Genomic DNA, 68,392 nt, shown 5'->3' on the forward strand with positions numbered 1-68,392 from the left:
TGGGGAACTAAGATTCTGCAAGCTGTGCGGCGTGGCCAAAAAAAAAAAAAAGAAAAGGTGAGGGGATTCTGTGTGAGTAGAAATATATGTGTATTTATTATCGTGACTATATATTATATCATATATGTGGGTCTCCGACCCCAGCTCTTGGCGCAATGCACCTAAAGCCCTGGTAATTTCCTAAGTGCTAAGGGCACGCGGATTATCTTTCGTGCTAATATTTGGTCCTCGACCCCGGTTCCTGACGCAGAGCTCCTAAATCTCTTGGAATTTCCGGGGCGATAGTCACCCAGGCGACTCTGGGTGGGGACTGGTCACCAGAAAGACCAGGCCACGTTAGAAGCTGGGAACGTGCAGCCCATCCCCCATCCTCCTGGAAGGGAAGAGGGCCTGGGAATGGGGTTATTGATCCATCACGGCTTCGTGAGGAAGCCTCCAGAAAAAGCCCCAAAGGGCAGGGCTTGGGGAGCTTCTGGGTTGTGACCACCCCAATGGGGACGGAAGCGCCTGTGCTTGGGACCGTTGCAGACCTCACCCTGTGTATCTCTCTGTTGGCTGCTGATCTGTGTCCTTTCATGTTCTTTATTATATAATAGACTGGTAAGTGTTAGTGTTTCCCTGAGTTCTGTGAGCTGTTCTAATGAGTAATCGAGGAGGAGGTCGTGGGAAGTTACACAGAAGCTGTGGGTAACCCAGGGACCTACCACTTGTGATTGGTATCTGAAGTGGGGGGCAGTCTCGTGGGACTGAGCCCTCAACCTGTGGGATCTCCAGGTAAACAGTGTCAGAATTGAGTTAAATTCAGTAGGATGGCCAGCTGGTGTCACCGAGAATTGCTCGGCGCGGGAGGAAAAAACCCTGGGAGGGTGTGTGGGTCTGAGGGGAGGGTGGGACCAGCAGTGTCAGATGCTGCTGCAGACGCTAGGGGACCAGGATGGGGTGAGGGGTGGCTCTTTGGTGACCTTGACGAGTGCGGTGAGGACACAAGCAAGCCTGAGTGGGCTGAGGAGAGGCTGTGTGTGGATGGGGGAGGGACACAGATGCCAATTTCGGGGAGTTTCTCTGTCGAGGGGGTAGGGAGAAGAGCGCTGCGTGGGGTCCTGGGAGGGATTATGAGACGGGAGATGGCCCAGTATGTCTGGTCTGGGGTGGGCGGTGGGAGGTAGAGGGAAGACTGCTGGGGAGGTGACAGTGAGAGGGGAGGAGGGATGGTCCCCGGCAGGAGAGAGAGGACCTGCACTGGGGGGGGTCCTGCTCACGTGCAAGGTGGCCCAGCTGGCGAGGCTGGGTGGCCTGGGGATGGATGCAGTTACGTTCATCTGTGAACGAAGAGGGCAGGGAGGTGTAAGAAGATGGGACAGGTCCCTGCCGGTGTGAAATAGGAACTGCCTTGGGAAAGGGCATGGGATTCCTGGGGGTCTACAGCCCCCAGATCTCTGCCCATATATGTACAGAAAGCCCCACTCAGGTGCTTGCAGCGGAGGAACTGGGGACATGCTCGGGTCTAAGCCTGGACCCCTACCTCTTCTCCTGGATACAGTCCAGGTGGACACACGCTTGCTTAGCTATGGACGATGACGGTCCCTGAGTTTCTATGAAGATTCTACAAAGGGGGTTAGAGGACTGCCCTCCAGGGAGAGCTGGGGCTCGGGGACCTTGGACCTGCTTGTCTGGCAAATGCACTGTTCCACTCAGATGGAATATTCTTTGGGGAGGCCTGGTGGACATTTGGGAGAGGTGCTGAAGTTCCCTGAGCCATCCCTAGCCTCCGCCTGGCTAGTAAGAGAGCAAAAGACCAGTCGCAATTGGAAGGAGACCACCGCACTGCATACAGTTGTCAAAGGACCCAGATTATATATATAAAGAATATATAGGGGCTTCCCTGGTGGCGCAGTGGTTGAGAGTCCACCTGCCGATGTAGGGGACACGGGTTCGAGCCCCGGTCCAGAAAGATCCCACGTGCCGCAGAGCGGCTGGGCCCGTGAGCCATGGCTGCTGAGCCTGCGCGAGCAAAAAAAAAAAAAAAGAATATATAAAGCACATCGGTTAGACAGAGGGTACAAGGGTACAAAAGGAAAATGGGCAAAAGATTCGAAGAGGCACTTGGCAAAGAGGATGCCCACGTGGCAAATGGCTAGTAAACCAAAAGAAGTCTCACAAATTAAATCCACAGTGGACTACCATTGCCCACCCTGCAGAATGGCTACAGCGAAAAGGACAGGAGGCCCCTCGCACTGGTGAAGACCTAGAGCACATGGAACTCTCATTCTTTCTGATGGGAGCTACACTGACGTAACCACTTTGGAAACTGCTCCTAGAGCTGAACCTATTCATAGCCCATGACCCAGCGATTCCATTCCCAGGTGTGCGCTCAGATATGGACCAGAATGTTCATTGCGACACTACCTGTAATACCTCAAAGTGGAAATGACCCAAACGTCCACAGGAGAAGGATGGATAAATAAATGTTGACTCAGCCACCCAGCAATGGGAACAAACAAGGGCCTGCGTTATCAGCATGGGCGGATCTCTCCAACATGATGGTAGCGCAGGAAGCCAGGAAGAAAAGAGCTCACACTGTATGATTCCATCAACGTAAAAAGTCCAAAAAGAGGAGAAAAGGATGCAGCATTAGAAGTCCAGGGAGTGGTTGTGAATATCTTGGGAAGGTTACTAGGGGGCTTCTGGGGTGCTGGTGATACTCGGTTGACCCGGGTGCTGGTTATAGGCGTGTTAAGTTGAAAAACTGACCCACCTGCACCCTTGGGATTTCTGCATTTTCTGTATATATGTGGTATTTCAGTTAAAAAAAAAAAAAGATTAAAAACCAAAAAGCAGCCTGCTTCACTCTACTGGGTGTGGAGCTTGGGTTGCTGGTCCAGTGTTGACATAGAACTAGCCCAGCACAGTCCTGGCATCCGTCAGTATCCAGCCACTGGTGCCACTGCTCTAACCACATTCTCCTCGCCCCCGTCCCATAGTCTTCCAGGCAACTCCACGCTGCCAGTTATCCGGCCCCGACAGTGCCTTTGTCGCTGACCCCTGTCTTCCTCTTACATCCCACATTCAATCCAGGAGTGAGGCCAGCTCTGCCTTCAGGGTAGATCCGGAAGCCAGACCCTCCTCACGCTCTCTGGTCCTGGTCCCTCTGCTTCTCAGCTGCAGAGACACCTGGTCCTCCTTCCTCACTCCCCTTGGGGTTTCCTCCCGACAGCAGGAGAGGTGATCTTTCTAAAACACAAATCTGGACTTCCCTGGAGGTCCACTGCAGGGGGCGCCGGTTGGATCCCTGGTCGGGGAACTAAGATCCCGCATGCTGCACAGTGCGGCCAAAGAAAAATTTAAAACTAAACCACAAATCTGATCATACACTTGGTTCTTCTGTTATTTGTCTCCAAAGTTGGCAGGTTACATGGGGGAAATAACCCAAGCTCCTTCCCAGGGCTCCCCAGGCCCTGCGGGATTCAGCCTCTTCTCTCCCCTGCTTCCTTGGACTCCAGCCTCAAGAGTGCGTTCCCAGCTCAAGATGCTCCATTTCTTCTGCTTGCGCGCTCCTCTTCCAGACCCCGCAAGGCTCCACTCCACCATCCAGCCCCTCTGTGAGTGTAAGCCCCACTCTCTCAGCCCCAGTGAAACCCTGCACCTTCCCTTGCCGCTGCTTTGCCTGGGGTCCACCAGGGGCCCAGCCTGTGTCTCTCACACCCCCGCTACCTTGCCCCTCCTTTGGGCACTTCTTGAGTCCACGGTCGCCAGAGCACTCCAACTTCTCCCTCCTCCAGCTCAGCCCAAGAAGGTGAATCCCTGGCCCCCTGGTTGGCCAGGTTGGGGGCCTCCATCAGGACTGGGGTGAGGCACAAGTCACTTCTTTCCCCAAATGGGCCTGCGTTTAAAAATGATTTACTTTTTCCAAAAATAAAAAGTCAGGGACTTCCCTGGTGGCGCAGTGGTTAAGAATCTGCCTGCCAATGAAGGGGACACGGGTTTGATCCCTGGTCCAGGAAGATCCCATATGCCGTGGAGCAACTAAGCCCTTGAGCCATAACTACTGAGCCCGTGTGCCACAACAACTGAAGCCCACACGCCTAGAGCCCGTGCTCCACAGCAAGAGAAGCCACTGCAGTGAGAAGCCTGCCCACTGCAACGAAGAGTAGCCCCCGCTCGCCGCAACTAGAGAAAGCCTGTGTGCAGCGACGAAGACCCAACGCAGCCAAAATATAAATAAATTAATTTTTTAAAAAAGTCAACCAGGTGGTTTTATTTATTTATTTTATTTATTTATTTTTGTCTGGGTTGGGTCTTCATTGCTGCACACAGGCTTTCTCTAGCTGCGGCGAGCGGGGGGTTCTCTTCATTGTGGTGCACGGGCTTCTCATTGCGGTGGCTTCTCTTGCTGCAGAGCACGGGCTCTAGGCATGTGGGCTTCAGTAGTTGTGGCTCGCGGGCTCAGTAGTTGTGGCATGCAGGCTCTAGAGCACAGGCTCAGTAGTTGTGGTGCACGGGCTTAGTTGCTCTGCGGCATGTGGGATCTTCTCAGACCAGGGCTCGAACCTGTGTCCCCTGCATTGGCAGATGGATTCTGAACTACTGCACCACCAGGGAAGCCCAACCAGATGGTTTTAATATTAGTTTTTCTGCTTCTCTGTGTGTTCTAATTTTCTACAAGGATCATCAGTTACATACATAATTTAAAATAAAGCATCATTTCAAAGTCCATTCTCTTTGATTCAATATTTGCACTTCTGGGAAAACAGCTCAAAGAAATAATCGTACATAAACAAAAAGACTTGTACAGGAAGAACAAGATTCAGATTCAAGGCTCCCCTTGAAGACCCTTCCTCACCCACCCTCCCACACACCCTCCTCCAGAGGGGAGACTGAGGCCCCAGAGCAGGGGGTCTGCGCTGCAGCATCCGCCGTCGGGAACTGAACTGAAAGCGGTGGGCATGGCTGGTCTACACTGACACCAGCTGCCGTCCTTTTATGTGTTTGCCAGACACTGCGCTCAACGCCCTTCATGATTTAATGAGCGCTTCCCACGGTTCTGCAAGGACAGCCACTCTTAGTGTCCCCCTATTTCGGGTGAGGAGTGTGAAACGCAGCACGCACAGGTAACCTGCCGTGAAGGGCCGGAGCTGGCACTCGGAGCAGGCTGAGTCCCCCAGTGTGGCTTGTCCAACCAGTCCTCACGCCGCTGGGTACCACCAAGCAGCCCTACCCCCTTCCTCCGCATTAACAGAGTCCTGGCGCCAGGGATGAACAGTGATGGGGCCTAGCCAGTCATACCAGCCCCCTCTTCTTTTGCCAGTGATGGGTCCAGGGTGACCCTGAGACCCAGGCCTGCCGAAGAAATGTAAGGGGAGTGTCTCTGTAGGCTTCTGAGAAGTTCAAGGAGAAATACGTTTTGCTTGCACCACATTTCCTCTTACTCAGTGCACTGTCATTGCATGAGGGTGTGATGCTCGGAGCTGTGGCAACCATGTTGTGCCCCTGAGAAGCAGCATCTTCAGCACTAGAGTAACTAAAAGTCTGGATTTGATTTCTCAGGTTGCAAGACTTTCAGCACTAAAACTGGCAAAGTCTTAGGCAACAGGATGATTGGTCACCCTAAACTGGTGACATGGAAGGACAGAAAGAACTTGGGCCCTTACCAATACCCTTGAGCTGTTAACCAACCCTGGAACCTTAACCTCTGGATTTTCTTATTATATAAACAATGACTGTTGTAAAAGAGGCTACAAGGATGTATTGTATAACACGGGGAATATAGCCAATATTTTATAATAAATGTAAATGGAGTATAACCTTTAAAATTGTATTAAAAAAAGATAAAAATATTTTTAAAGAAAACAAACAAAACCCCCACAGTGATTGTCTTTATGACTTAAATCTGTTTTGTTACTTGTGGCTGAAATCACAGGCCTGAGCTTTGCACACCTTCCATCCTTTTATGCTGTCCCATGCACTGTGCCCCCTGACCCCATGTCTGCCATCCATCGCTCTGCATTCACCCTGTCAGGCCTCCTTCTAGTGCCACCTCCTTCCTGAAGGCTTCCTGAGCTTCTCCTCAACCAGCTGCAAACTCCCTCACCTTTGCTTGGAGGCATTTTGCTTTACTCCTTTTTTCTGACATTTCTTGCTCTCTGCCTGCATCGCAGCTAACTGGGCGCTCACTGTTTCTCTTTTTACTTTTGCTCCCTCTGCCTTCCCTTCCCACACAAACTACAAGCCCCTGGGAGAGGGACACAGACAGAATGACTTTCTCAATCTTCCCTCCACTGCAGTCTCAGCACACCACACGAGAGCGGACCAAACATGGTCTTGGTTTAACGATCCAGGGATCCAGGCTGGAGTGTCTTCTCTGGGCCTGCAAGTGAGGCCAGGCCTGACCTGCCTGGTTTTATTCCTGGGCCAGGGGGTCACTGCACCCTCAGCCCATTTCCAGGCCCCAGGGCCACCCTGCAGCTCGAGAATGGGCCAGTCCTCTCCGCCCTGTGGCTGACTCAGCTCCTTATCACCTGTCCAGCCCCAGGCCCTCTTCCTGCAGGGTACTGTTTCTTCCCTCTAGAGACTCCAGCGTTTCTCCTCTGGCTGCTCCCAGCAGCCCCGTGGCCCTGGCAAACGTGTCCCTCCCTGTCCTTTGTTTTCCAGACTCTGACTTTCTCAAAGCCGCACCCCGACTTTGCCCAGCCCTGCATCAGGAGGTGTGCAGGTAGGAGCCCCTCCCCAGGTCACTTCATGGACAGCTGTTCAGGTTGTGATTCAGACCCTGCTGCCAGGAAGACAGAGTGGCGCTGTTGGGAACAGCCCCGGGCCTTGTCCTGCCCGTTTGTAGTGACCGCAGGCCACTCCCATCCCCTCTCACCTGAATCCTATTTAAGGTCCTCTAATTAGATGGGGGTGGGGGTGCGTGTTTGGGCCAACGCCCCCCGTGCAGTGCAGCAGCTTCACGATGGGCCGAGAGAAGGACTGGGGTCAGCAGACTCACGTCAGGCTGGGCACGGGGTCCTGAGCCGGGTGGGGGATGAGACAGCCAAGCAGACCTTTCTGGGGTACTTGCTCCTCCTCTAGGGAATTGGTGCTGGAAGGGGAGGTGGCCTGGGCTTGGAGGCGATGCTGCTGGGCCATGGTGGGACGGGAGCCAGTGGGCTTCCAGGAAGGAAAGCTAAAGATACCCCCTTCCCGGCATGGCTGGAACGCTGAGAGGACAGGGATCCAGTTCCTGTCCTGTTGTCACTGGGGGACAGGGGGTGGTGACCAGGAGGGCGCTGCAGCAGCTGTGCTGGGCCGGGCGCAGCTGGGAGCTGGCGCCCAGGACCGGGCATCCATTGGCTGAGCCTCTGGGCTGGTGGGCGAGGTCAGGGCAGGGCCAGCGTGTTACTGGAAGCCCGGCAGCTCTGTCTGTCTTTCTGCCAAGCTGCCCACTGCATTCTTTGGCCTCCTGTTTCTAGGCGGTCTCTGTACAGGTCTTGGCCCTGGCCTGCCTTGAGCCTGGTACCATGGTGCCCATGTTTGGGGTCACTCGATCTCTTATTTGGGGCAGTAGTTGAGATGGGCAGGATGGTATGGGGGAAGCTGGGCTCCTGTGGGGCAAGGATCCCCTTTCCCCTGTGCTGTTCTGAAAGCTCAAGGGACCTGGGGGAGGGGACCTCTGTGTGTGCGCTGCATTGAAACCAGGGATCAGAGGCCTACGTCTGTCTGAGTATCCCAGGGTGTGTAGGTGAGTGTGAAGGGCGTGGGCGTGGCCTGTCTCCTCTGTGGGGATGCCCCGAGGGGTGCAATGTGCACCATCTTCCCAGAGGTCAGCCTTCGTATATTAGACTCAGGATCTGCGTCTGTCGAGGGGAGGGGCGGTTGACGTCTGGCTGCCTAGTCCGCTACCGGTCGGCCCCGAGGGACAGCTGCCCTCGGAGTTTGTTCCAGAACATCTTCAGGACTCCCGGATTGTGGGATCCTGTGTCCCAGGGTGTTGGCGTCCTCCTCCCGCTGCCCTGGGACCGTGAAGTCAGGGAGGAGCAAAGGTTTGGACGTGGCAGCCAGTTTCGTGCGGTCTGGTTGTTGCGGCATGGACACCGAGATCGATGCCTGGGGTTTTTTTGTTTTCGTTTAATATTTTTTATTGTGGTAAAATATACATAACGTAAGATTTGCCATTTTAACCACTTTTACGTGTCCAGGAGCATAAAGCACATTCATGTTGTTGTGCCGCCATCACCACCATCCATCTCCAGAGCCCTTTCTTCTTGCGCAGCTGAAACTCTACCCATCGACACTACGTCCCCGTCCTCCCTCCCCACGGGCCCCCGGCAACCTCCAGTCTACCTTCTGTCTCTGTGGAGTTGATTATTCTAAATACCCCATATTAAGTAGAATCCTACAGTAGTTGTCCTTTTGTTGGCTTACTTCACTGATCATAATGTCTTCAAGGTCATCCATGTCGTCGCATGAATCAGAATTTCCTTCCTCTTTTAAGATTCCACTGGACTAAGGGTGCCCCGTGTGGATGGGGTACGTTTTGTTTATCTATTCGTGCATCTGTGGGTGCTCGGGTTGCTCTCACCTTTTGGCTCCTGTGGGACGCCTGGATGTTAATCCTGGCACCAAGTGGCAGTGGGGACCTGGGCACATGACAGGACGCCTCTGGACGTTCCATCCATGACATGGGATCTGTACCAGTTCCAGCCTCTTAGTTCTCATGGTGGATGAGGTCATACACGGGAAGCAGTGAGCAAAGTCCTCCAGAGGTCAGCCTTCATACTAGATTCGGAACCTGCAACTCTGTGGGGAGGGAGTGAAGTGGCAACTTTACCTCTCACGGCCGGTCCACAGGGAGTGGGAATAACCCTGCCCATGGGGCTGTGGTGAGGATGCATGGGTGGCACTCGGTGGGGCTCGGTGGGACTCAGCCCGGGCAGTGAGCCCAGAGGGTGTGGCAGAAGTGGCCCTCCCGGGCTCTGTAGGGGACACCTCAGCTTTTCCTCACTTCTGCGCCCTCTCCTATATCATTCCTCAGGGCTCCCCAGCCAGCCTTCAGGAATCCTCTTGTGGGGCACCTTAGGTCTACCTGACCTACGTGACCAGGAGATTATCCTGTTCTCTGCCCTGGGATTCCAGGCCCACAAGCTTTCTTCCCTGCTCAAATCTGGCCTCAGTGCTCCTGCTGGGCCCTCTCCTTGAAGTAGGCAGATCTTTTCCAGGACCTTGAGCCCAGGGCCTTCTAGTGGGCAGAGGAGATCTGAACATCCAGCTGGCTGTAAGTGTGCTGGCCGCCCTCCTCCTTCCACCAGGGGCCTCCCTGCTGCAGCCAGGTTGGGCTGGCCCCAAAGAAGACAGCAGGATGGCTCCAGGAAGACTGTGCAGCCAGAGATGTGAGCCTGAACTCCCCGGATCAATGCGGGGAAGGCTGGCCAGCAGTGTCAGAGCCTGGGTCTCGGATTGCCTTGGGCAGGGCTTCCAACCCTCTCCCAGCCTCAGCCCCACACCCCCTTCCAGGCACTGACCTCCCCAGACCATTTCCTTCCCTCTTTCCTCCCTTGAGTCCCAGCTCCATCCAGGGAGGGGGCCCTGGGTGCAGGAGCCTTGATCCGACCACCTGAGGACATCAGGGTGGAGTCTTCCCCAGTCTCCACCCCACTCACCTAGGGACCTCTGAGCCTCAGTTTCCTCACTGGATCATGCGGCTGGAGGGCACCCAGCATGGGAGTCATTCAGGGTTAAATGGGAGAGCGCTGTAGAGGGCCACCCACGGCAGCACGCAATAGATGTTAACCCCCCTCTCCCCTCCCCAGTTCCCCTGTCTCTACACGGAGGGAGAGATAAGCTGACCTGCACGGAGAGTGGTGAGACAGAAGCTCAGAGAAGGGAGTTACCAGCCAGGACCACGCAGCAAAGAGGGGTGGCCCGGATGGGGTACCCGCCCCTTGCCCCTCCCCTGGCAGGGCTCCAGTTCCCTGGCGGGGACCACGTCCCTATTCGGCGAAGCAAGACTGGGAGCTGTGATTTTCTTCCCTGAATCAGCTCATTCCCTGAACTGCTTCAGGAAGGAGCCGGGGGTGGCCTCACACTTTAGGGCATTGGGATGTGCTCTAGCTTTTCAAGTGCCTGGGTCTTCCTCCCATAGCCCTCTCCAAGCCCCCACCAGCCCCTGTCCCTACTGCCATCCCTCGTATGGTGGCCAGTCTCCAAGATGGCCCCAGTGATACCGTTTCCTGGTATTCACACCCCCAGTAGCCACTCCCACACTGAGTCAGGCCAATCTATGTGACCGATAGAATACAACAAAGTGGAAGCGTGTGATTTCCAGAGCAAGGTTGTAAAGCGTAGCCTCTTCTTTTGGCTCACTTGCTCTTGGGGAAGCCAGTCACCATTCCATGAGGATGCTCAAACTACCCCATGGAGAAGCTCCCGGGAAGAAGAACTGAGGCTCTAGCTCCAGGCTGTAAGATGGTGTCTTAAATAATATACGGTAATCGCAGGAGCGAGATCCTATCCCCTTTACCGTATTCTGTTGGTGGGAAGCTAGTCCTGGGTTTTGCGCACACTCACAAAGAGGAGACTATACACAAATGTGATGCTCTGGGGTCACCTTAGCGTGTGTCCACAGATGCTGTTGGGGGTTTTCTCCTGCCAGAGTCTTGCTGGCTCTGGAGAGGGAGAGGGTGTCTGCCTCCCAACACAGGTGTTCTGATTTCAGGCCAGTATGGCTGGTTTCTCAATAATGAGGCTTTTCTCCCTGGTGAGATGGCACGGTCTCATTTGTGTCATGCTTATTCTTTTGATTAACGCAGCTCTAACCCAACTCCTACAAAGTAATAACTCTCGTATCATATAACAACCGAGCTTACTATGTGCCTAATTAGGTAACTTAATTCATTATCTTATATAAGTATCACAACAACCATACGAGCATGTATTATTTTGTCATTGACTGTATGTCCTGAGGCACAGAATATACGCGAAACGCCCAGGGTCATGTAACTAACAGCTATTAGGACTGTGTGAAGCCAACTTACACTGGCTTAAGCAGTTAGAAGAGGGTTGTGTTATTGGTTCCCACGAGAAACATGCACAGGATGAGAGCTGGGCTTCAGGCACCACTGGATCCAGATTCGCCAGTGGTGTCACCTAAACCCTGTCTCTCTCCATCTCTCCATTCTGCTGGCTTCACTCACGGGCAGGCTCTCACTAGCGGTGACAAAAATGGCTGCAGCAGCTCTGGGTAAAGTCCAGACTGGCCGTGGGGCTGCTTGGGTCTTGTCCCCATGCTGGGACCAGCAAGGGTGTGCATGTTCTGACGGGGCCATCCTGGGTCACTCCCCACTCCAGGGGATGGGGGAGGTCAGCCCCATCAATGAGCCGCAAAGACCAAGAATGGTGGAGAAATGCCTACTGGGGGCCTTTTACCGAAAGAAGGGGAAGGGGCGCTGGGCAGACAAAGGCAGTGGATGGCCAGTCTGGGGACAGAACTGGGTTCCAAGCCAGTTCCGCCTGACTCCAGGGTCATATGCTGTCAGTTCCTGAGCCTCCCATGCCACCTCCATGACTGGGAGTAGGGATGAGGTGCCAGGTGTGGCTGGGATGCTGCCCCAGGGAGCCGGGTCTCAGTAGGGGGAGGGGACTGCCAGGTGCCACAGGGGGAGGGGGCCATGAGGAGCCTTTGCAGAAGCGTGGGACATGGGCGGGGCACTGCTTTCTCTCTGCTGGGGGGAATACGGCAGGTCACTCCGAACACAAAGCCGGCAGGTGGCTGTTACTAGCTTTCCCATGACCACCGGTTACCATTTTGGGGTGCATTTGGGATGATTTGTACTCAGTGTTTTAATCCTCACAACAGCCCTAGGAGGAAAGGAAATGTCACCATCCCCACTGAACAGGAAGAAGGCTGAGGCTCTGGGAGGTGGAATCAGCCCCTCACGGTCCCACTGGTCCCAGATTCATGCTGCCTCATCCCCTCACTCAGAGGAGAGACCGAGGCCCAGGAAGGGGTCGATCGCAGAGCTTTCTCCCTGCGTCCTGGGCACCTCGCCTCACCTTGGGTCTCCTTTGTTTGTTTAGCTGACATTGTATTTTGAATAGGTCATCTATTCGTATGGTTCACAACTCGGATGTGAAAAGGGTTGGCTGAATAATGGCCACACCGAATCCCAGACACCTGTGACTATGTTACCTTAGTGAGCAAAAGGGACTTCGCAGGTGTGATTAAGTTTAAGGACCTTGGGGGCTTCCCTGGTGGCGCAGTGGTTAAGCATCCGCCTGCCAACGCAGGGGACACGGGTTCGAGCCCTGGGCTGGGAAGATCCCACATGCCGCAGAGCAACTAAGCCCGTGCCACAACTACTGAGCCTGTGGTCTAGAGCCCATGAGCCACAGCCACTGAAGCCCACGTGCCTACAGCCCGTGCTCCGCAACAAGAGAAGCCACCGCAATGAGAAGCCTGCGCACTGCAACAAAGAGTAGCCCCCGCTCACTGCAACTAGAGAAAGCCCGAGCGCAGCAACAAAGACCCAGCGCAGCCAAAAATAAATAAGTAGATTTTTTCTTTTTCTTTTTTTTTGCGGTACGCGGGCCTCTCACTGTTGCGGCCTCTCCCGTTGCGGAGCACAGGCTCTGGACGCGCAGGCTCAGCGGCCATGGCTCACGGGCCCAGACGCTCCGCGGCATGTGGGATCTTCCCGGACTGGGGCACGAACCCGTGTCCCCTGCATCGGCAGGCGGACTCTCAACCACTGTGCCACCAGGGAAGCCCAATAGATTTATTTTTTTAAAAAAAGTTTAAGGACCTTGGGATGGAAGGTGATCCTGGATCATCTGGGTGGATGTAAATGTAATCACAAGGGTCCTTATAAGTGGGAGGCACGAGGTCAGGGAGAGATGAGAAGACGCTGTCTAATGGCTTTGAAGATGGTGAAGGAGTGTCTTAGCTCGGGCTGCCATCATAAAGACTGCCCACCCTCATGACTTCATGTAACCCTGATCACTTCCCAAAGACCCCACCTCCAGATACCATCACATTGGAGGTTAGGGCTTCAACATATGAATTTTTGGGGGGACACAAACATTCAGTCTATAACAAAGGGGCCGTGAGCCAAGAAATATAGGCAGCCTCTAAAAGCCGGAAAATGCAAGGAAACAGGTTCTCCCCTAGGGCCTCTAGGAGGAGCACAGCCCTATGGACTCAGCTTAGACTTCTGGCCTCCAGAACTGTAAGATAATAAATTTATATTGTTTGAAGCCGCTAATTTGTTACAGCAGACAAAAGAAATGAATACATCCCCCCCCATTCCCCCGCCACCTACTGCCCCTCCCAGAAGCAAACAGTTGGTTTTGAATGTTTCATGCATATACAAACACACACACACACACACACACACACACACACACCACACACACACACACACACTTCCTTCCCCCACAAACCGTAGAATACTATACACCCTCCTCAGGGCAAGCCTGTCCTCCGGGTCACTGATTTGGATACAGCCCCCTCCTCCCACAAATACTTAGTGCAGGCCAGGTACTGTGCCAGGCCAGGGATGGGAGACACCCGACACACTGCCCTCGAGGGGAGGTTGAGGCACCAAACACAGCCGGCAAGGGCTGGGGGAGGGGAGGGTGAGAGTAACGCCTCCTACTTGCTGTTCAGAATCCACATCTGGCCAGGGACTTGGGGCTGGGGGATGCCGAGCCGTGCACAGGGTCATGCATGGGGTCCTTGCGGTGGTGACACGGTGGTGACACTACTCAGCATCTCGACTGGTGGCAGACACAGGTGATAGGATTATATCAACCAGACCCACACCCAAGGTGGACAAATTGCATGAAGGCCAGTGTGCTGGGTGTGATATTATACGGAGCTTTGAAAAGTGTTACCATTGGGGGAACTGAGCAAAGAGATCTTTCTGTTACTGCTTACAACTGCCTGTGAGTCTACATTGATCTCAATACAAATTTCCATTCAAAGAATTTATTTTTGGTGCCAAACTTGGGCTTAGGGGCTTCTCCCCTGTGCTCCTGGCCGCCCAGGCTCGAAAGGGGAGCTCCCCCCCCCAGTCGGAGCTCCTTCATGGAATCTCCAGGTTTAGCCTGTGTCTCACCCACCAGGGGCACTCAGCAAAGGTGGGGTGAGGGACTGAATGACTGCATGAATGGATGGGTGAATGAATGTGTGAAGTGAATCTGTGAATGAATGCATGCATGCAGGCATGAATGGATGAATGAATGAATGCATGCGTGAATCTGAATGAATGCATGAATGGATGCACTCCAGGCAGGATGAAGAAGACAGGAAGGCTTAGGGCAGGAGGGTAACCCTGCTTGGACCTTGGAGCAGGACAGCGCCTCGAAAAGCCTGCCCACATGCCTGGCCTGAGACCAGGGTCCCCTTCAAAGGAACCCTGCCTGCAACTAACATCAAGGGACTCAAGTCCTCAGTCTGCCACTTCCAGACACCCTGAGGTGAATTCACAGCAACACTTCTTACTATGCCATCGCAAACACCCCCAAACCTCCCCAGCCCCAGGCTCCTGATCCTGCTGAGGATACCGGGGGGTCTCCCCTCCACACTGCCATCCGTGTGAAGCAGGACCCTGAGCCTGGTGGGGGCTAAGGCGGTTGGGGGCTCAGATCCAGGTTTCCTCCCAGATCTAGGCCTCTTTCCCCATCCAGGTGAGCAGAGAGCCACCGGGGGCGGGGGGGGGGGGGGGGGGGGGGGGGGGGAGGGGCGATCCTGTGCAGGGCTGAGCAGCCTTAGGGATCTTACTCTGACTTTGCTGCCTGGCCCCATGAGAACCCCACTTTCTGTCTTGTGGGAAACCAGGGGCTGACACAGGTGGCCTGGTAAGAGCAGGAGCCCCGCCCCCTGCCCCTTGCTCCTTCGTGCTTGAAGTCCCAAAGTTAGCCCGGGGGGGGGGGGGGGGGGGGGGGGGAAAGGCCCTGCAGCCCCCTCCTCTGTTCCCCTGTCAGACCTCCCCAGCAGCGTGGGTGCCATCCCTGCGCCTTCCCAAAGGTCTTCCACCCCACCTTCCTCCTCTCCCTCCTTCTCTCCCGCTCCCCACCAGCCTCTCAAATCAGGAGTGGGGGCCGGTGAGCTGAGCTGAAGCCCGTCTCGGGCACTTCCCGCAGCCCGAGCTGAGCTGATCCGAGGGCACCTGGGCCTCCTTGCCCCGCACCCCGTCATTCCTAGCCTTCCAGAACCGCGAGCCTCTGCGTTAGGAAGGCAACTCGGAGGCCCCTAACCCTTGACTAGAGCAATCCCTGCTCGCCTTCTTTTAAGGAGTTTTTTTCCAAGGGAATAATTTGCTGATCACTCGAACCCCTTAAAAAAAGCGAGGGGGGGGGAGAGAATAGTTCTAGTGCAGGGGGAGGAGCCGGCTGGTTCAACTGCAGGTCAGCGGACCTGGCCCGCGAGGCCTGCGCTCGGATTTGTTCTGTAGCAATAAAAGCGGCGATTTCTGAGGGCTCGGCCGGCACGGTCCTGGGCCCTTGCACAGCTGATGCTCACACGGCTTTGGGGTGGGGCTGACTGACACTCTCATTTTAAAGACAGGCAAGGAGGCGAGAAGACCTGCCCACCAAGAAACGAGTATGGGAGGCACCCTTGCAGCTGCGCGCGGCGGGAGGCGAGCCGGGCGCGCATTGATCGCTGGTGTAGACGTAGGCTCTCTGCGCACCCGCGCCCGGCCGGCTGTCGGGAACTCGAGCCGGCTCCGCGCGTGCTTCCTGGAAACGTGCTCGCTGGCGAGGAGCTGCTCGGTGACTGCAGCCCTGGGCCGCCTCGCCCGAGGGCCGGGCTGGGCACCGCGGCGCCCGCGGGCTGCCGCCCCCGCAGGGCCGCCCGGGGCGTGGGTCAGCCCCGGTGGATCCGGCGCGCCGCCGGGCGGGCGGGAGGGAGGCGGAGGGGGACCCGCCGGGGAAGCCGTGGGGCGGTATCTCAGCTGCTGAGAGGCGAGCCCGCCTCCTTTCCGGGTAAACTTGCGGCCGCGCCGAGGGGGGTGGTGCCGCGCCGGCAGGGGGCGGGGCCGGCCGTAGCCGCGTCCCGCGATGTTGCAGGTGGGCCGGGGCCCCGTGATGGGCCGGCTGGGCCGGTCTCCCGACGCAGTAAGAACCCCCTACCCGCTGCCTCCCAACCAGAACCGCTTGGCACACCTTCAGGCACAGAATGTTTATTGGCCACCTACTATGCGTGAGTCCCCGGGTGCAGCCGACGGGGGTGGGGGGCTGTTTCTCCCCTTCAGGAAAATGTTCCAGTTTGTGGGTTTATCTGTAAAGCATAGGCACCCTATTACTGGGTTTATATATCATGTACCCACAAAAGTTGAACGTTTCAAAGGATGAGATAAAGAGTAGAAATAGAGAGGTTGTGTTTCTTTCCATATGCCAATGGCTTGTCTTGCACATGCCCCGCCTTCCGAGACCTGGGCTTATTCTAGTGGCTGCATCTGGGCTGGACCTGGAGTTGGAGAAAACACCCCCACTCTCACCCTGATCCTCCCATTGGGATCTATATCATCCTGCCCCACCAGGCCCAAGGCTGAGGTGTCTTTGGGGCTCTGGATCCCACTCAGTGGAGGGTAGCAGATGACAGGCTGGTATACTGGGAGGTGCTCTGAGGTCTGGGTTCAAATCTTGCATCTGCTGCTTCCTGGCTTAGTGACCTCGGGCCTCCCTAAGCCTCAGTGCCCTCTTCTGTAAACCTGAGGGGGCAGCATCTCCCCCCTGCCTAGCAGAATGCCTGGGTTGCAGGCTGCCCCCTGACTTAGCTCTGCTGCCAGATGGTCACCCCTGAGCCACCCTAAATGGCAAGGCAGCTAGAAGCACATCCCAAGGGGCCAGACAAGGATATGTAGATTCAGACTGAAGGAATTTATTGTGTGTCTAGCTTAGGGTATGGTTCTGGTAAAGGGTGACTCTTAGTAAAAACCTGTGTCACCAAACTGAAGGGCTTCAGGGGAGAGGAAGGGTTCAAGGAGGAGTTGATGAGAGAGAAGAACGAGGAACCAAAGAGTCAGTCAGTTAGTCAACAAACATGAACTGAGCGTCGGCTCTGTGCTGGGCACTGTTCTGGGCAGTGGACAGTCAGGGTGCTCACTCAGCAGCCTGGGATCCCTAGAAACTCAGGGTGTCCCCACCAGGGAGCATCGGAGCCACCTTCAGGCCAGGGCTGAGGGGCCCCCAGGAGCTGGGGGAAAGCCAGGCCCAGAGCTGAGGTGTGGTCCCCCTGGGCGGAGAGTGACTCAGGCCCCGCCCAGCCTCCCCACCTCCTGGGTTTGGTTTGTTTAAGAACAAATTAGTCACGGAGCAGGCAGCTTTCCCGAAAATAAAATGAGAATCCCCAGGAAACAGGGAAAATTGAAGGCAGGCGGGTGAGTCAGCACGTGCTGCCCCCAGGGCTCCACTTTCCAAAAGGCTGCGCCCTCTTCCTCTGCCCCCTCCGCCCCTCCCTGTCCCCCCTCCGGGGACACTGACTTTAACCTCCCGTCTCAGCACGTTCTCTGCCACCACGAGGCTCCCCCTTGTTTTTCTCCTTCTCCCTTACTTTCCTCTTGTCCTCTCCCGACTCTCCCCTCCTGTTCTGCTGCCTCGCCTCCCTCGCCGAGGCTGTGGCCCCACGCATGCGCACTCACGCATTGATCGCCTTCCATCCTTCGGCCCCCGTTTGCATCGTTCGTACGTTCATAAGTTCCATTCGTGTTTACAGAGCACCTGCCAGGTCCGGGTGTCGTGGGCGGGAGGGAAGACGAGCAGAGAAAGAGAGAAAGCCTCCCCCGCCCCCAAGCTTGTGGGGAAAGGAGACTCCTGCTCGCAGACCTGAGAAGATGTTACGGGACACTCCATCCTCCCCCCCCCCCCCACCCCCGCTCCTCCAGTCACTCCCTCCGCTGGGACTGACAGAGCTGGGCCCCCAACCAATTGCTTGAGGACTTCATTCCGAGCTCTCTGTCCCTGCCTCCCTCCCCATCAGAGTACAGGGCCACAGGCTGAGTGGGTGTCTGGGGAGGCCCAACCAAGCCGGGCAGGAGACCGTGGGGGGGGGGCTTTCTCGCCCACTCTTCCTCCTTGTGCCCAGAGCCCGGATGATGACGAGCTGGGCTGTGTTTTGAATCTGAGGGATGGAATCTCATGGCCACCTGTTCCCTGTCCCCCCATCCTGAGCCTCCTGTGGGAGGAGGAGGCCAGACCTCAGCTTTGGGCAGGACTCTGTGGCATGCCCCCTCCAACCCAAACCTCTGGGGGCAGCAGGGAAGGTTCCAGGCTGAGGAAGGGGATGGCATAGGGGAGCCAGGCCCCTGTGCACTTGGCCTCTCAGGACAGTGCCAGCCTGCTGTGGCCTGGGGTCCGTCTGGTCAGAGCAGGTGAGACCCCTCCGTTAAGACAAGTCCCTGAGGGGCCAGGGGCCCTGTGGCTCCCCACATGGCCAGGGCCCTTCGATTCAGTCTCCTCCCACCCCCCTCCCCACCTCCCAGATGGAATTGGTGCGGGACCCCTGGGGCCACCGTCTTCCCAGACCCCTCTCACTAGCCCCTCAGGAGCAGGGAGTCGGCCGGGCACGGGCTTGGGTCACGGGGGTCACGGGGCTGGGCCGGGGTCTCCTGGCTCTCTGGTCACTGTCCAATCTCTGTCAGCCGCTCTCGATGAATAATTTAGTTGTTCGAATTACAGTAAAGAGCTATTCAGCTTCCCTTCCCAAATCGTTAAGAGCTGATACAAGATGCCTCTGCTCCTTCTAAGGAAAGTCCCTTTGCCAGTGAAGCTGAGCCTTGTGGGCAGGGATCTCCCCCTCCCCCCAGTCATTCACCAGTATTGGACAGGGACAGGGGATTGGCTTTTGTTTTTTGTCATCTCAGCTGCAAAAAATGGATTGTAGCCTAAGATGCCAGTTCCTGGGAGCAGGAGAGTGCCACTGTCCTGAGGGGTGAGGCGGGTGCTGTTTTGGAAGGAGCCTTGGGGAGCTAACGTTGACCCCAAGTCACAAGTGCAGGCCCCTGGAGGGGATTCGAGATGCAAGGAGCATTGCAGGAGCCTGGGAGGAAGGAGCATGGGGCGTGAAACCAACTGGATGGTGCAAGAGTGTGTGTGTGTGTGCACGTGCGTGCGTGCATGTGCAGGCACACGTGAACGTGTGCACGTGTCTATGTGTGTATGTTGCACCCATGACCGTGCATTGCATGTGCACAGGTGGGCGCGTGTGCACTCCTGTGCACACCGTGCGTGCGTTATGTACACGTGTGTGCGTGCACCTGTGTGGGTGTATGCACGTTCTTGGAGGGCGAGCGTGCAGCTGGAACTGGATGGGGGCTGGCAGCACTGGGGCGGCTCTCGGGCGTTTCCAGAGCTGGGAGAGTTGGGTGGGGAATCTGGGTGGGGCTGGGCTCCAGCGACCCAGTCAGGTGACTTGCAGGCAGGCAGGGGAGGGGCTTTAGGAAGTTCGGAGAGAGGGAGGGAGGAGTGGGAAAGGGCCAGGCCGGGGACCTTGGCTGGGAGGTGCTGTGAAGAGTGAGGCAACATCTAGGGACTTGAGTGTTCCGGTTCCCCGGCCAAGGATGGCGGGAGGTGGGGCTCCCCCGGGTGATGGAGCCCACTGGGTACGGCGCAGAGGAGAGGGCGGGAGACCTGGCCTGGAGCCTCGGCCCTGCCGATGGAGGCCTCCCAGCGCCTGGGGAGGGCTTGCTGCCCGGGACGGGGCGGTGGGGGGTGGGGTGGGGTGGTGGCGAGGCCAGGAGGGCTGAGGTCACAGGTTCCGCTCCTTGCAGCTGTGCTGCTGAGGAGGCCGGAGGAGAAGGGAGCCTCTGAAGTCAGGCCCGGAGGCAGGCTCAGCCCGAGCAGCAGGAATCCCTGCCTCCAGCCAGCTCTCCCCGTCTAACCAGAGGACTCTGCTCTCCTGCAGCCCTGTCGCAGGAATGGACCTGCATTTCCCACGACTCACCCCCACCCCAGTCCCTTTGCCTGCAGCAAAGACGACTGAGACTACTGAGGGTCAGGGCTTGATAGAGTCACTCTAACTGGTCCCAGATACTCAGGGGAGGAGGTGGCCTGGGGTCTAGTCCTCAGGCAGCTACCCAGGGGCCCCACCTCTGGAAGGGAGCTCAGAGACAAATGTACAAAGGTGGCTTCCTGAGGAGGCCTGACCCTGGTTTGCAGGTCTGTGTGGGGTGAGGGGAGACCCCAGGAGGAATCCATCTCTCCCGCGCACTCCAATGAAAGGCCAGCTCCCAACGCCACGCAGAGGAGAAGCACCTCCACCCAACCTCGTGGGCTTGTACCACTCTTCCCGCCTAAGCCCAATCTTGCAGCCCCCAAGTGCATTGGGGTGGCAGAAGGCAGCACTCTCCCCCAGCTAGATGGTTTGCCCCATAGATACCCAGGGTACCCTGAGAGTCCCCCATGGTCCCAGCCTCCTAAGGGGATCCTTGAACATTCATGCCCTTCTGCCCTCATCCGAAGGCCATGTGACCTCGGCATCCCCTGGCCAGATGTGGGCCCACACCAGGCCCCTGGGACAGCCCTCCATCTGCTGTGTCAGCATCCCTCCAGCTCTGGCTGAGCAGGAGTGGAGAGAGGTAGAGGGAATACCCCCCGGGCCTTACTGGGCCCCCCTGGAATAAGAACAGCAGCTTCTGATACCCTCCCCATCCCTCCCTCCCTGAGCCCTGAGCCCTGAGCCCAGTCTTGGCCTCCTGAGAGAGGAAGGCATAGTCGAGCTCCACAGAAGGAGAGAGTTCTCCCAGTTTCCTTGGGAAGGATAGGGAATGTTCTGATTTCCAAGCCTTCCCATGGCCCCATGGGCAGCTCCTTGCTTCCTGGCGATAGGACTAGGGAGCTCTCTCCCCCTCCCTCTTCCCCCCCCCACCCCTCCCCAGCAGGCTGGTGCAGGTTGGCACCTGGCTGGTGGCAGCTGAGCAGAGCCTACCCACCCTCAGCTCTTGTCCTCTCCTGGGTGGGATACGGTGGGTGGGTCATCTCTGTGGCCTCCCTCCTCCTACTGCCAACCTGCAGTCTCTCCATCGCTCCACTCCATCCCCAGTGGGCTTCTCCCGGGGCCCAGAAAGTTCTTCTTTCTCTCACCCCCTGGCCTTTGAACATGTTTTCCCCGAGGCCAGGGGTCAGCAAACTTTTTCTGAAAAGGGCCAGGTGGTCCTTATTTGCGTCTCTGCCATTGTAGCGTGAAAAGCAGACACAGAGAATTAACAAACCAATGCGTGTGGCTGTGTTCAAATGAAACTGTACTGGACATTGAAATTTGAATTTCATATAATTTTCACATGTCATGAAATAGTATTCTTTTGGTTTGTTTTTCAACTGTTTAAAAATGTAGAAACATTCTTTGTTCATGGGCTGAACCAAAACAGGTGGCAAGTTGGATTTGGCCTGTGGGCTAGAGTTTGCTGCCCCCCTGTTCTAGGCTGCCCCCTTGGCTAAATCCTCCTCAGGCCACAGCTCACACATCCCTTCCCTGACCAGGTGGGAACATCCGGTTGGACATACCCACAATGCCCTGCGCTACTTCTTTCCTAATAGACAGCCCAGCACTGAGCCTGGCACACAGTAGGTACTCAACGAGTGTTTGACAATTAAGCGTGCTTCCTACATATTGTCTCTTTTTTTTTTTTTTTTTTTTTTTTTTCATATTGTCTCTTTTGATCTTCACAACATCTGAGTGAGGCATAGCTATTATCTCCATTTTTTTTTTATTATCTCCATTTTATAGACAAGGTAACTGAAGCCCAGAGAGGTTAAGTAACCTGTCAAGGGTCACCCAGCTAGCTGGGACAGAGGAGGAATTGAGCCTGCAGACTGCTTCCTGGGTGACCGGGCAGCAGGGGCCTAGTCCTGGGCCTCTTGTCCTGAAGCTAGGCTTCTAGAAGGTGTGGCCAGGCTTCTCGAGACATCAGGGAGCCCAGCCTGCCTTTCACCTTTGGCACCAGGCTTGCTCGGCAGCTGGGGGAGGCTCCGAACAGCCTCTGTCCTCCCAGAGGCCCCTGTCCTTCCGTATGGTGGCATTCTCTGTGACTCGATTCTGGGCTTCCTTCTCAGGGCTAGACCCAGGAACAACGGATCCCATTCCGTAGTCACCCGTCGCCCCTCCTCAGCCTCCCATCTGAGCCACCTGTGCGTAACACAGCCTGCAACAGCTGTCCTCCCCTCCCCACCAGCTGTGGACACGTCCCCACTGGCCAAGGCCTCTACTCGGCCTCCAGCCCAGTCCTTATTGCCAAGTGTTAATCTCCCCATGTATCAAAGGGGGATGATTACCATGACACCTTCCAGTCCCATCGTCAGCCTGGGAATTGGGGCGCATTCCTGGGCGGGCCAGGCTGGATAAACATGTGGTCCAGCTGTGGCCTGCTTTCCCATCATGGGACATCAAGGGAGGTTTCTGAGGTTGAGGGCAGGAAGGTACGGGCCCCTCCTTTGGACTGGCAGGCCCTGACCCCAGGACCACTGCAGCTCAGCTCTCCCTTCTAGCTCTTTCCCACAGAACCTTCTGGCCTCAGGGATTCCCGTCACCTCGGCCAGAGTTCATCAGACATTCCCCCATCCGCCCCCTCCCCTCTCCCCTGGAGAGAGGCAAGGAGGAGAGGGGCTGGAGGAGGAGAAGGCTGGGATTCCGGTGATGGGGGTGTAGTGAGGCAGCAGGGTCTTGGGAGAGGTCAGCTTGCTGGTAGCCACAGTGTAGATCCCGCAGTGGACATCACGGCTTTGGGGGCAGTGAGATGACAAGGGGAGTGAGTGCAGAAGAAGGGGCTGGGGGGCCAGGCAGAGGAATTCTGAGGAACCAGATCCCTTAGGAGAAGCCCGAAGCTCTCTTCCCATTCTCCCCCCTCCTTCCCCGTAACTACAGCCTGAAATGCCCAGGGTCTCCAGCCAGAGAGAGAGAGGACATGGCTATGCTGGGCCCCCCGGGGGCCTCACTCTACTGCCAAAGCAGTCCTCTGCTCTCAGCTGTGCTGGAAACCATCTGCCAACGGCCACCAGGAAGATGGGGATGTGGTTCCTAGGCCGGGGCAGGAGCAAGGTTGAAGACCTAGGGAGGAAGGAAGGAGGTGGGGGAAGAGAGAGAGAGAGAGAGGGAAGGAGGGAGGGAGGGAGAGAAAGATGGCGAGAGAGGGGATGGAAGAAAATAAAGAGGGATGAAAGGAGCGAGGAAGGAAGGAGAGAAGGAGGGGGGCCGTGAGTAGCCTCCCCACTTTGCGGTGGTCCCTGGGAGGCCGCTGGGCTGGGAGGCCCCTGGGCGTGTACGTGCTTATTTATTTGCTCTTCCGCGGTATTTATCCCACGTGTGCTTATTTATCTTCTGGCTGGGGCCCTAGCTCCGGCTGGGATTGGCAGCCCCCAGGCCGCAGGCCTGGTTGCCATGGCAACGCCTCTTTGTTAGGCACCAGCATCTGAAAATGTCAGACTGTTTCCAGCGGGTCAGATCTGGTTCCCTCCCTTCTTTCGCCTTCTCCTTTTTCAATTCCAGTTGCCTCTGCCCAAGTTGCAAACTTCCTCTGTCTCCATGGGGATGGAGGAGGGCTGTCTCTCTTTTTCCGTCCCAAACATCTGTCTCTATAAACAGTTGTGCAGGGCACCTCCTCCTTCTGGGCCCAGGCTTTGGGGAGGAAGTGTTTTGTTTATCTGGAGGGGGTCGGTTTCCTTGCTCCTTCAGGCTGGCCGCTGTGGGATGGCTGCAGCCCTGGACTCTGCGAGCCCCGGGCGGGCGGCCAGTGCCCGCTGCTCCTCTGGGCCAGCACTTGGTGGGAAGGGTGGCTACTCTGCACAGTTGTCTGGTAGACCTTGGTTCTGCTTTGCTAGCTGGGCTGCCTTAGACAGGTTACTTAACCTCTCTGAGCCTCTGTTTCCTCCTCTGTAAAGTGGGGAAGCTAATAGCGCCTCCCTAACAGATCTGTGCAGTGGGTAATGGTGTCACAAAGTGTCAGGTGCAATCACTGGAGCTCTCTCTAGAAGGCCCTTGTATTTCATGGTCCAGGGGATTCTTCCTGTAAGTTACTACTATTATCAGCCCCAGTCAGGAGAATGTTGAGAGGTTCATTGGTGCAGGGTTGGAATTCCACCCAGATGCAAGCGTCTGAAACCCAGGTCCTCCGTTTGCAGACTGAAGAGCTTGGATCAAGTGACCTCCTCCCCAGCTTGAAATTTTGATTTCTTTCAGGGAAGAGGGTGGGGAGAACTAAGAAATTAGTGGGGTTTTGCCGAGATCCAGGGACCGGAATGCACGATGTATGGGTGAGGAGTCAGGGACAGGGACTCCGATGACTCAGACCCGCTTTCTGCAGCTGGTAGAGATGCGAGCTGGGCCTCAGGAAAGAACGCAGCACTGGCCCAGGCCCAGCCCCGGCTCGGCCACCTCAGAGAGCCTGTCCTGGCCCCACGTGGCCTAAAGTGCCGGCATCGCTCCCGTGGGTCTCAGCAGCCTGACTCCCAGCTCCAAGCCCCGTGCTTTTTCTTGCATCTACAGTCCCAGCGTGGTGCACAGAATGAGATCAATTACACTCCTTCTAGATGATCAGAGGAGAGACCTCATAAACAACCAGTCAATGGCTGAGTGACAGCCCGGGCTTCAAAGCAGGAAGAGCTGGGTTTGAATCCAGATTCCTTAATTGCTGGTGGACCTTGGGCAAGTTAACCTTGCTGAGACTCTGTCATCTCATGTGTAAAATGGGTAGCAGAACAGTACCCACTGAGGGGGATGCTGACGAAGGGCTCGGGCAGCAGTAAGGCTGGGATGCTGGTGGCAGGGGTCACCGGTGGGGGGTGGGGTGGGAGAGCCGTGACCAAGAACCCATCCCTGGAAGGCGGGAGGCAGGAGCACTTGAGAGCCGAGCTGCAACCCCCCGTGCAAGCTCCACCGTCCCATCTGTAGAAAACACAGATTGAAAGATAAAATTATGAAGAATTTCAAGGTGACTGCAGAGCACTAAACCCCAAGCATGGGGCTCTCTTCCGAGTGCAAGGTCCTGTGTGACAGCCTGCCCCTGAGAACGTAATGTGACTGATTGCTGTCTCCTGGGATGTCTTCCAAGAGACTGAATAAAATGGACCGGAGCACAGACGCCGGGAGGAAGGGGGAATTTATACACGGCTTCACCCTTCAGCCAGTTGACGTCCCAGACTTCATGGATGCCGAGTGGTCCTTCAGCACTCCAGGCGGGGCAGGAGGGAAGAGCTCGGGGTGCTGGCCCCCCGCCAGGTGTGGCTAGGTGGAGACCCCCACCAGGGCTGACCCTGTAGGCCAGGAGCATCTGAGAAGGCACATAAAAAGCATCTGATGCAAAGTCCCTTTCCTGACATTGATGTTGATTCTGTAAGACATGCCCTTGTTTTTAGGACACACACGCCCAAGTGTTTCAGGGGAAAGAGGCATCATGTCTGCAGCTTACTCTCAAATGGCCTAGGGGAGAAATGGGGAGAGAGGGGGAAAGAAAATGGTAACAGAAACGTGGTATAATGTTAACATTTGGGATATTTGGGTGAAGCGTATACGGTAATTTTTTGTAGTATTTTTGAAACTTTTCTGTAAGCCTGAAGTTATTTCAAAACAAAAAGTTGGGCTTTTCTGTTTTGTTTTGTTTTGAAGGGCATGATACAATTATTACTGCCGTGGGTTGGGGGGTGTGGAAATACCAGCAGGGAGCTAGTCCTGCCGGCTGCGGGTCGGTGCTACGTGGAGGACCCCAGGTTCTGCAGGAGGCACCTCGGCTGTGGGACAGGGCAGCAGTGTCACCACAGTGCCAGCCCCCCCGCCCCGCACCGCTCCTGCTACCATCGGGCTCCAGCTTTCCGGCCTTGTGGCCAGTCTTCCCCTTTGGGGGGCCAGTGACTCAGCCATGGCTTCCATGTGGCAGGAAGTGGGCACAGTGACTCATGGATGGCTCTGACCCCTCCCACCTGGAGGCTGGGATAGCAGCTGATGCCCCAGGTCAGACATGGCCCCCAATGACGGGGGTCTGCACCCCACAGTGATGTGCCCAGGAAGTACCACTCTAGAGGCCGGGCCTGGAGCACCCCGCCAGCCAGGCCCCCTGGGGGCTGGCTGAACTTGCCCTCTGCCAGCTCTGCCCACAGCCTATGGCGTTTCATGGCCATCTGTGGGCATATGGGCAATGCTGGACACTCCTTAAGGATTCCCCACTGTCTGCAAAGCTGGCAGCCGCTGCCGCAGTCAGTCCCCGACCCTGCCAGATGCCCCAGCCAGGTGCCTTCACCAGGGACCTTGTTAGCACCCAGAAGTCATACAGACACCCAGGTGCCCAGGTCCCCGGGGCCCAGGCCCTTCCAGCCTGTGAAGGCTCAAGCTCTATGGCATTTCCCGCTTGCCTTGGAGACCGGTGCTGGGAAACTGTCTACTCTCTGGTCAGTGGGTTCAAAACCAGCACCTGGACTAGTTAGCAAACAAAGGTTGCTCAGGGCCCAGGCTGTGTCTTCCCTCCAAGACACTCTGACCATTCCAGCTTTTCTTCTCACTTAGGGCTGGGATTACTCACTTCAAAATTAAGGCATGACCACGTTTATGAGGGTGGTCATAAAAGTGACCCAGTGCTTGCACATCTGCTGTCTCATGTATCCTCATAACACAGAGGGAGACTGAGGCTCAGAGACGTTAAGGAACTTCTGGAGGCTACACAGCAGCACCAAGTCTGGGTTTGAACTGGCGTCTTCCTGACTCCAGAGTCCACCCTGCCTTTATCACTCCTTGAGGTGGGCTGTGCATTCTCCTTGACTCTTCGTGGGCTTTCCTGTGTCCACACTTTGTCTGCCAGCTCCAGGGTGGATCAAGAAGGGTGGCCGGGAGGAGGGCTTCCTTATTTTCTGAAGCCTCCCAGCGCTCCGCAGTCCCTGACACGTCGAGTGCTCAGGCATGGCTTCAGGCAGACTGAGTGTCTGATGGAGGGTGACAGGCCCAGCACCAGTCCTTGGCCCCAAGCCCCACCCACACCGACCCTGCGCCTGTTCCTCTTACCCCTGTTCCCGACTGTCCCTCTCCTGTGTGTTCACCTTTGCTTCTCTTTCTCTCCTTTGATTTCCCACTCTGTTCCGTTTTTCCTTCCTTCCCTTTTTTTTTCTTTTTTTTTTTTTGTTGTTGGTTTCTTCTTCTTCTTTTTTTTTTTTTTTTGCGGTACGCGGGCCTCTCACTGTTGTGGCCTGTCCCGCTGCGGAACACAGGCTCCGGACGCGCAGGCCGAGCGGCCATGGCTCACGGGCCCAGCCGCTCTGCAGCATGTGGGATCTTCCCGGACCGGGGCACGAACCCGCGTCCCCTGCATCGGCAGGCGGACTCTCAACCACTGGCCCACCAGGGAAGTTCTATGCTTTTTGTTTTGTTTTTAGTAATTCTTTCTACCTGCTACAACCTAACCATGCTATCTTCAAGGCTAACTTTTTCAATGTCTTCCATAAGGCGATCACAGAAAGCCGAATGTTCTAATGGAATCAAGGTATTCTATATCCATAGCAATTTGCTTTTTGGCCGAGCTGCACGGCTTGCGGAATCTTAGTTCCCCGACCAGGGATCGAACACGGGCCCCCTGCAGTGGAAGCGTGGAGTCCTGAATTGCCAGGGAACAGGGAATTCCCTATCCATAGTATTTCTATGATCTGACAGTCCTGTCAAAGAAGAAAGGACTTATTTGGCCTGAGTTGCTAATAGTAAGTTACAATTTTTTTTTTATCCTTGAAAAAAGGGTAGTCAGTATTCATTTTATTATCATTTCCAGATAGATGAAAAAGAATTGTAAAGCATTCCAAATCTCTCAAACATTTCGGTATATATTTCTACAAGTTTCTAAAAACGTCTAGACGTATGTATGCCAAAAAATTCATAAAAATGCCATCATACCTAAATACTCTTTTATCTGCTTCTTTAACTTACTAATGTTTTGTGAATATCTTCACATATGAATAAGTGTACAGCTAAACTATTTTGATTGGCTGTGTAGTATTCCATTATCAGGACACCTATTCAACAGACCCTACATTACTGGATTCCAATTTTTTTGCCTTTATAAACCTTGCTACATAAACCTGTTATGAACGTGTCTTGTTCCTTCCCTGAAACAAGTTCAGGTCTTATACTCTGCCTTTTCTAAGTATCCTCTGAATCCCCACAGTGTTTATCTATACTTCTCATGTGAACCTATTTCCATTACAAAAATTATACACCGTCTTCTCCCTGCTTGTAGCCGCTAAGATCCTTTAGGGAACAGTCCACCCCAATTTAATGCCTAACACAGTAGCTTGCACTTAGACACACTCCGTAAATATTTGTTGACTAAGGGCATGAATAAACGAATTTATTTAATGATTCATTCTACAGTTTTGCTGGTGATTAACATCATACTCGCTGGTTTCTAGTTCCCGAAGTCTGGTTTCTGCCCCAGTGGGGCCTGGTTTGCCCATCTTCTGGTCCCTCGCCCAATCTCAGGGATGAGAGAAAGTGCAGCCAGGGTTGTGAGCTCCCCCCTCCCATCCCCACGGTCCCAGGATGGCGATGGCCTTGCCCTGGGCTGACACGAGTTGATTCAGAGCCTCCCTGCCCACTCTCGCGGTCGGTCTCCTCTCCTCTCTCGGACTTCAGGTCCCTATTAGCCTCCCCTGGCCCTCCTTTCTTTCTGAATTTGATTGAGAAGCAGGTAAGCTTGGAGCAGGTCCGCATGGCCTTGGGAGGCCATCTGGGGAAGGGGTGAGGTTGTGGCTGCCTTGCGTGGCTCCCTCGTGAGAAAGATACCCAAGCCTCTGCTCTTTAGGGCTTGGGTGAGACTGACAGAGTTTGGGGGTGGGCCAGGACACGGTAGGTGCTCAATCAGGCAGTTTTCTCTCTCCTCTTCCTTTAATGGACACAGTTCAGTCTTCTCCCCTAAGGACTGGGTCTGCCCCTGAGGGAACACTGTTGGTGAAGAGCCCTCCCTCCTTCCCTTCCTCCCTTCTCTCCTCATCTTTTTGAAATATGACCTCAATTCCCTAGAAGTGTGTTTTTTTTTGGCCTCGCCATGCGGCTAGTTCCCCGACCAGGGATTGAACCCCGGGCCCCGGCGGTGAAAAGCTCCAAGTCCCTAATCACTGGACCTCCAGGCAAGTCCCTAGAAGTGTTTTCTTTCGTACCCCAGCCACCAGCACTCTTTTCTCATAGAGCTCACTTGCGATTAGATCGTCTGATCTGTGGATTTTTTTTCCTACTTCATGATTTTCCTTGACCCATTTTCACTCCTAGGGCCTATAGCTTTTTTTGGGCCAGAGTTTCCCTGAACTTTTTGGAAAAACGTCCCCTAACGTCTAGGGAACCCATCTGACAAATCCCAGTGTCTCTCCCCTTAGCTGTCATTAACCCATAGGAAATCACCTGCAAGTGACCCCCCCACAATGAAATTCCTTTCCTGGGGACTTCCCTGGTGGTCCAGAGGTTGAGACTCCACTCTCCCAATGCAGGGGGCCCGAGTTTGATCCCTGGTCAGGGAACTAGATCCCGCCTGCATGGCGTAACTAAGGATCCTTCATGCTGCGATGAAGATCCTGCATGCCGCAGCTGAGACCCGGCGCAGCCAAATAAATATTAAAAAAAAAAAAAAGAAAGAAAGAAGGAGAATTCCTTTCCTGGAGCTCAAACGTCAGCCTCTTGACTGGAATAAGGACCATCATCATCCCCACCGCCACTGTGATCCGTCAACTCAGCCCAAGATTAACTGTTGATGCTATGTCTGGCTCTATAAGGGGTTGCCTTTCTAAATAATGGCTAAGAAAGGCAACGTGATCCAATATAACAAAATCTACTGGGCACCGACTATGTGACTATGAACCGGGGATTGGGGAGAGAAAAGATAGATGAGAATTGGCCTTGCCCTCAAAGAGCTTAGAATCTAATGACTAAGAACTTAGGTTTGGAATTGGAGAGCTTACAACCTAAAATGAAGGAGCAAAAAGATGAATTGGGTAAAATCAGGATAGTTTTGTGTTTTAAAGAATTTTAAAGCGGTGTTGCTTTCCCGTTTCTTCATCAGGGGTAAGTAATTTCCAGTCATCCCATCCATTAAACAAATATGTATTAAGAAAGCAAAACACAGGCCAAGAGCCTGCTGTGTGCATGGCTGGATGCACAATGAGGCCGTCCTCAGGAGACTTGAGCTCTGCTCCGTGAGAAAAGCATAAAACGGAGGGGACACCAAGGTCAGAGGGCAAGTGCCCAACCCTTGCCAGTGAGAGTCATCTTGAGTTCCACTTGAGGGGCTCAGAGTTGGGTCATCGAGGGTGGAAAGTTCTGGAAAAACCCTAATACCCCTGTTGCAACATTCTAGGAAAAATGGTCCGTCTACTGAATAAGGGTGAATCAGCCGGGGAAGGTTTGGGGCTATCAGCGCTGTCCCACGGCCACTTGTCCCCAGTCTTTGGTTCCCCAGTGAAGTTCCAGCTACCCTCTGGGGGCTGAGGGGAGGAGACGGTGAGCTCTGATCGGGAATTTCAATGAGACATATGCAAATGACCAGTGGGCTCTTCAGAGGAAGTTCTGAGAGGAGAGGGCTATGGGCAGCTCAGCGCCCATAACCCGCAAAGCAGAAGTGAGAGCCGTGCGATTTCCCAGTCCTCTCTCCCCGTCTCACCCAGCCCTGCCCCCGTGGTGTGGGCCTCCTTCCCTCTCAGAAATGAGACCTGTGACTTCTCCCCAGTTACCCAAGTCTGAGGAAATGTTTGTCTTGAAAGGAAACTAGACTTGTAAGCCTCTTCTCAGCCCCAGAATTGAGGAATAGATTTGGGGCACCCAGTGGGGCTGAGCAGGTGAAAGGAGGGGCAAAGGAGTAACCCCCCTCCCCCTCCCCCACCTTGAGCACCTACCAAGTATCAGGCCAGGGATCCAGGGCCCTCTGCAAGGTGTCCGCACCCTCACTGGCAGTGAGTGGCTGGTGGGACCAGGACCTGACCTTGCCAGCCAAGTTCCCACACACTCTGGCCCCAGGGCCACTGCCCCCCCGGACAGTAAGCCCCCTCAAGACTGGGCAAATGCTATTTTTCAGGAAACTAGGACACCACTGGGAGTATTTCCGCTGCAGCTCTGGCCTTTGACACAGATGCACATCTGGAAAACGCGGCCTTCCTTCCCCACGGAGTTTTGAACGAGCAGTTCTGGATTCCCAGTAACTTCCACTTGTAATTAATTGTCAATTGATTACCCGTTCACTTACACGTGTCAGTGTGAGGGCGCTAGCCTCTCTGTCAGGAAGTCAACTGTCTATTGACGAGTGAGTCAAAGCATCCGGTGGGTTACTTATTCATGAGCCAGGGTGCCCATGTAGCTGGGTTTCCCTCACCTGTTCCAGCTTGCCCTGAAAGATGGAAGTAAAGGGCCCTGGGGAGAAAGTGCTTTCCTGACTCTTCCTGGGCCCATATTTGAACCACACTTTCTTCCCTCGCTCGCTCTCTCTCTCTCTCTCTCTCTCTCTGTCTCACACATGATTTCCATCCTAGGTCTGGTGGCTTTTGGCCTGACCTTTTACCCATATCCCACAGTGTTAACCCCGGCCAACCCAAGGTGTAAACATGAGATGGCAGCATAAAGCACTGGCAGTAAACTGTAGACCATATTCCTTTTCTTTTTTTTCAAGATGACTTTTATTTTACTTTATTTTCTGGCCACGCCACGCAGCATGTGGGATCTTAGTTCCCCGACCAGAAACTGAACCCGTGCCCCCTGCGTTGCAAGCGCGGAGTCTTAACCACTGGACCTCCAGGGAAGTCCTGTAGACCGTATTTCTTCTTCTGGGGAGTGAGGTGAGAGGAATTGGGGCGTGGCGATGTTTTATTTTTTATTAACATACAATTGATTTTTTATTTATTTTCATTGAGTTTAAGTATACATTTGGTACACGTGTTTTACTCACAGGTATTAGTGTGATAATTTGAAGGAAAAGCTGCGGGGCATAAACTGCAGGGGGAAAAAGTCTGGGGCTAAAAGTGGGTCATCTGAGGACCCAGAAGCTAAGGCTCGAGGGGCAGAGGACATTCTGTGGGCCAGCTGGGCCTGGGCGCTGGCCTCATTACTGAAGCAAGCCACTTAATCTCTTTAAACCTCCAATGCTTCATCTGAACACCAGGAGGACCGCTGTGTGGACCGCTGTGTGGATTCCCCCTCCCTTCTTCTAACGTGGTGCACACGGTGCTGGTGGGATGAAGACCACCTGGGGCTGGTTAGAAATGCAGCATCTCAGGGCCTCCGCATTTTGACAAGATCCAAGTGGCTTCTGCTGACAAAGTTTGATTAGTGCTTTGCTAAACATGACATATTTAAAACACCTAAAAAATTAAAAAAATAATAAAGCACCTAGCAGAGAATTTGGCAATGTTAGTTTCCCTCCTCTTCCCTTCCCTGAGTGTGCTCAGATGGGATTTAGGTTAGGATAGATAATGAATGTGACTTGCAGTCTGATGGTGTCGCATATATTTTGTCTCCTTATAACCATGGTGTGGGATAGGCCACAAGTATTCTTATCTTGGTTCACAGATGGAAGAGCGTGGCCCTGATGAGTCCAGCAATGGGTCCTAAGGTTACAGAGTAGACCCAAGGGGACCAGGGCCACATGTGCAGATGCTCAAAGCTTCACCCACCAAGCCCAGGCTACCCATGGAAGTGGCCACTCCCTCTGGTGGGGGAAGGGATCCAGGGGCCAGCTGGAGCATATGCTCATCAGACGGGTTAGCTGGATAGGATGTAAAAAGATCCCAAGGGGCTGGAGTTTGGTGTCCTCAATGTGACAGTTTAACAACTTTCATTTAATGACCATTTGGGGGGCACCCATCCTTGTGCTGGGCACTGGGAATTCAACACTGAACCATATGGTCACGTGGGGTGATGGGCAAATGGGACACAGGGGGACACTGGCTGTGCCCAGGCAAGCACAGGGTGCTGGGAAGACCACCCCAGACCGAGAGATGGGAGCAGAGGGGCGGAGAGGCTCAGGCGCCAGCACCTGCGTGGTGGGCACTGGATGAGGGAGCACCGTGGCCACAAGGCTCTGGACATTCTCTCAGTGACCTGGCACCAGAGAATGTTCCCGGCCTAGGGAAGGACCTGGGTCTGGCCAAAATAGAGGAGGGAACTGGGCGCGGCCTGGGAGGAAGGTGGGGCGGTGGGGAGGGAGGGGAGCCCTGCCCCAGCGTGCCCTCTGTCCCGGGCGCGCACCCTGCCGGGAAGCCCTGGGGCCGCAGCTGCTCGGGCTGCCCGGCCCAGAATAGCCTCCCTTCCGGGCAGGGCTGCCCCGGCCCGCGGCGCCAGCGCCCGAAATAGGGCTCGGCCTGGAGGCCCGGGGGCGGCAGGCGGTGGGCGCGAGGGACCGCCCCAGCTCGGGGACGCGCCGGGGAACGGGCACCAGGGTGCGCGGCAGGGATCGGGGACCGGGGGCCGGGATGCCGGGCGCGGGCCAGCCGCTGGGTGGCGGGGCGGGGCGCTGACCTCACAGTCCGCGAGGAAGCCCGTCGTCGGGGGCCGGCCGCGCTGATGGAAGGGCTGAGGAATCCGCAGCTGGCGGCGCGATGGGGCATGTGCGTGTGTGTACACTTCCCCTTTAAACGTGGCCCGGAGAGGAGCGGTTGCCATGGGCACGCACCGGGAAGGGGGGTGGGGTGGGTGAAACCGAGGCGCGCCCGGACCGAGGTCCCGGTCCGGTCCTGGTCCGGGTCCTGGCGCGGGGCCCTGCCCGGGCAGGGGAGTCGGGAGATCCCGCCGGCGGGGGAAGGGTGGCAAGGACTCGCCTCCAGGGACACCCCAATCCGAGCCCGCCCCCCGCCCCCGCGGTGTCCCAGTCAGATGCAGTCTTGGACCAGGGTGACCTGAGGAGGCTCTGTGCCTGCCCTGCCCACCGAGAGGTGCGCCTCGCGGGGCGAGGTGGGGGACTAGCACAGGCTGCCCGCTGTTACCCTCCTTGGGCCCTGAGGCTGAGAGTTTAAAAGGTGCCTGACCTCACTCTTTGCCCATGCAGCCACCACCCCTCACCGACCTCCACCCGCCCGCTAACCTCCTCAACCTCTCCCAGCCTCAGTTTCCTTATCTATTAACCAGCGATTAGTCATATCTACCATACAGGGTGGTTGTGATTAAAATAGAATAATTATGTAATGTGCCCTGTGCACTGTAGATGGGGTCCTCTTTCCCTTCTCCCGCCCTCCCTCCTCAATCAGGCCTGGGATCAGTTAGGTCCTCCTTGTCAACATCCCGTCCCCCAGGCCTGGAGCTTCGTGGGGATCAACACCCTTGCCAGGGCTCTCCCCACCTCCTTTCCCCTCAGGGTTACCTTGGAACCCTCCTTATACAAAAGGATGGTTCGACTTGCTGTCGGAACCTGCAGGAATCCCAGGCTGAGGTCCAGGAATATTAACAGAGGGCCCAGCCTGGCTGAAGTGAGTCAGCCTCTCCCGAACATTACTTGCTGCTTCAGCTGCCCTTTGCAGATTGGACCGGTTGGTTGCCAGGACTAAGTGGCCCCTGGAAATCGCTGGAAAAACCAGCATGTCCTGGGGGGGGGGGGGCGTTAAGAGCCAACCCCGGCATACCAGGCCGGTAAGGGGCTCCTGATACCCCTTTGTCTCCTCTCTGGGAACCGAGGCTCAGGGCCGGGGAGCAGTGGTACCCCCTGTAAGGAAGGGCGGGCCTGGCTTACTGTAACTGCCTGGCTAAAAGCCTGATTGTCCTGTGGTTGGGCAGGCCAGCCAGAGAGGGGCCCTGGTGTAGGGAGAGCTCATGCAGTGTGTGAAGTGGAGATAGGCATGACTGCTTTCCCAAGGAGAGTTACTAAACCAGGTGGGGCTGCCAAGAGGGCGCCATTTCTCCCCCCAAGCAGGTCAGGCCACTAGTTAAATGCCAGATTATTTGCAAGAAATAGTTGGTCCGCGGCTCAGCCCCTTCCCAGGGGCATCAGAGCAGCCAGTGTTGACCCAGCACTCACTATGTCCTGGGCAACGTGGGTGTTCGCTCACTGATCTATGACAACAACCCTAGGAAGTGGGGACCGTTATTATCCCCATTGTAACAAATGGGGAGCAGATTCAGAGACCTGCCCTGGTCTCCTAACTTTGAGGAGGCGAACTGAACCGGGATGAAAACCCAGACTCTTAATCCCCAGTCCGTCTGGCCTCCTGGGTGTGGGAACCAGTGTGGCCCGGAAGAGTAGTGGATGGCCCAGCGGACTGCCCAGGTGTCTGAACCCCTCCCCCCAGGCACGCTGTCTGCTGGGTACTCAGCTGACTTCCTGTCCCTGGAAGAGCAGCTGCGGGTATGCTGGGGTAGGGCGGTCCCCTTCCTGTAGTTCAGGTACAAGCATAACCCCATGCCTTCTTGGCATCCTCCCTCCCTCCTTTCCCAGGCTCTAGATGTCAGACAGAATTGGACGCCCCAGAAAGCCTCTCAGGGCCAGAGATTTGTCCAGAGTCTCCAGCTGTAGGTGAGGGGCCGAGGGGGCGGAGAGAAGGGGCTGCAGGCCCCGGTTGAGGGGAGGACCTGAGAACTCTCCTTTCAGCTCTAACAGACCACCTGGAGCTTCCTTCATCACGCTTCCTCTCTGATGATGATGTCGATGCAGGGATGAAAGATGCAGATGAAAGTCCCTTAACTTCATATCCCCAGCTCTCCGTAACCTGGTCGTCTGGAACATCTGAGGGGTGGAGGCTGCCGCGCTCCTGTGTCCACTTCACCATCAGATAACCCAGGGCTTTGCAAAGAGCTGGCCGTTGGGCATCCCCTGGACTCTTCCCTAGGTGACATTGCCAAGGAACGGTGGCACTGGCAGATTTCCCATGCCCGGCCCCGAGGCTTCACCTTCCCCTGTCTTTTGCACATGGAAGCTCAGAATAAGCTTTCTAGAGGATGCTCTTTCTTGTGTGTAGCATCACCTGAGGTTGCTAATACTGAAGCTCTTCACCAGAGAAACGTAGGAAGCATCCCTGCAGCTAAAAGAGGCGATGTCTGTAGAGGACCAGGCCATGCCAAGCAGGCTACAGACGCATGCTCCCTCCTCCCCAGGAGGCACTGCCCTCGGCTGTGCAGACTGCCTCTCAGGCCTGCCCTTGGCCAGGCCATCTGCTGGGCCCATCCCTGGGCGCCTTTGAAGCCTGTCCTTTGCTCAAGGTGTCTTGGATGGAGTATAAAGTGGCCTTCCTCCTGTTCCTCTGCCCAAGAGCAAAGAAAGACACATTTGTTAGGCTCTTCCTGGAAAATGCAAGGAAAGAAAAAAAAATGTTCTTCATTTTAGATCCTGCAGGACCAACCAGCAGTACAGGGTTGAATAGTATACCCCAAATTCATGTCCATGTGGAGTCTGTGCATGTGCCCTTATTTGGAAATAGGGTCTTTGCAGATGTAGTTAAAGATGAAGTCATACTAGATTTGTTTGGGCCCTAATCCAATGACTGGATACAAGAAGAGGGAGAGTTAGACATAGGCACACGGGGAAGACAGCCATGTGAAGACGGAGGCGAAAACTGGAGTGATGTGTCTGTAAGGCAAGGAACGCTAAGGATTGCTGGTGATCAGCAAATGCTGGGGAGAGGCAGGGAAGGATCCTCCCCTAGAGACTTCAGGGGGCACATGGCCCTTGCTCATATCTTGATTTGGGACTTCTGTCCTCCAGGACGGTGAGAAAATCTGTTTCTGTTGTTTTAAACCCCCTAGTTTGTGGACCTTTGTTATAGCAGCCCCAGGAAACTCATACGAGCACCAAATGTCAAACAGAGGGCAGTTGTGGAAAACAAGAAGGAAATGCAGCAGGCACAGAAAGGAAAGGCTTGGATGAAACCAAGGAGGAGACAGGAAGGAACACTTCCTAAGCATCCTCCTCCCACCCGGGACAGGAAATGGTGGCCAAGCCTTGCCGGGCTCCACTTTCCTCATAGCGGGGGTGTGGGGGGTTGGATGGGGGTGAATGTGGGAGGTCATTTTGAATCTTGCTGGTCCCAGGGAGACCCTGCTAATAATACTAAACCTGTGACATGGTCTTGTCCCTACCTCATGACAATCCATGAAGTGGGTTTTGTTGAGATCCCTGTGTATAGATTAAGAACCACGGCTAGACTGTTAAGTACCCGCCTAAGGTCATTTGCCAGGAAGCAGTGATCTGGGACACACACCCAGCTTTCCTGCCACACAGCGGCGCTCTGCCCTCTGCCGGTCCGGGGCTCCTGTGCCCATGTCCGGTGTCTCGGAAGGGTTGGCACATGCTGGCCATGGGCAGGGATGCTGCAGCCCAACTGCCTGGGTTTGGACCCAGCTCTGCTCCTGGTTAGCTGTGTGACCTTAGGCACGTCACGTTACATCCCTGTTCTGTAGTTCCCTCCACTATAAAAACGGGGACAATAATAGGAACTAACTCATGGAGTTGCTGGAGAATTAAATGCGTTCCTACCGTCCACGTGCTTAGAATAGTGCTTGACGCGTCAGAAGCAGGCCACGAAAGTATGTGAAATAAATAAAATATGTGGGTGAAGGTTCTTTCCCTGCAGGGTCGGGGCCAACAAGAGGGCCTATGGGACGGTGAATCTTTCTTTATTCTTACTCCACAGGCCAGGGGGAGACCAAGGCCAACAGCATTCTCATGCAGTCCTTGTCTGTTTCCCACTGAACCCTCCAGAGACCAGCAGGGAGGGCCGCTGAGACCAGAGAGCAGAGTCCTGGGCAGGCTGACTCAGTTGCTCGAATCCTCCCTCCAAGGCCAAGAACACCTGTGATCCTGGATCAGGACAGCTTTCTCCTCCCAGAGGAAAGCTCGGACCCCTGCCATCACCTCGCCGCTGAATCCTGGTCAGTGTTCTGCCAGTTAACTGTGTTGCTCACAGTGGGAAGCTAGACTGGGGTGATTCATCATCACGCATCACCCCATGGAAAGCTCATCTACAGCGCACGTCGGAGGGACGGTACTGGGCGTTGCGTTTACAGACGGAGCTCAAAATGTGCTGAGCGGCCTGTGCACGCAGCAACGTGCCCAGCCCGGGCACATCCAGGAAGTCCTCCAGGCATCTCTGGCCATTTCTCCATCTTTCTCCCGGGGGCCTGCAGCCTCTACCGGTTTTCTGGCCCTTTTAATTGCTTCCTCTCCAGATGTCTCTCCTACCAGTGACGAAGTCCGGCCTGATGGTCCCAGGGCCTTATATATTCTGCCAGGGTTGAGGCCCCTCCCCTCCCCCACTCAGGATGGACCAGCTCAGTCCTTACCCTGGTGTGGGCACAAGGTCTCTTGTTGCAGCTGGGCCCCTTGGCTGACCTTCTCAGCTCCTTCTCTAAGGCTGGAGAGGCCTGGCAGGATGCCTGCAGGCTCCTCCCCTCCACTCCAGGGCTCTGGCCAGAGCCTGGTCAGGGTCCTTGCTGAGTTTCCAGCCAACCCCTGGAGTGATGGCCTGAGGAGTCCAGTGGGGAAACCCCAGTGTGTAGGGCAGTATTCCATTGACTGTCCCCACCCCCTGATTGGGCAATGCCGGCTGGTCTCTGAATAGCTTCTGGGTGGCCTTCCCGCCAGACCCCCTTGCCTACTTTCACCAGGTGCCAAGGAACACTGAAAAGGGCAGCGAATGGCTAGGGGACCACGCTCAAAAGCCAGCCTGCCTCCCTCCCAAGCTGGCTCCTTTCCCTCCAGCCTCCTTTTCATAGAATTGTATTACAGAAGGGGATATAGAGGTCATCTCATCCCTCCCCTGGCTTCCAGAAGGAATAGTTTAGAGTGATATTGGGGTTCTCTGAGGCTTTACGCAAAACTCTGCACATTTGGTTGGCCAGAGGTCTCACTGGAGTTTCCTTGGCAATTCTGTGTCCATTGGGACACCAGCCCTGAACGTCTGAGGCTCCCAGACGCTGGGAGATGGGATGACCCTGGTGTTCCCTGCAACCACTCAAAGTCTCTATGGATGGAATGGCAGCCCCAGGACTGTCCCCCAGGGCTGACTGGTCTCTGATAAAAGCCAGGTGTGGATCCAGCTGCCATTTGGGTCCCTTGGGGAGCTTTCACAGTAGCTGCTAAATGGAGGTCCTGGATGGTGGGGACTCACACACACAGGTGCAGGTAGTGGTAGAAAGGGCAGGCGATCAGTGTTCTAAGTCTACTCCTTCCACTAACCGTCTGTGTGACTTGAGGCACGCCTAAATCTCTTGACACCTTAGTTTGCTCATCTGGAAAACGCAACATATTTCATTTGAGCTGCCTCACTTACCTCTGAGTTATATAAGGAGGGAAGAGCGAGATAATATATTAGGATGTGTTCTGAAAAAAACAAAAGTGCTATTCATGCCAACACAATGTATTAAAAATAAAAGATGCCGGGGCTTCCTTGGTGGCGCAGTGGTTGAGGGTCCGCCTGCCGATGCAGGGGACGCGGGTTCGTGCCCCAGTCCAGGAAGATCCCACGTGCCGCGGAGTGGCTGGGCCTGTGAGCCATGGCCGCTGGGGCTGCGCGTCCGGAGCCTGTGCTCCGCAACGGGAGAGGCCACGACAGTGAGAGGCCCGCGTACCGCAAAAAAAAAAAAAGAAAAGATGCCTATTTGCTTCCCGAAGTAAAAGTTGTAAACGATTTAAATCATATTTTAACGACTCCAGAAACCCCTTTATTTAAAGACATTTCTTTCTTTTGTACAGTCAGGGGTCAAGCATTTGGTGGGTTTCCATTGGGCGCCACCGACTCTGCCGGATTTTGTGATGAATGTAAAAAACTGGAAGATCCAGTGCCTGGTGCAGAGTAGGCATTCAATAAGTTATCATCGAAGGAATGAATAAGAGAGTTCTTCCTTCAGAGAGTTCATAGTCCAGCCTGGAGGAAACTGGCAACCACCAACGAGAGGCAGAATTGGAAGAGGGAGAAGGGCTGTCTGGGCTGGTGGGATAACCCCAATGTGAAACGGGCTCACAGGTGAGCACAGGTGTGAAGCCTATGGTGGGCAGGTAAGGAGACCACCTTGATGGGAGGAAGTAAGTCTCCCAGTGTGGGGTGGAGCGGGTGGGCGAGTTGAAGACAATGAGCTTTCCTCTAGGGTGAGAGTCTGAATGTATTGGAAGCGGCTTAGAGGAAAGTGCCGCGGGAACCAGTGTGCATCCTACGGGGAAGGGCTGTGTGCGTGACGTGAGGATGAAACCAGTATGTTTAGAAGATGAGCCTGGCATGGAAGTGCCTGATGGGGACACACCAAACTTCTTGAAGTTCCCCAAAGCCTTCTTTTCCCTTTTTTGGCCATCTCCCTGTTTCTGATCATTAGAATGCCCCGCTGTCCCACGCCTGCCAAGGGAACACCTGCTGTTTCCCATCACCAGAGTCACCTCTTCTGGGAAACCACTGTAGGTCATTTCCTCCTGGGGGCCTCCAGATGTACCCTGTATACCATTTTATTTTTATACTCATTCCTTTTTAGGATACTTATTGGTTTTCACGTCTGGTTCCCCTTTCAGACTAAGTCTCTTGAAGTCTGAATGTTTCCTGGTTGGCAATGATCTCTCCAGCATTGGTCACAGTGCCCAGAACAGGGCTCCCACCTGCATTGATATCACCTGGGGCACTGGGCAGGTAAGCATCAGGTACTAATAATTCACCCTAAAGCTCAGAAACGCTGCAGCCCCCATCACACAACTTCGTGGGACCCCCACCCACAAAGCTCATACTGTGAATAGCGCCCCCTGTGGTTGTGTACACATCACATCAGCCTCCTGTTTTTTGTTTGTTTGTTTGTTTGTTTGTTCTGCGGTATGCAAGCCTCTCACTGTTGTGGGTGGGCTCTCCCATTGCGGAGCACAGGCTCCGGACGCGCAGGCTCAGCGGCCATGGCTCACGGGCCCAGCCGCTCCGCGGCATGTGGGATCTTCCCACACCAGGGCACGAACCCGTGTTCCCTGCATCCTCAGTCGGACTCTCAACCACTGCGCCACCAGGGAAGCCCCCCTCGTGGGTTTTATGTTTCATGTCTATACCTTCATCATCCTATACATTATGGATACCAAATAGCATTTTCTGTATGAAAAGAAGATTTGGGGGAGGCGAGGTGAAAGAGAGGAAACATTTTATTGTGTAATGTAAATAACGAACTTGCATCGTTTGTTCTTTTAAGTCTAGGTTTTCCACCTTTCTCTAAGGCTGGGCCTGATTATTACAACGAATAGCAGCTGTGATCGTATTTACGAGGAGAGCGCGCAGTTTTAGTATTCAGAGCCCTGGCTTCAGATGAGAGCCGGGGGCCTCTGATTCTCTCTGCAATGCAGCCTTCCAGGCCACTGCTGTTGCTTAAGGCTGTGCTGCAATCCGGAGCACTCAGGAGTGGGAAGTCCAGAGTTCTCCCCACTTCTGGGAACAGCCCTCCATCCCCCTCCCTGCGCCAGCTTCCACAGGCAGTCCTCATGACAGTGGGTCAGGCTAACCCAGGGTTTCACAAATGCCTGGCCTGTTCCCAGCACAGCACAGCTGGGAGGGCTCAGCACTGGGGGAAGGAGCACCGTCCTCCTCCCCCTGCCATCCTCAGGCTGGGGCCCAGGGGCTGGAGCCCAGCAGAGGGAAGGGCTGCACTTGTCTGCACTTGCCCCAGTGCGGGCAGTGATCCTGGGCCTTCCCTCCCTGCTAATTTCCCAGCTCTGGCTTAGTCAAGTTTCAAGGAGGATATTCCCTTTCCTGGGAAGTGAGGAGGATCCAGGCTTGTCTTCCCCAAAGGAAGCGAGTGGTCTCAGAGTCACCTGAGGAGGTGTTGCGTATTGAGATTCCCCACTCTCCTAGGGGCTTCTGATTCAGAAAAGCTGAGCTTGGAGTCCGGGAATCTGCAATTTCAGCCACTCCCTGGGGACTAGCCGCAGGTGGTTCTTTGGCTTTCATGAGCCTTGGGAGGGAGGCAGCTCTGGGAGGTGAGAAGGGTTGAGCCAAAAAAAGCCCTGTTTTCTCAGGTAGGACCTCCGGCTCTCTCTAATGAGCTCCATGACTCTGGAATAACTGCCCTTGTAATCCAAGTCTCACTTTCACTATCACTGAAATGGATGTGTGACCCGAGGGAAGGGTGATCAAATGCCCTGGACATTCAGGGCTACTAACCCAGGACAAGCTGGTCACCGTACCTGAGGATGAGACAGGACTGTGGATGTTCGAGGTACTGGAAATGTGACTTAAAGATGAGTCTTTGCGGCACAAATATCAGACTGTTTATTTTATTTACATTTTAACTAGTGTCTGTCACTTCCACTAAATATCTGGAGAGCAGGAGTAGCAGGGCCTTGTCTTGTTCACACTCAATCCCCTGACACACAGGATGTGTTAATGGGTACTCGCTGAGTGAATGAATGAATGAGTGAATGAATGACTGACAGGCAGGGGTTGAGGGACTCCAAGGACAATGGTCTGGGGGGGAGGGGCTGCCGGCCTGGAGGGGGGATCTCGGCTCCCCTGGGAAAACTTGATCCACTCATGGCCGACAAAGAGTCAGGGGTTTCTGAGCAGCCTCCCCTCGGAGGGGTCAGTGACCCCCAGGGACGAAGGACTGCCTCCCTCCCTCCCTCCCTCTCTCCTTCCAGGAGCCCCGGGCGCGCCGGTCCATCCTCTATCCTCCCTCTCCCGCCCCCCACCCCAGGGAGGTGCGCCTGGCAGCCTCCCGGCCGAATTTCCTGGCACTGGTCTGAGAATAAACAGCACTCTGCGCCTGTAATTCCGTTGCCACGGCGACCGCTCCGCGGGCGGCGGGGGCGTGTCGGGGGCGTGTCGGGGGCGTGGGCTGTCCTCCGCGCTCACTCTCGGCTGGGCAGCTGCGGTGGCGGCGGCGGCGGCGCGGGCCCGGGAGATGCCACCCGCCAGGCTCCGCGCGTACATTCTTCGCATAGCTCCGTCAGGGCTCCCGCGGTGTCCGGGAAGTGACTCTTCCTGGCAGAGGCAGGCCTCCAGAACGACGCGCCCGCCTGCCCGCTCGCCCGGTGGCCGCCGGATCCGGAGGGGGCGGGACGCGGCGCGGGAAGGTGCGCCCGGGACCGGGTTCTTCCCACCTCGGCCTCGGTCTTCCCGGTCCGCCCCTGTGCACATTGTCCCCCACCCCGCAGGCTTCTGTCTCTGCTTAGACTCCCTCTGTGGCTATCTGACTCTGCCCTCTCTCTCTCTCTCTGCCTGGTACTCCGGCGGTTCCCCCTCCCAAACATCCTTAGACTAGGACACACGTGCCCGCTTACTTTCCATCTCCAGCTCCCCTGTCTGTGGCCTCCTTCCTTCCCTCCCCCAGAGCAAGCCTCAGAGTTCCCGTTCCTGGCTCTAACTCATCAGGAGGCCTGCCGAAAGACAGCACCACCGGGGAGAGGATAAGGACCTCTTGGGGGTGGATTCCTACAGCGCTTGAAGCACGGTAATAGGGCCCACGGTCTGGGGAGCTCCATCTCCTCCCTTTCTGTTGGCCAGGGACCCCCAGCTGGGCTTAACCCCCTGTGCTTAACCCCCTTTGTGGCTCAAGCCGCAAAGAATTTTCCCTATGCCCTGCAGGACGCTTCTTAGCAAATCTGGGAACCAGGTGCACCCCTCCTCTGGCGGCCAGGACAGAGGGTCGCCCACAAAGTCCTCTGGAGGAGCGGTGTCTGCCTCTGAAAGGACTGAGAAGTACAGAAAGACTTCTGCAACACGGGTTGCTATGAGGAGGGAAAACAGGGAGAAGTGCTGGTGAGCAGACCAGTCTGAGAGATTCTTGTCCTGATGTTGCCGTTAGCTGGCTGTGTGAAGTCCAGTAAGTTGCTTTCCTTCTCTGGGAGTCACTTTGACTTGTCTGCAAACCAGAAGGTTGGTCCGGTCTGTGGTCTGAAAATGGAGAGACCTATGGGAAGGAAGAAGGGTGGGGTGGGCAGCGAGGGAAAGGAGTCAGGGGTCTTCTGCCTCTGAGTTCCACCTCCAAGGGGTAGGGAGAGCCACTTCCCCCCTGCAGCCCCTTCCGTTAGCACCCTCTAAACTCTGGACATCCTGGCTAAACAGCTGCCTTCTGGGCCTAGGACGGGGCCTTCGTGTGCTCTGGGTTCCAAGGTTCCATCGAGGCTGTCAGGCCAGCAGATGGTGGGGTGGGGAAGAGCCTACCAAAAGTCTCCCGGGCTCTCGTCCTCCTGCGAGGCGCTGGGGAGCCAGGCCCTACTGGGTCCCCTCACCTGACCTTGTGCTCTGGGAAGGTGACCTTGCCTGGGTCTACATTCCCAGTTCCAGAGGTGGTAGTCTCTCTGGTGTGCTTCCTAACGTGCTCTGTCTACTCAGTGGTCCCATGCCTGGCCTCGCCCTTTCTCGTCACTTTAGGTTATTTTCCCCAAAAGTCCAGGAAATGGGAAAGAAAAACGACTTTGTTTATTTACTCTCAGTTGCCTTTTGGACACTGATTCCTGAGCAGCTTATCGGGGGCCAGGAAGAGGGCTGTGGCATTTGTTTCAGGCATCCGAGGCAGAGGAGGGGATGGGGCCCCTGACTTGGGGAGAACACTGATCCAGCTGTCAGGCTTGGGGCCTTGGGGGAGAAGAAGCATGGAAGGAAAATGTCACAGAGCAGGCACTTTTAGTTTGCCTTTTTAGCAGAACCCTAGTGCTGAGTGTGGGGGTGGGGGTGGGGGGGCGGTTACCAACCTCTTGACTTTGCAGGGGGGACCCACCTAGGGGCAACCCCGGGCATATTCTTTGTGCTTACTTAAGGGAGGCAGAGAGAGTTCCTGGGCTTTGGAAAAATCAAAGGCTCCCGGATTCCTAACCTGTGTCTTTCCCACATTCCCAAGAGGTGTGTCCTCGGGCAGGTTGCCTAACCTCCGTGAACCTGAGATGCTGCCCCCAGTCAGCCAACAAATATTTACCGAGCACCGTTCTAGGCATCAGAAGTGACCCGTCCAAGTCCCCGCTCCCATGGAGCACACAGCTGGGCCTGAGAATATGCGGTGATAACACCAGCCTCCTGGGGGCGGCTGGGAAGGTGACCACCGACCCAGGTGGTCTCTGAGTGCCCAGAGGGTGCGAGTGGCTGAAAATAGGTGAATAGATGGCTGCTCTTATTGGGAGGTATGTGGCCCCATCCACTTCTCAGGCTGGGGCTCCTACCCCTGGGGAGGGCCCCACTTAGTGCAGGGTTTGCATTGGGACTCCCCCTCCCCCCACCTCCCATGGACCCGGCTGTGCTGAGGTCACGGGTCGCCTCCAGGACCCCATAGTCTGGGCTCTCTCGGAACACCTCCCTGACGAGGAGCCCAGCGCCTCTAATAGCTTGAAGCTTCTAAAAGCTTTGACCACAGCTCAGTTCATACTCCCTGCAAGCCCTTTGAAGCGCTTCCTTCGAACTTGCTTTGCATATTCTGGTCAGATCTGAATCAGACTAGCAGGAATTACCCCTCTCGGTACAGTCTAGGTGGCTGCCTTAGCTTGTCAGTGACGTGAAGCCGAGTTTGATTCCATCACAGGGAGCGCCAGGGCAGCAAGGCGGTAGAGCCGCCGCCCTCTGATGTAGGGTGTAGGTGTGGCTGAAAGAGCAAGTAAGGCAGGAGGGGCGGGGGAGAAAGGCTCAAGTCAGGTTCTTCATTAAAAAATAGTGCTCTTTATTATAAATTACTGAAATGTTTCTGTTTTGAATATAAATATAAATATGTGCAAAGTCTGACTTGGGTTGTTGGTATTTTGGTAAGTTCTTCAAGCATCTCCTGGCAGCCTCGAAGGCCTGGGTGGGGGAGGGGAGGACTGGAGGTGGAATCTTTATAAAAGACAGCGTGATTGAGGCAGATTGTAAACATTATTAAAAAACAAAAACGAAACCCAAACAAAATAACAGGAAAAAAAAAACAAAAAAACACCCCAACACACAGCTGCCCCACCCAGCCCAATACCTGACACAGAAAACTTTGTGTTTAGTTTTCCCCAAAAAAGAACAGTTCCAGGTAATTCCATCCCCGCTACATTACTGTAAGTTTTCACTGATCAGTGCTATTGCAGAGCGGGAGCAGCTGGGTGGCAGGGCCTCTCGATGACTTCCTGCCTGTGCCAGTCCCCCAGGGTGAGGAGGGAGGGCTGTGCAGGGTCTGGGGGGCTGTGGAGCCTGGTGGCTCTGCTCTGGCCAGAGCCCAGGCACCACTGGCCAGCCAGTACCCACTGGGCTGGCATTCTTCCTGCGCTCAGGTGGAAGGCATGGATCTCTGCCCCCCACCCATGCATCTCTGACCTCCCCCGCCGAATGGTGTGTGGCCGGTGTACGCCCCTCTGAGAATCTCTTGGCCTCTGCCTGGATTGGCTGAGTGTGTGGCTTCTTGTGTGCCAGTCCCTATCCATGGGACAGGGAGCATTTAAGGCAAATCTCCTAGCCAGATATAGTCAGGAGGCACAAAGTAGAATCCCCCATCTTCTCTGTCCAGGATCTGGGCTCAAAGGTGGCTCATCTCCTCCATCTCCTCCAGCCCCATCCCCCAGGTGCCGAAAGGTATAGCATGGGTGGGGAAAGAAGAATTGACCAGCCGTCCATCCTCTTCCAAATGCCACTCCCCCCTTAAAACAGGGGAAGGGCCCTGGGCTCTCCGGCATTAGATGCACTCTAGGACCTGTGTTTCTGGTGGCTGTCCGAAAGGGGAGGAAGAGGGGGAGCGGAAAGGTCCCCTTCAGGCCACCCCTTGCCCTTCTCCCCTGTGTCAGAGGTGGAGCAGGCAGCCACCCTCCTCACCTGGGCTGGGCGATGGGGGTGACCATTTCCTTGGCCAGCCGGTAGCCCTGGGCCCCTGAGGCGCCCTCTCTCTCATCCACCCTTTTCCAGGCCCGCGACCTGCTCAGATTTAAAGCTCTGTTTAAAACCAAATCAAAGAGCAAACAAGTTCCGTTGGAAAGTTCGAAGATTCCCCGGCAGTTCTCACCAGTTCAACACGCCCGCAGTGTCCCCCGTTTGGAAGCGCAGGGGGGTCGAGAAAGCGGGACAGGAGAGAGAATCCACTGAGGTCGTTGCTGTGGTCCCCCTGGGCCCGCCGGCTCCTCCGGAGAAACTGGCGTGGGGGAGGGGCGCTCAGGTGGCTCTCCCCCTCCCCTCAAACACATTCCAGGTACCGCCCGCCCAGTTCTGCAGGGGGAGGACCGGAGGGAGGGGCCTGTCCGCCCCCTAGCTCACCCAGAGCTGCAGGACTCTCACGGCTGGATTCTTGTGCTTATGCCATGTGCCATGGAGGAGAGGGGACCCGGGCCCCTAGCCCCTAACCCTGCCCTTTGCTCTCTAAAGGGGGGCATCGTACTGGTCCAGGAACTCCCGAATGGGCCCAGGCAGCTGGGTGACTTTCTCATAGGAGTCCAGGTGGCCGTTAACGGTCTTCCGACAGAGATGTTGGAGAGTGGCCACGTTGGAGGAGAGGGGCCGGCTCAACACCAGAGGGATCTTCTCGCCCCCCGAGTAGATGTAATAGGCTCTCCTGGGGGGGCTCCCCGGGAGCGGCTGGGCCGACGGCTGCTCGGGCACCTCGGAGGAGGGCGAGGAGGAGGGTTCAGTTGGGGGCGAGGAGGAGGGTTCAGCTGGGGGCGAGGAGAAGGAGGGGGCGCCGGAGGGCGGCATGTAGTGATGCACCAGCTTGAGCACGCAGTCAAAGCGGGGCACTGGCTGCGTGCTCCGAGGATCGCTCTGCAGCGAGAAGCTGCCCCCCTCGCACTGGATGCGCAGGTTCTTGGTCCCCGACTGCGTCTTGACGCTGAGCGTGAAGAAGTGGCGCTGATCCGAGCTGTCGCGTATGAGGAAGGTGCCGGCGGGCTCGGCGCTGAGCAGTAGGTTCGCCTCGCCGCCCGTCACGGCGCTCCAGTAGAAGCCGCTCTCCTGCAGCTTGCGCACTGCGTTCACCACCAGCTGGTACTCGCTCTTGGAGCTGAAGGTCTTGAGGCGCAGGCTGGTGTCCAGGGGGCGGCTCATCCCGGCGGCGGGAAACTTGCTGTGGGTGACCATGGCGCACGGAGCCAGCGTGGATCTGCGCGGCGGCGGCTGCAGCTGCTCGGCGGCCTCCGCACAGCGGCCGCTACCGCATCCCGGGGAGCTGCGGGGAGGAAGGCGCGCGCCGCGTGAGTACCCGGAACCCTCCAGCGCGCCCGGCCCACCCCGGCTCCCCTCCCTCCGCCGAGCGGCCGGGACACCAGCTGCCCCGGAGGCGCTCGCCTGGGCCCTCGTTCCGACCCAGACACCCCACGGAGCCCGCCCAGCCCCCGCCTCCAGGCAGCCCTTTCCCCAGCGCGCACTGGGAAGGCGCCGAGTGGGAAACTCGGGCGCGGAAGTTGGGTCTCCAGGAGCGTGGCCGGGGTGGGGAGCGGGAGAAGGGCCCCGGGACGCTCTGGACGCCGCTCAGTCCGGTGGCCCCGGGCGGCAGGGACGGAGAAAGAAATCCGAGGCATGGGGGTAGGGAGGGGACACGAGAAGCCCGAGGGCCCCAGCCTGGGTATTCCGGGAACCTGGGATCTCCGGCTTCCATCCGCTCTGCCCCCTATCTCGTCCCCTCCCTGCCGGGAATGACCCGGGAAGGGGAGGGGAAACCAGGAAAAGCTCCCGGGACTAGTGAACCGACCCCCCCTCCACGCCGCGCCCCTCCTTCCTACCTGGTCCCAAACCGAAGTCTCTGGCCTTGGGGCTGCCCCTCCTACGGTCCCCAAGGCGCGGCGGCGGCGCGGTGGCCAGCGGTGGCCCGCGCTGCGCCCAGATGTTGGCGGTCGTGAAGTCCACAAAGGGCCCTCGCGCGCGCGTCCCTCGGGCTTCGCCGGGACGCCCGCCCTGCCCCCTGCGCGCCCCCGGGCTGGTCGGGCGGGGGCGAGGCGAGGGATCGCGGCGGGAGCTGGGCCGGGCGGGCGGCGTGCGGGGCCGGAGTCGCGGCGGCGGCGGCGGCGGCGGCGGCGACGGCGGCGCGGGGAGTCCGAGTCGGAGCCGGCGCTGAGGCCGCGCTCGCGGGTATATACGCGGCCGCGGCGCCCCGCCCCCCGATTCCTGGAACTGCGCGGCCGGCCTTCTTGTAATGTTTAGTCACTACTCGCAGCAATGAAAGGCTGTGCGCGGATGGGAGGGAGGGGCCGCGGGCGACCGAGGGCGGGCCGCGAGCAGGGCCAGAGACCCGCAGAGACGCGCGCAGAGACAAAGCGCAACGCGAGGCAGCCGGGGCGGCCGGCGGGCTAGGCGCCAGCCCCGGCGGCGCGTTCCTGGCAGCGGCCCCTCCCCCGCGCGCGCTCCGCCCCCAACTTCTCATTCACACTTTCCCCCTCCCTTCTAAGAAGGCCAGTTTCTGGCAGAGGCGGGGGCGCCGCTCCCAGAGCGCGGGCAGTTCCAGGAGGCCGAGCGGGAGAGGCTCCCGGCTCCCCTTCCCTTTTCTCGGACCTCGTGGGGAGACCCCCTCGCCCTCCCGCGCCCGCCCGAGATCCCGATCGCGGCCCCAGGAGGCCCATGCCTGCCTCAGGGGAACGGGGGACACCCCAAGGCCGGGCCGCGAAACTGGGACCGGACCTGGGAGCCCTGGGGGGTGGGGACGCCCGACAGTCACCTGTGGGCATGTCCCCGAGGTGAAGCCGGGAGTCCTAAGGGTGGAGGGGACGCAGCCTGAGTGGCTGCTGTCCGGCCTCAGCCCATCGGCCCACCGATAGGTTCCTTGCCGATGCAACACGGGTGCCGCCTCCCACCACCAAAAAAACACAAACGCAAACAACAACCGCTTTCGCACTTCTGGGTCTCCAAACCTGCGAGGTGAGGTGTGGGTCCGGCCAGGTGCTCTTAACGCGGCGGGACTGGCCCGAGGGCGAGCGATGGCCCCACCCCGCGCCCCGCGTCCGCTAGAGGGCGCCCTGGGGTCTGCTAGTTGGAGCGGAGTTTGGTGCTGCTCTCCCCCCCACCCCCAAGCCCTGGAACGGGAACCCGAAGGGGCGGTGGGGAGGCTGGCTCAGGAGCTGGGGCGGGAGGGACCTTCTCGGGGGACCGAGTAGAATTCACATCACAGTCTGGAGTTAGACCTGGGAATAAAAGTCTAGCAGTGGAGGATTTCCGGAAAGCAGTTTTCACTTCAGCCCGCTTCCAGATAGCCCGGGACAGCCTAGAATGTGCGCCCCCTCTGAGTGTCGGGGCCCGATCTCTCCCCGGGGGTGAGGAGAAGAGGTGATTGAGGTGAACAGCGGATCTGTTCTTGGTCACGTCGGCGTGGATGTGGGTGGTCTGAGCTAACCAGGGCCAGCTTTACAAAGGATGGAAAATTTTGCCATCTGTCCCCAAACAGGCAGTGGGGTGCTGGAGACACCTGAGAACTAGCTTAAGTGGCACTTAGATTGTCATCTCTCAGGACGCAGGGGCTGAGAGCTTTGGACGCTGCCCTTTTCCCAGATGCCATGCCACAGAATATAAGGACTCAGAAAGGAAGGGAGAGACCCTCGGGAGTTTAGAACTCGGAGACACGGCTCCTTTGCTTCTCTAGGAGCTGATAGGCACCTCACTGCGCCTCCAACTTGCCGCTGCGTCTTCGGTCTGTGCCATCACTTCTCTCCCCCACAGATGTCAGGGGACTAAGTGAGATGTGGTCAGGACACCCAGTCTCTCTGGAATTCAGCTTTGCCATCCGTAAAGTAGGAATAATAATCTTTTCCCATCAGAGATCTGAGATTAAAAAGACAAGAAAAGATTCTGCACATCAAAATATGCTAGACATGGAAGTAATTCAGTGCAGTTCCCCCTTTGGATTCTGTTAGGAGAGCAGTAGTCAGGAGGAAGTCTTGTTACTCCTGCAGAGGGGGAAATTCACAAATATTGGACTCTATGTACCAGACATTGTGCTGGGCATTGACATATAATGACGAATAAGACCTAGTCTTTGCCCTCCAGATACTTGCGGGCTAATGAAATGGATTCTCCTTCTTTGTAGAATCAGGAGTTCATTCTTTTTCTCATCCATTGCTTAGGAGGCTGCCACCATGACCATCCACTGCTGTGCTGAGCCCCGTGGAGGACAAGGAAGGCTCACAAGGAATAGCCCTTGAGTTAATGGATGAGAAACTGCTTTGTAAATTACAAGGCTCTGGGGCTTCCCTGGTGGCGCAGTGGTTGAGAGTCCGCCTGCCGATGCAGGGGACGCGGGTTCGTGCCCCGGTCCGGGAAGATCCCACATGCCGCGGAGCTGCTGGGCCTGTGAGCCGTGGCCGCTGAGCCTGTGCGTCCGGAGCCTGTGCTCCGCAACGGGAGAGGCCACAGCAGTGAGAGGCCCGCGTACCGAAAAAAAAAAAAAAATTATAAGGCTCTGACACAAGTTAGATTCATTCAACCATTCCAAAAACCCTCACTGAGTGCCTACCTTTGCCAGGCATGGGGCAAAGCGCTGGGAACACAGAAGTGCTGGGTGAATCCTGCAGGGATACAGGGGAGGTGAGGGGACATGGGACCCCCAAGTGTTGAGCGTCATGAGAAAGAAGTGGTTGTAATTATGATCCTATGAGACTGTGATCATTCATTCTTGGGGGGAGAGGGGGTCAGAAGTGAGGGCGGGAGAGATAAGGAGGAAGAAACAGCCCCTGAGCTTGGGATTCCCCGGTCTGGTTGGAGGGACTCATACCTCTGAAATCGGTAAGTCCTAATATCAACAGCACAGTACCCAAGTGAGCCTGGGCTCTGCCAAGGGCCAGCAGCAAAGGCTGCATGACTGGCGGGGAGCATAGCGTGGGCCCAAGAGTGCCTGGATGATTTAAGGAGCAGAGAGGAGGGGCAGGGTCATCACGCATGCCCAGCGGCCTGAAAGAAGCTGTCCTGCTGGAGAGGGGCAGGGCTCCCTGCATACTGACTCAGGAGACTGAACTGCTGTCCGGGCTCCACAACCCAGTAGCTGTATGACTTTGGGCCACTGACTTTCCCAGCTGTGCCTCAGTTTCCTTATTTGTAAAACGGGCTGATAATAGTACCTACTTCATCAGGTGGTTGTGAGGACTGAGCCAATGCATGCAAAATGCTTAGGATGGTGCCTTGCACATATTAAATGCTCAGTTTATGTTAGCTATAATGATTTTGAAAGGTCTTCGGGGAGAGGGAGGAGAGGAGGGCTGAGCTGCTGCAGCTTGGGCCACTAGGGGATACATATGGCTATAAATGGCTTTATGTTTTGGAGAGCTATATATCTCCTATATAAGAGATATTCCAAAAAGCTGCTTGTCTTCAAACGATTCAGCCAGTCACCAAGTTTCCCTTTGGCTTTCTAATATCTCCAGGGGGTTCCCGTTGCCTTTGTGGTGAGTATTCGTCTGAGGCTCTCTGCTCCCTCTCAGCTTCATCAGCTGCCTCTGCCCCACTGACACCTCAAGCTCCAGCTACATGGAGCTCCAGGCTGTGTCCAGAACGTTCCCCAGGCCTGGGTCTCTGCATGGCTGCTTCCCTCTGGGTGGAACTACCTTCCACACCTTGGCTGATTTCTACTTTTCCTCCAAGATTTGGCGGAGATCAGTGTAAACTTCCAGGGTAGCTCCTTCTATGCTGAAACACGTGCCCTACTCATCCCCTGTTAACCTAGAGGAAAAGGACTATAGTTGATTATTTTTTTCCTATGGAAGCCTAGAAACTGGTACGTAGAAAGTGCCCAATGGCTCTTTAAATAAGGGATTGTGTCGCCTTCTGTTTTCCATCATTTTTAGATACTACTGACTGCTTTCTTCTAGAGTAGCTTTTGGTCTTTTCCTGAAGGGCTCAGGAGCGGCTGTTCAGCTGGGAAGGAGGGTATAGGAGCCCCTGTGTGGTTGGTGGAGACTATTAGGCCTGCTAATCAGAAGACAAAGGGAGTGAAGACTCAAACTTTGCTGGAAAAGTCAGGGAGGAGAGATCGGGACAATACAGGGCACACTCCCAGACTCCTTCTTCCAGGCAAGAGAGATGCCCAGACCAGGGCAGACTTGACCGAAGGCACTTTCCCTGTCTGCTGGGGATGGGTAGTGGTGAGAAACCATTATCCAGGTCTGGCCTCTCTGCCCCTCCATGCTGTTTCCCTGGTTAAGGGATTTCGGAGCCTCCTGCCTTTTCAGAATCTCTCCCTTTGCAGCATTTCTTATGAAGTCAGAATCCCATTTCCAGGCAAAGGTGCTTGGTCATAAAGATAATAAAGATATTCATTCATGATGGAGGGGAAGTACACAGCGGTTTCAGCTGCCCATGGGGCTTCACTTACTCATGGTGTGTGACAGAGGATGAACTCTTGCCCAAGCCTCTTAGATGGGAATGCTGGTGACTGTGGGGTGGTCACAGGAAGCTCTGGCACGTCTCGGTGAACACGAGGTCCCATCCTTGCACACATGATCTCCGTATCCTCCGGGGGCCAGCCTGGGCGTGGGCACTAACGTTGCCATTGTTCTGTTTGGTGGCTGCCTTTGCAGCCAGATGGGTTAGGAGACTGGCCTCAGACCACAGGAGTTGCTCAATACCAAGCCCCAGGCCTCCCTGTGTCTCAAGACTAGTGGGCTTTCTACAGCGCAAGGAGGCACCCTGGGTTCAACTGCCCGGTTGCCTGATATTCCTTATCCCACGTTGATTCTGCTTCTACTACATGCCAGTTAGTTGGGGAAGCCTGGGGATACAATGGTGGGGAAAAGACTGGTTCCTTCCCTCTGGAGCTTCTAGGCTAATGTTGATGGTTACAGGAAATAGGCAGGAGGCAATGAGGTCTCTCCTCTCCTGCCCCCCTTTCTCTTGGACAATTTGGAGAAGATGGGGGGAGTGTCTCACCTGACCTCTTGGAGGCCCTGCCCCTCGCCCCCCAGTGAGTCTCTCCCAGGGCTGGGCTTCCTTGGGCAACTTAGCCCCTCTTAGTTGAAGCCCCTGCCCACCGGGACTGATGGCGGGAGCCGGCCCTGCTGGCCGCAGGGCAATGGCAGGGATGACCTTTCCTGTGCAGGAGGAAAGGTCCGAGGGTCGCATACCAGGCTGACCCCGACCTCTCTCTTTCCTGCTTTAGACAATCCTGAGGGGCGGGCGGGGGAGGCCTGGACAATGGCCCGCAGCCGGAAGCGCCATTCCAGTTTGCAGGCCTTTGTTTCTGCCGGGAGGGGCGGCAGAGCTAATGAAAAGGTTTATGGCTCAGATGTCTGTGAGCAGTGGAGTTCCTTCTGACATTCCAGGCCCAGCTGGCCTCTGGCATTTCCCAGAAAAAGTGCCGAGGGAGGGAAAGAAAACACTTTACCAACCCACGCACTTACCCACCCTGCCTTCTCAGATTCCTCTCCCTTCTGGCACTCGGGCTGGGTCTCAGCTCAGACCCCTGCCCGGGGGCCCCAGTCCTGCACCCACAGAGGGGGTAGGGGGTTGGAGGGTGACTCTAGGAGGGCCTGGAGAGTACGAAGTGTGTGGGGGGTATCTGGGAGGGGAGAGAAGTTTCTTCCACCGGCTCGAAGAAGAATCCACATCTGTTCCAAGTTCGGAGTCGGGGGTAGAAAAGGAGGGGCGCTAGCATCTCGCCAGTTACCTCCCCAGACCCCAAACCAACCAGCCCTGCTCTGTCCCGAGCTGGGATGGGAATAGTCTCTGTTTGCTCTGAAGCGGCTACTGTGCACGCACCCGTGCGTGCCCTTTCCTGCGCCCGGGAACAGACACCGGGGTAGCGGGCAGTTCTGGGAAGCGAGGCTGTGGTGAACCATCTGGGCTGTAATGCAAATGAAGCCTGGACCGGCGCCTGGAGCTGAAGTGGCAGTGCCCCGAGAGGGAGAGCCGGCAGGGGGGTGAGGATGGAGGCAGGCTCCTGGGCTCCAGATGCCCTTGGAGAGCCAGGATGCGTGGGAGACCAGGTGGATGCAGGGGTCCGGCTTGCCCTACAGTAGCCAGCTGGGCTGGCTGCTGGAGCACAGCGGTGGGCAGCCCTCGACCTACCAGGCTTTTGGGTCAGGTGCTGCTTACCCTCTCTCCCCGGGCGTGCACGCAGCATCTGAACTGACCTCCTGGGCCTGCACTCAGGCTCCCTGCAGTGGCAGGGTTGCCACGAAAACCTCCTGAGTCCCCCATCGAGGGGTGTGACACCCCTAGGAAGGTCCCTGGCTCCTCTGAATTTGAAGCACACATTGGCACGCACTGATTCTTGGACAAGTTCAAAGGGATGTGATGTATCCTCTCTCAGGCTCCCAAGGTCCGGAACCAGCCGGGATGGCAGAGAAGTGGCTCAGAAGGAGTGGGAGGTGGGAGTCTCCAGCAGGGACAGAGGTGAGATTCTAAGGTATGACATTGGGGGCTGGCTCTCCGAGTCCCTTGCTTTCCACCTTGCTGCACTCACCTGGCCTCACATGAGTGGAGTTCAGAGTGTCTTCACCTGGGTACGTGAACTGCCCCCCGTCCAGGATTTCATAAGACCCCAATAATTATAAACAAAATGCTGCTGGAAGTCCAGGTTTCGGGGGTAAGTGGACCTACTCAGAGTCGCTTCTTGCTCCTGCAAGACTTACTTTACAAAACCATTCATTCGCTCATTCCTTTTTTTTTTTTTTTTTTTTTGACAGTGCCCCACGACATGGGGGATCTTAGTTGCCTGACCAGGGATCGAACCCGTGTCCCAGCATTGAAAACGTGGAGTCTTAAATACTGGACTGCCAGGAAAGTCCCCATTCATTCATTTCTTTAAGAGGTAACTTTTTTTTTTTTTTTTTTTTTTTTAAGAGGTAACTTTTGAGCACCTGCTATGTGTCAGAGATTGGTCTGCGTGCTTGGAATTTATCGCTCTGGGCCCTCATGGAGCTCAGGCTCTCTCCAGAAGTACAAGGTTCTCCCACAATTGATGTCATGATTAATCAATTTCGACTGTGCTAAGTACTGTGCAGGAGAAGTCACAGGGGCTGTGAGCATATTATGGGGACACCCAGTCTATAGGGGGGCACATCTGAAGGGAACCCCTGAGGAAGGGACACGTGCAGAGTGATGGGAAGCCGAGGTCTGGAGAGGTCACCTCCCCACATCTCCCAGCTTGTAGGTGCTAGGAGCAAGCAGAGTCCGCGACAGGTGCGCCACCAGCATCAGGGCGCCTGGGCTCTGCCACCAAGCATCTTTCCCACTGTCCACTTCTGTCTCATTTGTCACTCTCCCTCCCACCCACTAAAGGCCTTAGTCCCCAGCTTCCGAGCTCAACCTGAGGCAGCTACGCGCAGAGAAGATGGAATATTCGACTCCATTCTACTGTGGGAGGTGGGTCAGGCACAACCTCTAACTTCTGGAACTTTGGAAAGCGAAAAGATGTTTCACGAACAGGCAGGACAGCCTCATGGTTCAACATTCAAAAGGCAAAAGGTACAGATGAACTGTGACCTTCTACAGTTACCCTTCCTCCTGTGGTATCTGGGGCATTTTTTTTTTTTTTTTTTACAGATCAAAAGATGCCTGTGAAGTAGTGAGCTACAGGCTGAAGGAAACCCACAGATACAGTGGTTGACCTGTACAGAATTTAACATTTTTGAGACAACATTTAAAAATCTGGCAATTTCACATCCATATTTGAATTGGGGGCTTTTGGGGAACAATCTGGCAGGTCTGGTGGGCCCTCTAGATGGGACCTGGGCTCTCCAGCTCAGCATAGCCCACCACCCAGGATGACTGCCCTCCCCCCACTCCCCTTCCTGCCAGGAGCTGCAGGCATAGATGTGGCAACTCTACCTGGCTTCTGTCTTCCCACCTCTCTAGGCTAAGGCGTAAGGAGGATGATTGACTTTGGGGGATTTCCTTTGAGTCTCTTTCATAACTTCCGGGAGACTGGAAATAAATCAAGCCTGAGCCTGGGAGTCCGGAGCCTCTTCTCCCACCTGCTGGGGCCTGGTCTGATTTGGCCTCATCTCAACAAGGAGACTTGTCCTGCTGGAGACTCTGGTACCAGTCCTGGGGCACACCTAGCCTCTTGCTTCAAAGCACCATGAGGGCTGGGCAGGGAGAAGCAGAGGAAGGTGGGGCAGGGTGGGGTTTTGCCAGGAAGCCCCCCCAGCAGCTTACCTCCACCACCCATGTGGCTCCTGGGGAGCCTGGGATTCCCTGGGACATAACTGGCCACGGGCCGCAGTGTCTCCCCAAGGGCTGGGCTGCTGGATCACGAGGAGGCCTGCAGCTCCTGGTTGGGGTGGTGCTGGCTGCCTGCCACACCACAAGAGGCTGAGATTCCCCTGAAGCTGAGAGCTGCATTTATCTCTCACCGGGACAGAGAAGCAAACTGGCTTGCTCTGCCCAGGAGGCATTTCCAGAAATCTGGGCTCTGACTTCTTGCTGATGAAATGCCAGATTATCCTGGGCCTCTTTGTGGCAAGAGAGCCATTGAGCAATAGGTATTTTGTTTTGCAGATGACAAGATTTTTGACACTGAAAAGTTTAAATGACAAATGCAAGAACCTTGACCGCTTCTCCACCCCTACCAGCAAGGTTGCTGGTTTGAACTCAGTGTTTGGACAAGTTGTTCTTCACAACCCGCAACTCCAACTTCCTCAGGTCCCTGGTGCCAGAAGACCTCATCTCTCCCTGTTTTAGGGCCATACAAGCCCGGTGGGGCCCATGCCAGGTCCACTGCTGCAGCCCAGGGAAAAGCCATTTTCTGAAACAGACGTTGGCAAACTATGGTGCAGGGCTGGCAGGATGCTTTTGTAAATAAAGTTTTATTGAAAATACAACCACACTCATTTCTACTGCTTGTGGCTTTTGCACCAGACTTGAGACTGAGACTGGCCCCCAACGTGTGAAATATTTACCACTGATCCCTTTAAGAAAACATTTGGCAATCTCTGCTCTGGGGGAACAGACGCCTGTCTCATGCCAGGGAGGACTGGGGTCAGGTCTTAGTTTTGGGGGGGAAGAGTATCAAGGGCTGGAAAAGATCAGGGTAACAGCTCAGTGGGGAGAGCATATCCCAGGGAGAATGAAGGCAGGAAAAGGGCTGGTGGCCTGAGGGGAGACCGAGGGCTCTGTGAGCTGCCACATTTGCAAAGTGATCTGTGGCAGCAGGTCAGTAAAATCCCAGGAGGCCAAGCCACCATCGCCCCACCCTTGGCGGAAAAGCACAAGCTGGCTGGTTCCCTCCTGCAGCCGGGAGGCTCCAGAGCTCACACCTCCCGCCATGCATGCACTTATCAAACCAGCATGAATGAGTCGGCTTCTGGTGCCAGGTCCTCTTCTGGGTGCTCGTGCCTCAGTGCTCTAAGGCCTCAGATTTGGGGGCGGGCGGGGGGTGGCACAGGAAGACAAAAGACACAGCAATCAACCAATGAATAAGATTAGATCACAGTTCTTAATAGAAAGAAAATACAATCCTGTTATGGGGCCAGGAGGGCCTTTCTATGGGAGGGAGAGCTTTAGACAGAGCTCCGAAGGATGGGGGGTGGGGAGCAGTGGTGGAGGACATTGTAAGCAGACAGAACAACTAACACAGAGATCCTAGGACAGCAATGTGTGTGGGGAGTTTGAAGGGTGGTAAAAAGGCCAGGCTGGTGAGGCGGGGCGGTGACGGAGTAGGAGAATGGAGGGGGAGGCAGGCTGTGGCCCCAAGGCTGGTTTCATGCCATCCTTAGTACCTAGGCTGCATTCCCTACAAAACAAGAGTGCGCTCCTCAGAGGCAGCCCATCAGCCCCCAGGTCAAACTAACCTAGGAGAGTTTCTCATCACCGAGGCAGGAGGTGGGCTGGCCAGCCCCTTCCTCCCTCCTTCCTGGATTTGCAATAGCCCTGTGTTTGGGAGAGACCCTTGCTCACAAAGCAAGTTCTGGAAGGAAGGGCTTTCCTCTCACACTGGCATGATTTTCGGTCCAGGGAGTGAATCACAGACAGTGAGGCACGGGCCCTTAGCTCAGGACTTCCTGGTGTTTCCTGCCTGGGAGAGCAGCCCTGCTATCAGGGGCAGCAGCCCACCACTCCCTGACGTCAACTCTCCTTTTCATGAATGGGTTTCCTTTTCCGTTTGGGAAGACATGATCTCGGTCATCAGTCCATCGACCCTGTCATTCTCACCCTAGCACCTCCTGTTTGGGAAGAAGCAAGCAGGCTAACGAGAAGGCAGTGGGTGCAAACAGGAGGATGAGGGAGACTCAGCGGATGGGCTTCCGAGCCACCGAGGGGTTTCAGAGGACAGATGCTTTCTCGTCTGGGGTCATCAAGGTGTGACTTGAGAACTCCCAGCAACTGTCGTCGTGTCTGCCCAGACTGCCTGTCCTCCAAGCAGCTTGGGGGTGCTCCCAGGCAGACTTTCTGGGCCACCTGTGTTAGCATGACTTACCTCCTCTACTTATTCTCCCTAACTAGTCCAGATGAGACTTCTTGGAGGAAAGAGTGCTTGTGTGCTGTCATCATGTAAAAATGTAACCGTCTAAAATATTGCTCAATCCCTGAAAACCATTATTTAAAATTTTTGCAACTCTAAATGTGTGTGTTGTAGGGCAAAGTCATAGTTGCCTCACTCTGGTTGTAGCTCGGACTGTTTCAAAGTAGCCAGGAAGGCCAGAGGCCCTCGGTGTGTGGCTTCAGAAAGGACTGGGGTCATTGTCTGCTGTTTATACTTAATGTAAATACTCCTTAGTTTAACTTACGGTACTGTCAATATCTCTGTGTGCTACTATAGTTTACTTTAGATCAGAAATTCCCAGTGGGATGGTACTATGGCTGTTTGTCTCAATACCTCTCCCAGCAAAGCATCACATTGCGCAAAGAAGCTGCCAGCTCTTTTCAGGACGGTTAGGATGCTCCTGTGGTCCACGTGGTACTCATTGCCCAGCATCATGGTGCAGCCATTCAGCACCTTGACCCTGCAACTACCCTGTGCCAGGCATGGTGCAAAAGTGGAACCAAGCAAGGGATAGTTTCATTCTAGTTCCTGGAAATTAGGCAATTTGATGATTCACCACTTCTCACTTGGAAGAGTTGAATCAAATTTCGCCCTGTATTTGTAAAGCTATCTGAACTTAAAGGAAAAATTAAAATCTGAAGTACTCTCTGATTGTAAACAATTTGGAAACTCTTAAATAGCACCAAATAAGCAATGTTAACGTTTTGGTGTATTTAGTTTCAGTCTGTCTGTACCCACACTCTCAAATTTTTAACAAAATGGGATAAACTCTATACTACTCTTTGAAATCTAGATTTTACTCTTAATTTCATTAACCATTCTTTTTTTGTGTGTGTGTTACGCGGGCCTCTCACTGTTGCGGCCTCTCCCGTTGCAGAGCACAGGCTCCGGACGCGCAGGCTCAGTGGCCATGGCTCACGGGCCTAGCCGCTCCGCGGCATGTGGGATCTTCCCGGACCAGGGCACGAACCCATGTCCCCTGCATCGGCAGGCGGACTCTCAACCACTGCACCACCAGGGAAGCCCGAGATGAACATTCTTGTAGGGAATGTATAATTCATTTCCTCGGGTAATTTGTTGAAAGCAGAATTCGGAATGTTTTGTATCCTGTGTGTCCATATCCTTTTAACCACACAACACCTCCCCTCACCACCATAAGTAGGATATGATTATCTCCTACAGCTTTTCCAGTTTCCAAGTCCCAGCCTCTGTGGACCCTGCCAAGGAACCACATGATACAGATGAGAGTCATCCGTTACCTTTTTAAAATCAGCTACAAAAAAGTGCTCTTGGCTGTAGGGATGAGCTCCTTCAGCCTCTTTGGCCATGGAGCCGTAGTTCCCAGGGGCGGGTTACAGCGTGTGTATGCATTTGGGCGCATGGGGAGGTTGGAGGGGTCTTTACAGCATCTAGACTGGGTGAGCTGCTCTGTGCCCTGGAGCTGCAGGCCCAGGGCTGACAAGGTGAAAGATGGTCCCGCCTGGGTCTGGTGGGGATTTTCCGTTCTCAGTGCGCCCGGGTGAGTCAACGGTCACCCACTTCTGTACATCTTAGCTAACACCTTGGAGCAGGGGCTCGGCCTGTCAGGTCCAGCCTGAACTTGGTCGTGGGGTCTGACAGGTGATGCCCCTCACTCTCCACCCCCATCCGGTATCAAGACCGAGTCAGGGGATGCTGGTGCCCGCGCCCTACTCCTCCACGGCCTGGTCCCTGCGTGCAGCACACCTGCGTCCCCCTGGCGGGAAACTGAGGCTGCGGGGTGGGTCCGCCTCCCCTCCAGGCTCCCGCGCGCCGCCCGTGTCCGCGCGCGCGGTTGTCAATAAAGTTCTCGCGCGCCGGAAGCGGAAGCGGCGAGTCTCCATGGCGGCGGCGGCTACGGCGGCGGCGGGGCCGGTGTTCTGGAGGCGGCTGCTGGGCCTCCTGCCTGGCCGCCCTGGGCTGGCCGCTCTCCTGGGGCGCCTGTCCGACCGACTCGGCAGGAACCGGGACCGCCGGCGCAGGAGGTGAGAGAGCGGTGGGGCTGAGGGCGTGCCCGGCCCCGACCCTCATTCCGCGCTCCCGGCGTCGCGGTGAGCTCTCCGTGTCCCCGCGCGCGGGCCCGCCCGGCCCCCGCAGTCCCGCCTCGCCGCCGGCCTTCCCGGGGTGGGGGACCCCTCCCGAAGTCGGTCGGGCCGGCCCGGGGCTGAGGGGGGCGAGCCCGGCCTCCGGCCTCCGGCCTCGTACGGTGGAGCGAAGGGGCTGTGTGTGCACACCCGGGGCGGGGGGATGAGTTCGTGCGTTGCTTTGGGCCCCGGGGTGTGTGTGTTGGAGAGTCTTCGCGAGAGACACTGTTTGGGTCCGGAGGGGTCTTTTCCTTAAGTAATCCTAGCTGCGAGGTGACTTGACGGGAGTGAATCAGCCCTGCTGGGATTCTGTGCCTGCAGCATTTCTCACATCCTGCCAGAGAGGGCTGTGAAGCAATCCTGAGTCAGGAACACTCAGGCCAGGGAAGAGGAACCACTTGAAACCCCTTTTACCCTTTGCAAAGGGCCTGTGTTCTGGAAAAGTACTGAAGTGAGTTATGGAAATAGTGAAGTAGGCTTTGAAGCAGTTCGTTCAGGCAGTGGTCTATCGAAGTAAACATTTGCCAAGTACATGCTGACCTAAGAGGCCTGCTGCTGTTGCTAATATTAAAAAAAAAAAAAAAAAAAAAAAGACTTATGTGCAAGTAGTTTTCTTGTTGGAGAGACTCGAGCCTTACGCTTGTTTCTTAAGAAAAAAAATCTTGGAACTGCGTCTTTTTGCAGAGTTTGCGCCTTAGATTTTTATCTGCTACTAGGGTGAGATGTGACCTTCTGGCCTTTGGTAGAGAGATCTGTGGTCCAGTCATGTGTGCTGATTCTAGGTATGGAAAGGAACTTGCTTCTTATTGGGTTACTTTGGAAGATTTTCAGCAAAAATTCAGGTTTCACTTAGGGGAACTTTTTGTGATAGAATCAGCCCAGGACGGAACTCTTGGAAGCTTACTGATCAGAACGGCTTTAAGTTTCACATCAGTGAACCCGGTGGGAGTGGGGTGTAGAAGAGGTGGCCTCTGTTCTCTGTAATTGGTGCTTAGCAAAGACCTGTTTATTCCAGTGGGTAGTGAAGTCAGATGACTTCTACGTCCTGGTATCAAACCACTGAGAAATTTGGTTTAAAGTTTCAAAAAATGTTCTCAAGGACGAGATGTTTAGGCCATTTTGTCATTTCCCTTGTATGTATTTAAACTATACAGAAAAGTACTTCATGATTAATCACTGTTTAACATTGGAGCTGATTACTAAAGGCTGTTGGGGCAATCGCCACAAATTCTTTTAAGAAAGACATTTCTCTTGAGTGTTTTTCTGCAGGGGGGGAGGGCAGTGTGGCCGTGGGGATAGTCTACATTGACTTCTTAAAAGTCTTTTTTGTAAATAGCATTAGTGGATGCAGGACTTGTGGCTCCATATTTCTTCTTGATTAAGTTGGTTAAGGCTGTGGGTCAAAAATTAAACCAGGAACTCAGTTAAATCACAGACATAGAAACACAAATGTCAGATATTTGCGTCTTTTACTCCTTGGAGGTGATGCCTATGCTAGGACGGAGGATAAATGTTTTGAGCAGTATTACTACAGTACTGTGGGGTTCTGACCCTTTCTTTGCCTTATTTGGTTTGCAGATGTTTTCTGCTTCTCTGTGGCCTGGCTGTTTGGGGTTACTCATGTCTGTATGGCCGCTCACCTCCAGTGGCTGCTGACTTTCGTTTCTTCTCTATTGTTCAGTTGCACCAACCAATTCCTCATTCCCCGAATGATGTGGTTTCTTGTAACTCTGATCATTGATTCATTGATAATAGTTCTGTGTAGCCATGAACTTATTTTAGATTTTAGCTTGCCAGTCTGACTCAACTGTTGGAGTGCCTGGTGAATCCTCGTGACTAGCAAGGGGAGTGGTGAGAGGGAACAGTTCTTTACTGCAGTGGTTTCCTTTCAATTATAGAGACAGCCATAGTGACAGAGAACTCTATTTAAAATTAATTCTAGGGGCTTCCCTGGTGGAGCAGTAGTTAAGTATCTGCCTGCCAATTCAGGGGACACGGGTTCGAGCCCTGGTCTGGGAAGATCCCACATGCCGCGGGGCACCTAAACCCGTGTGCCACAGCTACTGAGCCTGCGCTCTAGAGCCCGTGAGCCACAACTGCTGAGCCCGTGCACCACGACTACTGAAGCCCGCGCACCTAGAGCCCATGCTGCAACAAGAGAAGCCACGGCAATGAGACTCCCGTGCACCGCAACAAAGAGTAGTCCCCCGCTCACTGCAACTAGAGAGAGCCCGCGTGCAGCAACAAAGGCCCAAAGCAGCCATAAATTAATCAATTAAAAAAAATTACTTCTAATTAGTGATTTGGAAATACTGCTGTTTTTTCTTAAGCAGGCATCTGACTCATTACCGTGGACAGCTGGATTCATTCACTCATTCAGCATGCGTGTATAGAGCACAGCTGTGCTGTGCTAGGTACCAAGGGAACATACATAGTCCCACCTTCATGGTGCTCAGACCCATAAACAGACAATAGTAAAGTAAGGTAGGAAAGGTCATGGCAGCACTAAGGCACACCTGGAAGTCACAGAAGGCTCCCGGGCGGTGATGATCTTGGAGCTGTGTTTTGGAGGCGTGTAGGAGTAGGCTAGGTGAGGAAGTGGGGAGCCAGTGTTCAAGGAAGGATAGTGAGTGATGTAGGTTGATGGTGGCAGCGGCGGTCTAGGCCTGAGGGGGTGGGGCTTGTATGAAGTCATGGACAGTGGGAAGAGAAGAGAGGGCTGGACTGGAATCAGCTCTGGTGGGGGTGTGTAGCGGGGTGCTGAGGAGGTAGCTCATGTTTCTGACTTGGGTGACTACATGGATGGTGGCATGCTTCACTAAAACAGGGAGCGAGAAAGAGGACCAAGTTTGGGGGATGACGATAAGGTGAGTTCAGGGCATGTCCATTCGTATCCAGGTGGGTCCAAGTGGAGGCGCTCACTGTTCAGGTGAAGGGCGGGTCCGGCGCTCAGGCGAGGAAGACAGAAACTTCAGGTAGTTTCTTGGAGTCATCAGACTACACAGAATTGACTTGTTATTTGGGGTATGAGACCTGGTGGAAAATGTGTCAAGAGGGCGTTAGTTCCTAACTGAGTTTGCTGCCATACAAGGAAATATTTTCTCTGTGGTCTCCTTTTTCTTTTTTTAAAAACTATTTTCAATTTGAGCTATGTGTGCAGAAAAGTCTTTATTTTTGAAACCCAAGTTCTATTTTCTTTATTTTAGGTGTGTGTATGTGTGTGTGTGTGTGTATGTGTGTGTGTATTTGTGTGTATGTGTGTGTGTGGGGTGGTGGTGGGGTGTCCTAACTTTCCCGAGTGTAAGAGGGAAACATAACCAGCAAACTGTTCTTTTTATTAGGCTTCCTTACCTTGTAATGCCAGCTCAACATACTCTTATTCTACTTCTTAGTGGTTTCTACTCTGAGGGACCACCAGGTTTCCAGAAATTACTTTTTCTCTGAGTTTTCTGATGCTGGGACCCAGTCCTCCTTATTCATTAGAGTTCAGTAGCGCCACCTCTTGTATTATAGCAGTAGAATGGGTGGGAGGGGGGATATTTAGAATCAAAGCATGATTTCCCCAAATAATTCAAATTTGATCTTGCAGAGAATTAAAATAAGATTTGCAGCTGACTGACTTGTAAATTGTAGCTTTATTAGGTTCATATTGACCTGAGTACCCTCTGAGCACATTGCTGCTGCTGCTGAAGTAGGCTGGTCAGTCAGCTGTGTGCTCATAGATAGAAACTAGCCTGGGATTGAAGCGGTCTGATAGATAATTCCCTTGTAAACACGTGATCCGAGTAATGTAAATTACTCGTTTTCACTGCCGGGAAGTCAGGCTGGTTGCAGCAGTTTGGATTAGTAGAACGTGTGAGTGGTTCTCGGCAGGCACTTGGCTATGCCTGGTGCCTTTGGCTACGGAGGTGTGTTGTGGGTTATAAGTATATGTTAGGTTTCTAGCCCCTCGATGTAATCGACTTTCTTTTGGACAAGCCAAGAGGAGAGTCAGCGTGTTGCCACATGCTGGCAGCCCCGGCCTCGTGCTGGCCTTGAGGGAGCAGCCATTGGTCTTCTGTGACCTACGGGAATTCACACTCATTTCCCTTACTTGGGTTTAGGTCTTGCGTTAGTCAGGAAGGGCTGCCTGCTGCTGGGGCTGCAGGAAGTTTCGTCCTTTCGTGTAGTTTTTCGAGCCTTTTTCAGGAAGTGTTATGACTTGGTCTTTTCTCATCACTTCACCTCTTTACGTTTAAATGTGTGTGACGGGGGGAGGGTGGGTTTTTCTTAAAAAGTAGTTTCTGAAAATATTGCAATCCGGAGAGCTCAGTTTCTTTTAAAACCTTCTTTCTTTTTTCGTCGTTTTGTACAGATTTGGGTGGGATACAAACCACAGAGTGTGTACCACGAACCTTATAGTCCCTGGAGAGCTCGTGGACCTTTAGACCATGACCCTGAGTGCAGGACACTTAATTAGTGCCCTGGCGTGGTACAGGGGACAGAACTCTTGTGCTGTCCATGGTGGATTTGTGGTTAGTGTAGGAGATAGTCCTCCGGCATCACCGTTTTCTTCCTTCAAAGCCCTGCAGACCCTGTTTTGAAAAGACGCTAGGAGGTGGGCCTGCTTCCTTGTGTCCCAAAGGGTGGGTGACACCACTGTGGCCCCAGGGGAAGCACCTGTGTCCTCTGAAGCCGTGAGAGCTGTGCGGGGCCTGGTGGAGGTGAAGTGCAGACCCAGGTGGAACTCTCTGGCGTTGCCTTTCCTTAGTAGCGCCTCCACTGCCCCCGTGAGAGCTCGGTTGGACCTCCAGGCGCACTGTTGTGCATCCTGACGAACGGAGAACGCAAGGTGTGGCAGTATTTTTCCATGGAGCACTTGCAGCTTCAGAATGTTTGGTGGAATGGAAGACTCCTGTCTCTGCACACAAAGGAGAAATGCCTTCTCCCGTTTTCTGAAGCTTCCCTTGCACATAGCTGTGTTCGCGGCCTCTCAGCAGCCGTTCTGCTCTCGCTCTTTCGGTTTGACTGGCTACTCTGAACTCAAGTCCCGCTGCGGTCCTGTGCCTCTCATGAGTCGGGTGGGTGCATCGTCCTGTCTAGGGCAGGCTTCTGCTGTCCCTGCTTTAATGGTGGCCCCCGGACCATGGACAAGAGTGTTACTGCATGCTGTTCTTGGTCAAGGCAGTCCAGATATGGATTCCTTTTAGAGATGCTGAGAAGAAACTTCCCTCTCTTCCCCACTGCCCTCCCACTCCATACTCACTGTGTTCTCCTAGCGTCACCCCCCCCCATCCTCTCACCCCATTCCCCCAGGCCCCTCTCCAGGTGGAGGGAGTGGCCCCAGGTCAGGGGTCCTCAGCACTTAGGCCCAGCCCACTCTCCAGCTCAGGGAATTTGTTTGCAAATTTCATAGGAAGCCCTAAATCACCTGGCTGAACCTTTCCCCAGAGTCAGGTGTCTGTGTGGGTGGTGGCTGGAGCCCACCCTTTGGAGAGGATGCTGTCAGTTTCACCTTCAGAATTGTGGGCGGAGGATTGTTTTGCACTGTTGTTGCCGCCTCTGCCACCCGCTGAGGGCTGTAGCAAAGTAGTTAGGCTTGCCTGAGTTCAAGTACCAGGGCGCGTCCCTGATCTGGCCTTAGCTCTGTCCTCCAAACTTCCCTGATGATCCGGAGTAAAGGAGTGAGAGGGCGGCAGAACCTTATTATCTGGCCCCCCAGCCCCTGCCACTTCCTCCTCCCTATAACTAGAAATGGGAGCTCCATGTTATCTAGAAAGAGATGATTCAGGGGAGTGCAGGCCTAGATGTGGAAAATGTGTGTGTGTTTGTTTAGTTCTCTAAATGGTGAGTGTGACAGCCCTGCTTTTTTTGTAGAGTAACCACAGCTCCCTGCCTCCTCCTGTCTCTTGGGGGTTAGGGTTTTGACCCGGGACAGCTGCCTGGAGGGGGAAGTTGCTTGTGCAGGTGGTCGGCCCCTGGAGGCTGGGATTACTGTGCAGCAGGGGCTGTGGCTGGCACGGGGAGAAGTGTTTTCTGAGAAGATTCCCAGGCGTCTGTCATGGAAAGCGGGAACTCACCCCCGTGGGGATCTGGCTGAGATGCACGGAGAACGTGAGCCCCTGCGCTGTCTCCCACGGAGACTGGCTGCTTCTGCCCCGGCCCAGGTGCTGCAGTTAGATTTTGAGTGTCTGGGCTCTGGATGTGGTCTCCCCACCTTTGCCGACCTTGTGGGGCTTTTATAAAACTCTGTGCTCTTTTTCCAAGCACCTTCCTCTTTGGAATGTGAAGTTACCACCTGAGGGTTGGGTCTTCTCCACGATGAATCCCTGAAACCTAATAGGTTTTCAGTTCTTCTCCTGTCTAACAAAAATAAACCTGTCAGTACACAGGTTAAACAGGAAGTAACATAAAAAAGCCCTCAGCAGATCTTGGACTGAGGCCCTGATCTGGACTTGGACTGAAGCTTCCCAGGAGAGCTGCCCGACAGGCCCGCAGCCTGCCCGCGGTGGCCCAAGGCCAAGCCTGTCCTGCCGAGCCCCTCTCCTGGGTGGCAGGGCCTGACCCCCGTACAGTCACTGTGTGTCTTCTCTGGACTGCCTGTTGAGCCCCTCCTGGGTTTTTCTGGCGCTGGTGGGTTTTGGCAGTTCCTGCCTCTTCCCTTTGCTCGCACCTCTCCTCGCCTGGAGCCCCCGCACTTACTGTCTGAATCCCACCGGGCGATCAAAGCCCATTTGGAGGGACGGTGTTGTGAGGCGTCCCCAGCAGCTCAGGCATCAGCAGCTCCCCTTTTTGGTCATTTGAAGCACATCTACCATATGTATATTTTGACCTTTCCTTCATTAGCCTTAGCATTTTCTTTTGTGTTCTTAGATGATTTCAGGTGTGTACGCTTGTGAGGCCACCAGGTTTGTGGGCAGTGGTGCCCAGGCCGGCCGTGCCTCCCCCGTACACCATCAGTGCTCACATGACCACTTGGATTGAGGCCCAGGTTGGCACTTGCCCTCTCCTGGGTTGCTGTGTGCCAAAGAGGTGTTTCCTCATCTTCCTTTTTGGGAGCGGCTCTGAGTCTGTTGGCTCATCTGAAGAACGCGTGGGGACTGACTGCATGGCCTGGGTTGCCGGCGACACCCTGGATACTTTT

At 55.2% G+C, this 68,392-nt stretch overlaps 3 protein-coding genes and 2 long non-coding RNA genes across 15 annotated transcripts in view; 4 read left to right on the forward strand and 1 right to left on the reverse strand.

Moving 5' to 3' along the window:
* The first annotated feature begins 6,949 nt into the window (after window positions 1-6,949).
* LOC113606696 (nascent polypeptide-associated complex subunit alpha, muscle-specific form-like) lies at window positions 6,950-21,588 on the forward strand. Its single transcript, XM_027081368.1, has 3 exons — window positions 6,950-6,971; window positions 15,538-16,177; window positions 20,134-21,588. Exons 1-3 carry the CDS (start codon window positions 6,950-6,952, stop codon window positions 20,534-20,536), a joined length of 1,065 nt encoding a protein of 354 aa, XP_026937169.1. The 3' UTR covers window positions 20,537-21,588.
* A 5,662-nt stretch (window positions 21,589-27,250) lies between these two features.
* LOC113606510 (uncharacterized) lies at window positions 27,251-42,100 on the forward strand. Of its 2 annotated transcripts, none has more exons than XR_003427584.1 (4): window positions 27,251-31,746; window positions 37,522-37,759; window positions 39,582-40,500; window positions 41,044-42,100. It is a non-coding gene; the product is annotated as an uncharacterized LOC113606510 (long non-coding RNA). The 2 variants fall into 2 exon arrangements; XR_003427585.1 differs by lacking the exon at window positions 27,251-31,746 and adding an exon at window positions 36,355-36,597.
* A 3,366-nt stretch (window positions 42,101-45,466) lies between these two features.
* Window positions 45,467-49,375, reverse strand: SOCS3 (suppressor of cytokine signaling 3). The gene is made up of 2 exons (XM_027080870.1): window positions 48,489-49,375; window positions 45,467-47,935 (listed from the first exon to the last, which is right to left on the reverse strand). Exon 2 carries the CDS (start codon window positions 47,845-47,847, stop codon window positions 47,134-47,136), a length of 714 nt encoding a protein of 237 aa, XP_026936671.1. The 5' UTR covers window positions 47,848-47,935; window positions 48,489-49,375; the 3' UTR covers window positions 45,467-47,133.
* LOC113606511 (uncharacterized) lies at window positions 47,825-57,501 on the forward strand. Of its 2 annotated transcripts, none has more exons than XR_003427586.1 (4): window positions 47,825-47,960; window positions 54,992-55,492; window positions 55,527-56,721; window positions 57,184-57,501. It is a non-coding gene; the product is annotated as an uncharacterized LOC113606511 (long non-coding RNA). The 2 variants fall into 2 exon arrangements; XR_003427587.1 differs by having other exon boundaries at window positions 55,963-56,721.
* A 3,496-nt stretch (window positions 57,502-60,997) lies between these two features.
* PGS1 (phosphatidylglycerophosphate synthase 1) overlaps window positions 60,998-68,392 on the forward strand; it is a 44,506-nt gene continuing 37,111 nt past the window's right edge. For 4 of the 9 annotated variants that reach the window (XR_003427590.1, XR_003427589.1, XM_027080875.1 and 1 more), the window contains exon 1: window positions 61,020-61,170. Coding sequence is in view for 5 of the 9 variants with exons in the window: in XM_027080875.1 (XP_026936676.1) it covers window positions 61,028-61,170 (143 nt within the window). In the remaining 4 variants the exon portion in view is untranslated. Of the gene's footprint in view, window positions 61,237-68,392 lie in introns of all 9 variants that reach the window. The other 5 variants (XR_003427588.1, XM_027080873.1, XM_027080874.1 and 2 more) reach the window with 3 other exon arrangements.

The sequence above is a fragment of the Aethalodelphis obliquidens genome, unplaced genomic scaffold (genome assembly GCF_003676395.1).
Source record: "Aethalodelphis obliquidens isolate GAN/ISIS:26980383/991018 unplaced genomic scaffold, ASM367639v1 scaffold44, whole genome shotgun sequence".
Taxonomy (NCBI): domain Eukaryota; kingdom Metazoa; phylum Chordata; class Mammalia; order Artiodactyla; family Delphinidae; genus Aethalodelphis; species Aethalodelphis obliquidens.

What these genes read in the sequence shown, in the direction of transcription:
- LOC113606696 (XM_027081368.1), top strand. Translation starts at nt 6,950, where the DNA reads ATGGGCCGAGAGAAGGACTGGG. An exon ending in GGGCCGAGAGAAGGACTGGG is followed by an intron (nt 6,972 to 15,537) that starts GTCAGCAGACTC and finishes CTCATTTTAAAG; the next exon opens with ACAGGCAAGGAGGCGAGAAG. An exon ending in TTATTGGCCACCTACTATGC is followed by an intron (nt 16,178 to 20,133) that starts GTGAGTCCCCGG and finishes CCTGGTTTGCAG; the next exon opens with GTCTGTGTGGGGTGAGGGGA.
- SOCS3 (XM_027080870.1), bottom strand. Translation starts at nt 47,847, where the DNA reads ATGGTCACCCACAGCAAGTTTCCCGCCGCCGGGATGAGCCGCCCCCTG.